The 71,207-nt window shown below is 35.3% G+C and overlaps 7 protein-coding genes across 17 annotated transcripts; 5 read left to right on the forward strand and 2 right to left on the reverse strand.

The window, feature by feature from the left end:
* Positions 1 to 29,711: 29,711 nt before the first annotated feature.
* On the forward strand, positions 29,712 to 32,675 carry LOC128876262 (histone-lysine N-methyltransferase, H3 lysine-79 specific-like). 2 transcript variants are annotated; one of them, XM_054122467.1, is made up of 3 exons: positions 29,712 to 29,983; positions 30,245 to 31,489; positions 31,608 to 31,748. In XM_054122467.1, exons 2-3 carry the CDS (start codon positions 30,276 to 30,278, stop codon positions 31,609 to 31,611), a joined length of 1,218 nt encoding a protein of 405 aa, XP_053978442.1. In that variant the 5' UTR covers positions 29,712 to 29,983; positions 30,245 to 30,275; the 3' UTR covers positions 31,612 to 31,748. The 2 variants fall into 2 exon arrangements, with proteins under 2 accessions (XP_053978442.1, XP_053978441.1); XM_054122466.1 differs by having other exon boundaries at positions 30,245 to 32,675.
* A 3,662-nt stretch (positions 32,676 to 36,337) lies between these two features.
* Positions 36,338 to 40,420, forward strand: LOC128876265 (WD repeat-containing protein 3). The gene is made up of 14 exons (XM_054122472.1): positions 36,338 to 36,773; positions 36,852 to 37,061; positions 37,136 to 37,333; positions 37,409 to 37,573; positions 37,654 to 37,859; positions 37,955 to 38,090; positions 38,172 to 38,362; positions 38,432 to 38,627; positions 38,697 to 38,924; positions 38,999 to 39,268; positions 39,362 to 39,604; positions 39,677 to 39,843; positions 39,943 to 40,165; positions 40,245 to 40,420. Exons 1-14 carry the CDS (start codon positions 36,603 to 36,605, stop codon positions 40,407 to 40,409), a joined length of 2,769 nt encoding a protein of 922 aa, XP_053978447.1. The 5' UTR covers positions 36,338 to 36,602; the 3' UTR covers positions 40,410 to 40,420.
* A 122-nt stretch (positions 40,421 to 40,542) lies between these two features.
* LOC128876269 (KICSTOR subunit 2-like) lies at positions 40,543 to 43,373 on the reverse strand. 3 transcript variants are annotated; one of them, XM_054122481.1, is made up of 9 exons: positions 43,285 to 43,373; positions 42,277 to 42,423; positions 42,050 to 42,201; positions 41,827 to 41,967; positions 41,593 to 41,731; positions 41,334 to 41,527; positions 41,112 to 41,262; positions 40,932 to 41,042; positions 40,543 to 40,865 (listed from the first exon to the last, which is right to left on the reverse strand). In XM_054122481.1, exons 2-9 carry the CDS (start codon positions 42,388 to 42,390, stop codon positions 40,695 to 40,697), a joined length of 1,173 nt encoding a protein of 390 aa, XP_053978456.1. In that variant the 5' UTR covers positions 42,391 to 42,423; positions 43,285 to 43,373; the 3' UTR covers positions 40,543 to 40,694. The 3 variants fall into 3 exon arrangements, with proteins under 3 accessions (XP_053978456.1, XP_053978453.1, XP_053978454.1); XM_054122478.1 differs by lacking the exon at positions 43,285 to 43,373 and adding an exon at positions 42,693 to 42,889; XM_054122479.1 differs by lacking the exon at positions 43,285 to 43,373 and adding an exon at positions 42,610 to 42,745.
* On the forward strand, positions 42,848 to 44,642 carry LOC128876272 (distal membrane-arm assembly complex protein 2-like). Of its 3 annotated transcripts, none has more exons than XM_054122487.1 (3): positions 42,862 to 42,942; positions 43,356 to 43,439; positions 43,519 to 44,642. In XM_054122487.1, the coding sequence occupies exon 3, from the start codon at positions 43,668 to 43,670 to the stop codon at positions 44,544 to 44,546; it is 879 nt and encodes a 292-aa protein (XP_053978462.1). In that variant the 5' UTR covers positions 42,862 to 42,942; positions 43,356 to 43,439; positions 43,519 to 43,667; the 3' UTR covers positions 44,547 to 44,642. The 3 variants fall into 3 exon arrangements, with proteins under 3 accessions (XP_053978464.1, XP_053978462.1, XP_053978463.1); XM_054122488.1 differs by having other exon boundaries at positions 42,896 to 42,942; positions 43,349 to 43,439; XM_054122489.1 differs by lacking the exon at positions 43,356 to 43,439 and having other exon boundaries at positions 42,848 to 42,942.
* On the reverse strand, positions 44,576 to 45,807 carry LOC128876274 (U11/U12 small nuclear ribonucleoprotein 25 kDa protein-like). Its single transcript, XM_054122490.1, has 2 exons — positions 45,196 to 45,807; positions 44,576 to 44,918 (listed from the first exon to the last, which is right to left on the reverse strand). Exons 1-2 carry the CDS (start codon positions 45,490 to 45,492, stop codon positions 44,664 to 44,666), a joined length of 552 nt encoding a protein of 183 aa, XP_053978465.1. The 5' UTR covers positions 45,493 to 45,807; the 3' UTR covers positions 44,576 to 44,663.
* Positions 44,804 to 50,486, forward strand: LOC128876271 (integral membrane protein 2B). 4 transcript variants are annotated; one of them, XM_054122486.1, is made up of 7 exons: positions 44,804 to 44,914; positions 45,919 to 46,378; positions 46,467 to 46,667; positions 47,602 to 48,069; positions 48,151 to 48,265; positions 48,404 to 48,550; positions 48,635 to 50,486. In XM_054122486.1, exons 3-7 carry the CDS (start codon positions 46,590 to 46,592, stop codon positions 48,751 to 48,753), a joined length of 927 nt encoding a protein of 308 aa, XP_053978461.1. In that variant the 5' UTR covers positions 44,804 to 44,914; positions 45,919 to 46,378; positions 46,467 to 46,589; the 3' UTR covers positions 48,754 to 50,486. The 4 variants fall into 4 exon arrangements, 3 of the variants coding, with proteins under 3 accessions (XP_053978461.1, XP_053978460.1, XP_053978459.1); XM_054122485.1 differs by lacking the exon at positions 44,804 to 44,914 and having other exon boundaries at positions 45,806 to 46,378; XR_008456988.1 differs by lacking the exons at positions 44,804 to 44,914; positions 45,919 to 46,378 and having other exon boundaries at positions 46,385 to 46,667; positions 48,635 to 48,836; positions 50,116 to 50,486.
* Positions 50,487 to 53,065: 2,579 nt separating this feature from the next.
* LOC128876267 (long-chain fatty acid transport protein 4-like) lies at positions 53,066 to 70,979 on the forward strand. 3 transcript variants are annotated; one of them, XM_054122476.1, is made up of 12 exons: positions 53,243 to 53,391; positions 56,061 to 56,120; positions 56,685 to 56,923; positions 65,613 to 65,763; positions 66,250 to 66,487; positions 66,758 to 66,983; positions 68,650 to 68,848; positions 68,970 to 69,162; positions 69,289 to 69,435; positions 69,573 to 69,710; positions 69,802 to 69,959; positions 70,279 to 70,979. In XM_054122476.1, the coding sequence occupies exons 3-12, from the start codon at positions 56,733 to 56,735 to the stop codon at positions 70,582 to 70,584; spliced, it is 1,947 nt and encodes a 648-aa protein (XP_053978451.1). In that variant the 5' UTR covers positions 53,243 to 53,391; positions 56,061 to 56,120; positions 56,685 to 56,732; the 3' UTR covers positions 70,585 to 70,979. The 3 variants fall into 3 exon arrangements, with proteins under 3 accessions (XP_053978449.1, XP_053978450.1, XP_053978451.1); XM_054122474.1 differs by lacking the exons at positions 53,243 to 53,391; positions 56,061 to 56,120 and adding an exon at positions 53,066 to 53,223; XM_054122475.1 differs by lacking the exon at positions 56,061 to 56,120 and having other exon boundaries at positions 53,231 to 53,391.
* Positions 70,980 to 71,207: the final 228 nt, after the last annotated feature.

Raw genomic sequence — 71,207 nt, forward strand, 5'->3', positions numbered from 1 at the left:
CGTTTCACGGGAAACTGATAAGTCAATTGAGCCGCCCACTTGCCAAATCGATTAACCCTACGGGAGCAATGGAAAGTGACAGAGTGACGTATATATTGTTTTTTTAATTTTAATTTAAATTGTAGTATTTATGTACACCATATATACTGTATACATTCTATATAGAAGATAGTACATATTCATATAATAAATTATATATTTAGTAGTTTATATTTCTATAGTAAATACATAGTTTATTATATATATATAGACAATATATACGGTATACAGTAGCAGAATACAATATAAATAAGCAATATGCAGTTTCTATAAAATAGTGATTAACTGTCACTGTATTAAATGTCATTTCATTTTGTATACGCAACTATTATATTTATGTTTATGTTATACAGTTTATATCATGTTACTTTAACCATGGCAAATGTAAGACTGGTACAAAATGTGTTATCATTAAACTAATTACCTTGTTCAAATTCTGTTTAAGATATAGATTCAAATGAAAATTGGAAAGTATATTATTAAAATTCTAGATTTCATCTAAATGTGCACTGTATACAAATGCATACCATTGTATTAAAAAATTATTTAACTAAATTTCTATGAACTTTTCGATTCCATTATTGCAACGACTAGCGCCAGAGTATAGAGTGAATCAAATTAGCTTCAGAAATAAATTATGTGAGTAATGATATTTTCCATAAGACCAAAAAGAGTTGAGAGTTACGAGTATAGAAAGTTACTATAGAAACTAAAATTAAACAAAAATTGTAAGAGTGGAGTTAATCGATTTGGCTTGTAAACGATTCAATCGGGGCCCAGGCAATCGGTGATCGTGGTAGGTGTTCGCAACATCAAAGGATACACTTTCCCCGGCTGAAGATTTAGCATTGTCTAACGGGGCGCCGTGAACGGCTTCTAAATTGCCATAAAAGTCCTGTTAATGCTCCTAGCTGGAACCACCCACGTGGAAACAGTGTCGAGCGACCCAATAAAAACGCGATCCAGGGTGAAAGAAACGTTCCACGTTTTCACGCAATTCCGCCCTTATGGTCTAGATATAATAGATCTACGATGCTGCTTTCCGCCCCCACCCCTACAAAGGATCCTCCCTTCAATCCTTTAAGTAATAGTTCTCACGAAACATAGAAGCGCGAAGGAAGTCGTGCTGGGAGTTTTGTGCCTAGATTCCCTGGAACTCTTAAAAGGAAAGCCTTTTCTTTTTTTTCCCTCGATTATTAAGTAATTCTCACGATGCAAATATTATGGATATTAAGGGGTGCATCGAAGTAACGTCTATTCTCAGATTGGAAATCAACGATATCGATAACTGATTGTGATGCATATTTTAATATTTATATTTAGAAAATTGTATTGTATTATAACATCTAATAATGTAAGATTTACGGAACATTATGTAAACAGAAATTCTGACGATCAATTTTCATGTACAATTTTCATGTACGGTGTTCATCGTAAAGGTCTACATGATCTTCCAGGCATTTTCGAAAAGTTTACGAATAAATGTTTGAAACGAAAGATTAATTGGTACTAAGCTGGCTACAAATTTCAATGTAAACAATTTCTAAACGTACCTATTTCTCATAATAGACAAAGTCACCGAAGGACATATCGAGATTAAAGGACATTCGACATGAAATTAAAATCGTACAGTGCCATTTAAAATATTAAGGTGAAATCAAGTTCAAATTAGCTTTTGCAATAAAATTTGTAAATAACGTTCGTTCCAACCCATTACAATCTTAAGTTTAATTAAAAAGTGCACGAATATACTGTGACGAGTAAAAATCGTCGAATAAAATTGAAATAAATGATCCCCCTGACCAGTTCACTTTCCTTTGTAACTTGTGCCCGCTCAACGGGGTGCGTTCTTGTGGGAAACCATGGAAACTTCCACCGACCACCCATCGCGGCCGTGGCGAGAGGGCGAATTAAGTCACAATACACCTATGAGATTCGGAAATTTTGAAATAATGGCAGCGCCAGAACACTGGCTCGGTTCCCCTTACCCGGCAGGTATCGACGTAACACCGTAAAGAAGTTCCTTTCATTAGAGGAATTCTTCCTCCTCCAAGTTTGACTCGTGCTACGCTCCCAAACACCTTGCCCAGCACGTGCAGGGACACTTTCATCTAATTCGTGTATTTTAGACCAACCACGTAATTTCTATTCTCTGCTCAATGATCCCGCCGAAAGGTGCCACTTATTCGAAATATCAAACCACACCGTAAAAGATGGTAAATTTGGTAAGTCACAGGACGTGGAAGCTAGAATTTCTCCGAATGGGTTTTCCGCTCTTGAAAAGGATCCGAACCTTATGGATTTTCTTTGTTTGAGGATGTTTAGGAACTTCAATAATCTAAGAAGGTAAACTATAAGAATATTTCATATAAACATGCCTGTTTATGCGAAAAACTAAATAACTAAATTTAGATTTTCATTTGAGGGGTTGGAGTACCAAAGTTTGTTTACGAATCGAATTTCTTGTTTATATTTCTCAAAAGCTACACATGTCAAGAATATTGTATTTCAAATCAATATTGTATCAAAAATTTCTAGATGGACTATTGGATTCCTCCAATAGTTGAAACAAAAATTATAAGAGAATAAATTGAAATATTTGAATTTGAATAGTTTAATAATAAAATAAGAACTGTGCTTATTAAACGAGATTAAATTTAATTCAGTCTTAAAGGTGGAACAGTATTAAATGCTCGACTAAAATAAACGTCCTCAATAATTATCTTCAAGAACAATAAGTGACCATTGTTCGGTGAATAATCCACAACTTATTTCTGGAAATTTCATTAACTCCACACTTCAATTCAAATCATTGCAACAATAAAATTGACATGTTCGTAGAATTGTATTTAAGTAATTTCGCCAAACGCAACTCGAACCTGAACGATGTCGAACAAACTGAAACTTAAACGTCCGACGACCTAGGTAAAACCTTCGCCTGTGCAATATTCTTTGAGAACGGGAGATACTGCGTCGCGACCACGATCGCCATAACGCACGACGAGTACATCGGCAAGTACCCGTCGATCGACCATAAGGAAACGACAGTTAAGAAAACTTTTAATTTACAACTTATTAAATTTTCCCTGCTTGTTTCCCCGCTTCCGCGACTAAGTCGCTAACTATCCGGCCGTTTCGTTGCAAAAGTCATTCCCGTCCTTGATCTCCGCGGCGTGATTTATGGAGACGCATTGACAACGACAAGACGTACGCAGTATCCAGCGAAAGATCTGTCAATAAAGTTGGCAACGGTACTTTTCCTTCGGACACGTTTTGCTCCGATGTATCGTTTAAACGCCTCGAGGGACCACGGAAATGACCTTGAGCACCGTCTCCAATGGAAAATGGAAGGACTGTGAAATTCTCTGACAAGTGGAAATTTGTTGTTTAGCTCGACACTGTAACGTTAGCGCGTACATGGCCAGGGCTATGCCTCGAATTAAAATCTATGAAAAATCCATTACTTTACCCTTGCACCGAGATCAATGGAGGAATCATTATTCATTCGCGAAGAATCCACTTATCCACCTTCCTTGCCAACGAAAGATCGCATCGCGATTAATATTCATTTATCAGACTATTCCTTGCACGGTTAGACGTGGATTATTTTCCGCAACCTCTTTCAAAAATTCGTCTTCTTTTAATCCGTAACTTCGCATATTTATCGTGAAATGTTTAGCAATTAGTTGAGGTTGGAGTGACGAATAAGTATATCTCTTTAAACCAGAGTTATAAATGATCAAATATTAAGGCACGGAATTAATTTCTACACAGAAATAAAAATTAAATACTAAAAAGAGAAAATAACATAAATAAAAAAGCATCGATTCAGGTTATACTTTTTCCATTCCTCTTTCCAGAAACTTCAGAAACGGCTCTATCCCAGTCGATTCGACGCCCTCGGCACCAGTCCAAACTAGGTGGTCCGACTAAGCCTAATTTTAGGAAAAACACAATGCACGGTAGTTCATTCGAGTTAACGGAACGCCTCAATCACATTATTTTCGACCTGGGAGGCAACCTTTCTTCCCTACCGGTGGAACTAGGAAGTTCCACGTGTCGAATCGTCGACAATTGCGTCGATATAGTTGCTATTGGTATATACGAGCATTGGCTACCGAATGACATCCACCTTTTCGAAAGGAAAAGTCGAGTACGTGCAAACGAGACGCTTTGAAAGCTTTCCAGCGAGTCATCCTAATCAAGATCGCGGAACAATCCAGTCAATCCGACTTCGTGACTGTGCGCGAAGCGAAAACTAAATGACACGGGGGCGAAATCGCTCCTACGTTTTGAAATCGAAGCGGAAGCTCGTCTTCGGGACGTTTGTTGATCTGTTACGCAAAAATTAAAGGCAGCTCGTGCCATAGAAATGAATAGAAACGGAGTCCAGTCGATGATGAATCAATATTGTCAATGGGATCGTAACTTGATCTTCATTTTTATGGGACGGGAGTGATATTGAAGAATTGTTTGGTCGTCTAAAAAAATAAAGAATACGATAGTTTGTACGTATATGATTAACATAATATGTATTAACATAAAAAATATAATCATAGAAGCTTATTTTTAATTTTACTTTAGAACTATGTTCAGTGCGATTAGTTTCTTCGCTTGCTTTATTATTGTAAATATAATACCGCCTGTAGTAATGTATAAGTATTGCAATAGATTTCATATTATGCGATTTCCAATTGTTTTAAAATTTCAGTCTCGCAAAAATGTTCGCAAATGTATTAGTCTAGCAGTGAACGTGTTAATTATAGTGTTTCCTGAGACGTTTGAGGGCGAGACAAGACAGAAACAACCCCCCAAAAAAAAAGTAAAATCATAAATGATTGACAAATAACAATTAGGCACCTGTTACGCGGATCACCCTTCACCTTTTTTGCCACCACTTTCCCGATCGAGAGACTCTCAATGAAACTCCCTTTACGTCGACTCAACTCAACTCCTCCCACGCTTCCTCCTTTTTCCTTCTTTTGCCCCGTATCTTCCCCCGGAAGATTCACTCTTGTTCCCACATCGCTTTCACTCGAGTACCTGTATTTTTTCTCCTCTCGCCTATCGTCGACAGAGTCGTTACAGTTTCCACACCTCACAAAGGAAGGAAACGTTCGATAGCTCGCATGGGATTTTTCTAATCGATCCGGACCGAAGTGAAAGATCACGGAAGCTTCACACAAAGGAGCATCGTTCGGCGGGGAAAAAAATATATCCGGACAAGATGCTTGTAATTTATCACATTTAGGGTTCTATACAATAAATACGGATTATCTGAAAATTTTCGTGTCGAGTAGGTAAATGTTGTCAAGAATTTTTTTACAAGATTTAAATACATATTTCGATGCAAAATAAATCGTAATTGTATAATACCAGTATCGAATGTGATATACAAATTTTAATTCTTCACAAAAGCTTCCACGCATAGAATATTGAACAAATAGAGTAAACTACTCGTAACACGTCAAAGAGAAGACGCGATATTTTTGTTATATAACGCTACTCTTGTATAATGCCCTATATAGTTTATTTTATATGAATTCGAACAAATCATACGGGCTACTTTAAGGTAAAAGTACACGTGCCTGGTTATGAACTTTTAGTGTAACTGTTCTTAATAATAAGAATAACCTTTTACCCAAAGAAAGATATTTAAATATATTTTTCAATCTTTCCCTCGTGCTCCTTTCATTAAAATCTTCTACCGTAAAAAATAGCCTGGATTATCATTTTTCTAAACCTTTTCCAGAACCGACCCTTCGCTCCTATAAAATTCATTTTGCCCCCCATCGCTCTCGATACATCAAATTTGTGGATTTAAAAGGTCCCCTCAACTCGTCACCTAACATTCCATTATTTTACACAAACGACAACGTCGTAGGAATGATATTCATCGGCGAGGACAACGAAGACAGAGGATAGACCGAGTCCTGGCGCAGAGAAAGAAGGAGACGCGACGATAGTATGAAAATAACGAACAGAGAGGCCGCCACGTCGGTGCTCAAACCTTGTAAAAATTGCCACGAGATATACGACGCCGTTACTGGGATTGGAGCTAATTACCACCCAGAAGCGACGTCCATATCCCCGGTAATAGTGAATCAGCGTTGGCTGACCTCCTATTGGCGACCATAGAACCCGACCTCGGCGTCGACCTCGTCGATTTATTCGCTCGTAACGAGGTAAAAAGACCGGAGGATAAAGGGAGATAACGCGGGGGAAACTCTTTCGCGAGCCTAGGTAATATTCATCGTCGTTCATATATCTTTCATCATCGGTGTCGTCGTCCTCGTCGTCAAGAGTCATCGTCGATGGTAATCACGGTCCGCAGGTTTCGACGCTACCGTCGTTGTTCGATCGACGCCGCAGCTTCGTCGGATGGACGGTACGAGGAAACGGCAATCTTCGCCGCGGTTAGTTACCCTATTTGTCAAACACTGACACCGACACTTTTTCTGCATCGTATAATTACCCCGTGTTAGAGTAACTGTATTGTGCCCGTGCCTATATTAACGACGCAATATTGATTCGCATCTGTTGTCCCGTCGCGAAATTAGATATTTCATACGTATCGCGATTGCAGCCGTTTCGCTGAAAGATCGGCCGATCTTTTGTTTGCCGATCGTAACGGTAAGATGTCGAGCTCTGGCTACATAGTGATGATAGACATCCAACAGTGGCGGAACCGGAAGTACTCCAAGGAGCAAGGAGCTTGGCGAAGAGCCATCGAAGGATTCGAGACTTCGAGGAAGACCACTTCTGGGAACGATGGAAATGAATCAGACCTGGCCACTTTTGAAATATTGTATGATATATTCAAGGTATCATATATTAATGGAGATATTATTTCTTCCACTTCCACTTGAAATAAAATTATTTGTAATATTATAACAAAGGGTATACTAGCTCACTTTTATAATTATTTTAAATAACCACATGCAATAATTGTGAAATTGTTCTTCAAAATTAGATCAGCTGAAATCACACATAATAATTTCGACTAGAAAACAATTACACGTTTCTTATCCAAATCCAAGAAAACACTAAACAATATAACACTCGATATAAAATCAATTTACATTAATTGTAAGAAGTTTGTCAAACATTCGCAAGATCGTCTAGAATTACTAGCTCTCCCTATTGAAAATATCGCCTACTAAAAAATCTGAAAAAATTCTAAAACACATTTCAGACTGTCCCAAATACGTCTCTAAATCTACGTTTGAATATCGATAATAATTTCATAAGAAATGAAATGTTTCCATTAAAAAAAAAAAAGAACAAACTACGACGGCATGTAAAATACCTGCTCGAGATTCAAAAAATTCGTTGAAATAATTATTAAACACAGGAAGGTGGCAAGTGTACTTGACCACTATGATCTAGAGGGTTTTAACGCTCAAATGAACCACCGTCTGCGTGCTCGATCACGCTCAAACCAGCTACGGATGACGTTAATTTATTCCTCGCGCGGAAAACGGCAACTTCGCACGGTGCTTCCCTAAATTGTGAAACACGAGAATGCTGACAAACAATTAACGATCAACGGATAACGTTGTGACAGCGTGCACTTAAAATTCGACATCGAATCCATCGATCAATCGAGCGAATTTTTCGAGTGAAACGATCGCTCGCGGGATTGTTCGTGCGGCGATTCGCGAATGTGAAATTCTTTTTCTCGCCTGGATAAATGAGTCGGGCTAATGATAAATGCAGATGTCCGATGACGTCACGAACACCGATGTCCTAACAGTATCCACCGATATTTTCGAACGCGATGGCGGATAGAGATCGCAACAGGTGGCGGTTTTGTACTCGCGCGCGTACAACGGGATGATATATTACGCGAGTGTTGATTATAATCATTGGGTTACCTTGCCGTCAATTGCGAATCAGTCATCGGTAGACTGCGGATGTTCGTGCAATTATAATGTACACGAATGAACGAAATACGTATACACGACGTATGACGTGGACTGGGTCGCGAAAGCATTTCCATAAACTCGATTGCTCTAAAGGGGGAGGTCTACCTAGGACGGTTCGAAAGAGGTGCATACTTGAACATTTTTTTTTTTTTTAAGAAACGGAAGATTTTTGGGTAACTGCGAACTTTTCGTTTTGCGAACTGAAGCAGCAAATCAAATATATTCGTAAATATACTCGAATCTCAAAATTTTCCATGATTTTACTAGAACGAAAATCAAATTTAACGATTAATAAATTAATATAGTTAATAATTCCTCCTGGACCGCTCAAGGGATATATCTCCCAGTGGTGGGGCTGCTTTCTGTGCATTTATCGTAGACAAATTAGCGCAGTTATGGAGACATTGTAACGCTTGCATATAAAGTAATTTTTGCAAATAATTGCACAAATTCAAACCGTACAAAACCCACGAACTTTTGGTTCGTTCTTATATTTAAATAGTGAAAACAAAATTCTTGAATCTTACCTGTAATTGCGTGTACCCCCCCCCCCCCCCCACCCTTTAAGCATATAAATCGAAATGTAAACGATAAAAGCGCAATTTTTCGTCATTAATGCTCGATCGAGGTACGTTCTTAAACTTTGTTCTCTATAAACGATCGCATCGGTTTCTATACGAGAAATATCCTGGATACCGGTACCGAAACAGTTAAAGATATTATCTAATAACATACACACTGCTGAATCACGCGTGCATCCGCACGTCATAACGTATATAGGATCAAAAGATATCCTTCGTTATCTCGCGCCTCGTACGAGACGAAGATCATTCATGCTGATATGATAGTTACTCGCCGTAATTGGTCGGAGGCCTTGTTTCTCGGTGTTTCTCACTGATCTCGCTGGCGTTTCGCTGACGAGTTCTGTTACGGCAGATTGCATCTCTCATCCCCGACGATTTAACTCGGAGCCGCTAGGGATAAAGCACAACTTTGATAGAATTACATTAGTATGCTTAATGCTCGGTTCTGACGCGGTGCTTTCTGATTGGAACGTTTTTCGCGTAACGGTTGTCTGTCTGTCATCGAGCCGCGCGGAACGTCATTTTTCTCATTAAACCCGTCGCGTCAAGATTTTACAGTTGATCGCAATGCATGCATTCGACTCGCGCGCTTATAGAGTCATAGGAAACATTGTTAGTCGCAGAAAGGCTTGCAGTGCTTAAGTGCGCCTAGATTGAACCACTTAAGGGGTTTGCATACCTTTGGAACATTCGAGAGATCAACATTTTGTTTATTGTTCATTGTTCATTTCATATTATTTGCAAAATATTTTAGAACAAGAATCGTAAAGGTATGTTTATGAATGGCAAAGATAAAATTGATAATTAATAATAGGGTCGCGAATGGGAGAAAAGATGAAACATGAAGAAAGGGAAGGTTTACGGTATAAAGTTGGAATGATTGCGCGAAAATAGAAGAAAAATAGGAGTTGAGTAAAATTTTTAAATGGACGATAACAGAAATCACCACGCGTGTCTTAATTAACGATCCGTGAGCAAAGTTTGAAACGAGTTACTTGAGCCAGCGAGTCTAATGGCCAACTGAAATGGTTAAAATGGAAATAAATCAAGGTTGACGTAAATGAATTTGCATCCGTGTTGTGACTTGCGAGAAAGAAAATAATTGGATACTGTACGACTCTATTACACAACTATGAAATTTACTAGGATTTCACTCGATTCATCATCCAGTTACACACATTTTGCGATAATTATCACTCACTCGAAAGACGTCTTATCTTGTATTTCTCGTTCGGTACTCATTCGTACGCAAATTAATATCGGTAGCTTAATCTTTCAGACACCTATTAGTGGAAATTAAATCTTTTCTCTTCTAACGTACAAAATAGTCAAGGAAAACGAGACGAAAGTTAATAAAACGACCAAATGTTGACAATTTCGCACAAAAAAATAGTGATAGACAAAGTTGTTCGATCCAATCGTTCAAATTGAATCTACAGAAGAAATATGTTGATCTCTCGCGAGATGATTACATTTTTTAATGAAATGTTCATAGCCTGAAAGCTTCTCATTAGATTTCTCATAGGTGGCCCGAAAACCATAATCCGTGGCTTAAGATATGATAACCACGTAATTGGGACAGGCTTTCTTCCTGAACCAGTACAACCTGTCGTTTAATTGCACAATTAATCTAATGCTGTCACCCCAAACGATCGGACGCAATCTTTCGCGTTTCATGCGTAGCCTCGGAACGATATTCACGCGTATAAATCCTGGGATTTAAAACAAATTTATAGATACGTATAACAAGCGTGACCGCGGTGTGCATTTTCGCGCGTGGATCATTGCTCGTATCATCGTTTATAGCCGTAACAGATTTACTGCTAGTTTTCATTACGTTCCCCAAATTTTTCCAGAACTCCGCTCGAAGTGACAGCCGTCAGAGTGGATTCCTCGAGTTATAATCAGTTGTTCAAGCATTAACGATATTTTGCTGCAATAATTTTACCAAGATTCGAAAAATTGACAATATTGTGTTATTTCAAAATTCGTTGAATTCTTTTAAAATAAAAATTTCTGTTTTCTTTTTAGTATGACTAGTGGACACAAGTTTTTATATTAATCATGTATCACGTGTGCAAAATTAATTATTTATCTTTGAAAAAATTCCTCTATATTTGCAAAGTATGAATAAATCAGGAAATTTGAAATGTACACCTTCAATAACTTTCTCCCTAAAAGGTTACAAAATGACTAAATTACAAAATTATATGTCAATCAGTATTTGGAGCTACAAACTAGACAAAGTTCTTAAAAATACACAGTTCGTACTTATTAATTTATAACAACATAAAACACAAAATACACCATATAATAAGAAACCATCCAATTTCAACGCGTAGAAATGATTGTAAACTCTCCGCGTCAATTGTTCCATAAAAAAGTCGCGGAACATTCGGCAAGCTGTAAACTTATCACGGAGCACGGTGTTCGGGAATGCGCCAAATCAGATTCGCGAAGAAGCAGTGGCCATTAAATTTCGAGTTTACGACGTTAACGCATAAACGCATTCAATTACATGGATATATTCACTTCGCATTAATACGGGTGTAATATTTTATACGGTCATAATTACTCGTAACTGTCTTCGGGGATATTTCCCTAGACGTATCACCGAAGTAAGTAATCAAAAGAAAAAAGAAAAAGAAAAGGTCGATGGTAGCGTGCGTGCATCACTATGGTAGCACTAATAACGTTGTTTCGTATTTACTGTTACATGAATTGATGATCGAAACAGAAATATAAAAGACAGCGGTTGAAAATGCGAAGCGCGTGAAAATTTCGCTGATTATGAAATTAATTTGTTGTCTCCTCGCTCCTTAAATTCTTCTGATTTAGTGAATTTATAATTAAGTGGTTATTGGTAGTTGACTTTCATATGTAACATATTCATCGAATATGTATTGTAACCAAATATTGTGGGAAATGTTTACATCTTCAAAAGTGGCATGTTCAGGGTTGTATCGTTATATCTTGTCACCAATCAATGGTGAGCCACAAAACTGTAACATTTATTCTACATAATAAATAATAAATAGTATAAACATTATACATACAATAATTTTGTTATAAATGAACTAAGGAAGATTCAAGAAACAAATGAATTTTTTTAATGGAACAGATAAAATGTACGTATTATATATCCTTTACTACTTCACTTACAACAAAATTATTTCCTCCAAATAACATCCCCCCGGATATCAAATAACTTGTGAAAAAGATTCGTTTGACACCTTCATCCCCTCGTGAGTTATTTAACGGAACACCCTGTACATTAACGTAGAAAGTCTTCTTCCAACAACTTTCTAAACAGGGCAGTAGTTAAAGTGTTAATCAATGGGACTGTTCGTCGGTGGTGACGTTAGCTATCGCTAAAAAGAAGAGAAACTGCGAAAACAAAAGGAACGGTAGCGTTAACACGTTGGCCGCCACGTCACCCATATATGGGTGACAGAGCTTTTCGCTAAGGAACTTCAACGATTCATTTTAAAAGCTAAGTGTTGACGAAATCAAACTAGGATAGAATTCGTAAATATTTATGAGAATACAAAAATAAGTAATACGACAAATGTTAGATGCTGTAGTCTCTAATCGTTTCGAGACAAAATGTTAGGCCTGTAGACATTGTCCGGTGAATCAGTTTGGCAGCCAACGTGTTAACGGAGGCTGGATATCGTCGAGATTGCGCGACTGTCGCTAGATGATCGTTACTCGATGTTGACTGCCTTCGGGTATCCTCGCGAACGGGCAGCCCAAAGAGAGGACAGAAGGAGAACCGAAGAGGTGGTAAGGCCCGTCGCTCGGTTTTTCAAGCGTGCAGGGAGGGCAAGAGAATCTGATTGCGCAGGATTCCCGCTTTGAAGTAGCACCGCCGATGTTCTCGGCCATCTCGGACTCGTTACCACTACGGAATCGGCACTCTTTCCGCGATATCTTTCCCCTCTTCCCTGGACTCATTCACCGGGTCAACTAGCGACTCTATCAAACTTTGCCTCGATTTTTTCCCACTCGAGCATACTAGACTCCAGTTAACCCTTTGCCCTTCGAGCTCTTTTTGCGCCTGTAGATAGTCAACCCTGAGCGCTTTTGGGTAATGCTTAGTAAACTACGATTCTTTGATAAAGACGATCCTGTTTTTTTTTAAATAGACAAATTCTTTGATAAAGATACTCCTCGTTACTGAATAATAGTCACTTTTAAACGAAATTATCGTAATTCCTAAATAAACCTTACTGAATAATAGTCACTTTAGCGCGTACACTTTGGATAATAACGCTTATTATGAAACGCACCCGCCCAATGAGTTTCACAACCAGGACCTTTTTTCCGAAGGTAATCTACAACGTTCTTAAACGATCGCGCGAGAGCAACAGGGTGCAACTTTATAAGCGACCCTGCTATACAAAGACCCGAAATCTTAATTACTCGAGCGGACAGCCACTTTTCAATTTCTCACCTTGCCGCAGGGGACGACAAAAAGTCGATGGTTATGTACCTTGGAATATGGCCCGATGCCAACCTGACACGGTTTATAACTCGTGCTGTTTCTTGTCTTCTCCCTGCCGGGGCACTGCCTATTTTAGCTCCTTTTGTTTGATCGATTCTCCTTCCTCTTTTTTGCAAACACCATAGAGATCGGATATTATGTTACAAGTAGACTGCACGAGTTTATTTTTATTTTTTTAGTTATATGTAACCTATCCAACAAAATTTGGACCTGAACAGGAATTTATATTACTCTGGGAATATTACGACGCGAACTTTATTTTCAATATTCGTTTATATTCTTGGATGCTGTGTTTGTATTGTGTAGTTTCACGCGCATTCAAATTTCTTATAAATGCATAAAAATCCGCAGTCTGATAAAACGTTGAGTATGGTGAGAATGATAAGATATTCCGTGCCAAGTTTTTTGAGAACATACCGTTATTTTGTATTTTTGTGAAAGTATCGAAATGTATTTGTTAACTTTATTCTTCGGTATTAATGGAAAGGAATCCATTGAATCGTTTAATTGTCAAGGGATACTGCTTTCAAATTAATCAAAACATATGTACAAGTTTAGGTTTGACTATGTATAGTGAAAACAATTTCAGAACGAAAGAGTACTTTAAAATAAAGTACACAAGCCTAATCGAAAGTACTCTTTCTTTAATGGTAAAACTAAAACATGTAATCTAGCCTAAGTCACCAAAGACATTTGTATAGTACTCTAGATAATCTGACTTCTTCATTTCGTCATCTCATAAATTGCGTTTCCCATCGCGAAAGGGAAAGACCTATTCTTAAACAAAAAAAACAGATTTGCAACCCTATTTAAACAACAAAACTACTAATTTACCCCTGTATCGAAAAGAATTAATTCTCATTTCATATCTCATAAATACCAACATGAAATCACGACTCGATCCACATCGAGGAATCATCGAAACGTAAAAACCTTCGGTGATACAAGGTAAGACGGTACAAAGACTGTCGCGAACCTCCTCTGTTATTTCTGTGCGGTGAAACGCAACCTCAGAAGTCGCGTTCGCATTCTGTCGCGCATTTAGTATACTAATCCAATTTAATTCCTTGAACGTAACACGCTTGTAGCGACAACGGGCGTTCGTGTACCACCCGAAAGGGTGTATAAGTGTATATCGTCGTATCGTGGAATCCGCGAGTGGCGCTGACTGGCCGCGGCAAGAAGATAATGCGTCCTCCCTCCGCGCCCCCCACCGCCAAACATTTCGGATTCCAGCCGCACCAAAGAATAAGATTCTCTTTGCGACTCCCTGTCCCACTCGTTCCACCACCCCCCCCCCTCCTCCTCCTCGTTCTCTTTCTCTGCTTCTTCTTTATCCTGCTTGGGTTCCGTTTCACTCTACAGTCTGTGCAATAAGCGGTTTAAGGGGGGAGGATCAATTAAACAACCGCTTTTTCGCGAATTATTTTTGAAGAGTGCGTAATATATATTTATTTACAACTAATTACTTGTTATTTTGTAGCATCTAGATAATCTATATAATTTTTTTTTAAGTAAAAATATTCATAAATGAATGAACAGCAGCTGTTTGAAGTTGGCTTCTCGAAAATGCGCCGTGCAACGCACAGATCGCTCTAATTATTTGAAATAAAAAATCCACCAATTTTTCGTTAAAATATAGTAACACGCTTTGCATCAACCTAGATTAAAAAAAAAAAAACATTTTAAATTTAAAATTTCACGCCACGTTCAAAAAATCTTCTTATAAAAAAGAATGATTAAAAACATTGTTTATTTCAATTTTTATAAAAACCTTTAGGTTGATACAAAGGAGGATAGTTCAAGGAATATTTTGTGCCAAGTTTCATAGCAGTCGGCTGAGAAATCTCTAAGCTACATTGCACGGCACGCGAAATTTTGTGTGTTTTGAGAAAAATGCGTTTAAAGTTTCCGGATCTAAATATAGTCCTTCGTGTACCGTTCGGAGCGCATCACTTTAATGACTCTGTAGGTACACTTAGACTTCGAAGTTTTAGCTGAAATGGTCGGAGCACATTCTCCAAATGGTAAACTAATTTTCTAACCAAGAAAAAAAGGTCAAAATTTTGAATTTTACTTGAGCCTTCCCCCTTGACACGTTGACTGCCAAAATCGTCAAAATTCGTACGAGGCTACAATTTTGTTTCTATACAATTAGAAATGATATGATCTAACACTTGTGATATGTGAATCTAAATTCATAAAAATAAAATAAAATTCATTTTTGGTATCGGCCGAGGCAAAAGCTACCGCGTGACAAAGGCTGTGAACAAGATAGAGCGAGAGAGCGATTGTAGTCATTGGCGTAACGTTAACCCTCGAACACCCGACAGGGATACGACTATGCAGTGTGACTGCTCTAAAAAAAAATGGAGACCCTGGTTTAGGCGGAGCGAGCGTAAACCTCTGTCCCCTCGGTCCGCTCTAGTTTGTAGGACCCTCGCCAACTCCTGAGCAACGTTCTGTACATTCTCTTGTTAGACAGACTGTATCTGCGGTCCTCGGGTTCCTTGACTTGGCGGACAATTATGTTCCCGGGCCCTTATTCCTCGACTTCGAACCTCTCCATAAACGTATCGAACTCTTCTCCCGATTCAGGTCTCCGGGTCTCCCCTTTCTCCTTTCGATTCTCTTCTACTCCCTCGTCGTCAGTTTTCTCTGATCTTCAGCCCACTCTTTCCTGCCCTTCTTTCCACGTCCGTGGTGCGCGCCTTTTACTCTCCTTTTACTCTCAACCCTTTTTCGCTCCTTCCCTTTGCTCTTTTCGTCTTCATCGGCTTCTTTTGCCTCCTCGCGAGCAACGCTCGCGGTCCTCGGCCCTCTCGCGTCTCACGCCTCCTCCGTTTTGCTCCCTTTCGTCCTCTCGCCATCCAGTGCGTGTCGTTGTCGCTCATCCGCGAACGTGACACTTGGTCTTCCCGTCCGATTCCTGATCCAACGGGCACGAGACTCGTCAACCCGCGATCCCCCGATCCGCTCGATACCCAACGATCCATTTTGATACTTTTTACAACGAACTGGGACGAAGTGAGACGCTAGGAGCCGTTCATTAATTACGTAAGGACGATTTTGCTGTCTTTTTCCCTTCCCATACGTCCTTATTTGAAAAAAATACTGACTTACAGGTTCGAACAACTCAAAACATTTTAATTCGTTTAATTCGATCCTAACTTGAAACTATACTACCTAGAACTATGCGTCACTTCAATCATTCTTCCCCTTGAATAATTCCATCTAAAAAAAAGTACATTATTCGTACCCCCTCAGGTTTAATCAGCCGAAGCATCTAAACCTATTCTCGTTAATTTCGTATTGGATGTTGCACTCGTATCGCTTCTCGCGCGTGAAACGCCGTATCTCATAGTACATCAAAAATTAATTTACACGCACGATTACAACGTATCCATGCTTCGATCTATTGCCTTTAATTACTCCCCGCGATTGTTGATGCACGATGGTTAACCACTGATAGTCCTTTTGCTTCCATCGAACGATCGACAAAGATCGATAGGTAGAATTCTTACGAATTCTCGACAAAGTTCATGATTCGCGAATCAATATTCATTGTTCGATCTTTTCGATAATATCTGCAATTCAACCTGGCTTCCCTCTAACTAACTACGTATAAAGTATCGAGTGCCTCGTAGTAAAATTCTCTTAGCCGTACAAAGTCTTAAAATCAATTTTATGTTAAATTGAAATCTTACAGTTAATTTTACGACGGGTCGTTTCTCACCGACAAATTAGTATGTAAATCAACATTTTTCTTCGATACGTATGAAAAGTTTCGTGGTTAAAGCACGAGGAAAATAATTTGCCAGTCGCAGGAAATGCATGAAGCAAGTATTATTCGATGATAGAAATAGTTGTATCTTGAGTCTTCGCAAAAACTATCGACGTGTCTTTGGGTGGCATGAAATATAAGCGAAGAAAACGTTACCTAACATCGTAAAGTACGAAATGAAACTTTATGATTATGCAAGAGTCAAATTCGAGAGAGGCGAAGCATCTTTCGTTCGAATGCGTGTTTCTGCTATGACTGTTTTATTTTGATGCTACCAGAAAAATCAATCACAAAAACTGTTTTAGCGGTGTCTTACAATTAGCGTATTCAAAAGCCAGTTTCAAAATACATAATTATATATATATATATAGGAATACAATTACAATTTAATTATTACAATTTAAACCCAATTTCGTGGAATTCTATACTTTAGCGAATCGAATCAACTTACTTTCATTGTTTTAATAAAATCGGACAATTAGGAATTCGCGATATCCGCTCTACGCTGAAGGTATCGACGATCTATCGATTCATCGGTGTGTCCACGCGGATCGAGCGGTAGAATTAGGGGTTAAGTTAGGCTAGGTCGCGACTCAGGGTCGAGGGGTTACATGTCTGGCCGATGTGCCACGATGATTGGCGGAATGTGCCGTTTTACGAGGCTTCGAGGACGCTTACCTACGAGGAGACGAGGCAAGAGGGAGCACGATGAACGGAGAAAAGGAAAGCGGTGAAAAGACGGCGCTGGAAGCGCGCGCCGTTGCAGTTATAATTTGATGCAACGCGGCTATAAAGGGGATTACGCGCATGGATGACTATAATTTTCGTGGAAAATGACGAAGAGCCCTTTTACCGCTCTTCAAGACGACACGTCGATGTCCTTCGCTTTACTTCCTTTCTCCTAGGTTCGTTAACGTGGAATTCCAGTACGAATTCCTTGGAGCGCTTCCATCATTTTAAAACAGGCGTTTAAAACAGGATAATTCGCTTACTGTTAGCGATAGACAAAAAAATGGCTAACAAGAGCCACAGCTATCGGAAATATAGAAATATCGATCGAAACATGTGATTGTGAGTTACGGAAAAGAAAAGAATCAGTCACCTACTGATTGACGAAGGAGCACGTGGTCGAATGCGAACGACATGAAATAAATAGTACTCCACGCCAGCGGTAAAAACCGCGGGCCACAGTTATCGGAAACATCGATCGAAACATCTCATTGTGAGTTACGGAGAACAAAAGACGGTCACCTACCGATTCACGAAGGAGCACGCGATCGAATGCGAACGACATGAAATAAATAGTATTCTAGCTAGTATTCTAAAGCTGGTATATCAAATCAAGAACCTAGCGAGTGTTTTGTCGAACCGACGCTAAAGGGTTAATCGACTAATACGCACTCGCGGCGCTTAGCGATTCCTCCCAACGAAACGCGATACCGCTTTTTAAGAAAAATACATAATGCGCCACAGTCAATATTAGTTTTGCCCCCTCCGTCCCCGTGCAAAAAAATGTATCATGTTTCTCCGAAAAGGTACACCACGGCCGACCGAGAGTCTCTTACCATTAGTGATACATCATGCGCGCGGAGTGTTATCATAGCATTATAGACAATCATTATCCATCCCCCTCGGTTCGGAGCACGAGTGAAAGGGGTGGTCGAAAAGATCGCACCGGAAAAAAAGAGCAAAGTAAGGGCCACGAGACTGGTCCAAGGTTCGAACGGTCCACGCAGCTTATTTAAGGTCAGCGGTAAACGAGCGTAAGGTCGACAAGGGGTGTTGAGGCGTGGCGGGCATAAACAAACCTCATGCCATATTTTCGCAATAACAAATCAACTCGACACCTCGCGGCGCGTTGGTATAATCAGCTAATTCCCGATAACAACTTAATTCAGGCCTCCGTGCCCCCGATTAAACAAAGCGTAACTACTTAATTCGTTTAACGAGCGGTGTTGCGCGGTAGGGCGAACACGCCGCCCCGTTCTCGAGGTGCGAACTTTGCAAGTATCGGTTACGTACCCCTTTAGTCAGTGCGTTTCAACCTTTATCGACTGCCAACAAATTCGTGCGAAATAAACGAACGATCGAATTAACATTTACAGATTTGAATAAATCTGTGGCGTATGATGTAAGCTATCATCGTTCACGCGATTTCAATTGCAAAATGTTATAATAGGTATACATTTAATATATAATAACAGTGTTGCATCGAATAATGTAATTATTTGTATCTGTTGAATAACGAAAAATGTATGCGATGTATTGTGTATAATCGTTACACGTAATTACACGTAAAATTAGTTCGCAAGACCATTGATAAAGGAAAACCAAGTAAAATTAAAATTGTTAATCCTTCATCCAATGAAACCTTCAACTATTTTTTTCTACGAAATTACACGGCATTGTAGCAAAATAACAAATTTGAATAGTTGACAAATTCAAGTCCTCCTACTCTCGTCATCTCTACGAAATGACACAGGAGTGAAACAACGGAGTTGGGAACCACTAAGTTGCAGAATTGATCGAACCCGATCGATTCGTCCGGTCATTACAAGGTAATGATCATTACCAGACGGCACATGTGTTCCTCGAACTCATCGAGTTCACCGAAATTTGTCTGCCTCTCGACGTCGTCATTTTTCTACGCGTCTCGAGCATAACAACTTTCTATGAAAACATATCCTGTGGTACTTATTCACTCCATTTCCTAATTGCGTTTTCTCCGTGCGCCGATATATTGTGCAAACAAGCTGTAGGTGTTGTTAATGATCAGAATATCGATGCAAGTAAACATACCAATTATTCGATAAATTTTAAGCAGAGGATGATTACAGAAAGGATGCAGGTGGAACTGAATATTTTTTTAGCTTTTTTCTGTCAAAACTCTGAAGACTTTTTAAAAGGTTAAATTGTAAACTTACAAAATAATTTTTAATATTCACTTGTAATTTGTTCCATGTAGTTTTTTCTTGATAGTCTTCGTTGCATACGTTTGCTATCGCTACTGGTTTCGCGAAGAAACAAGCAACATCTACTACTGAAATTACAAACATCCTTGTTTTCTTCTTTGAACCTGTTCGTACACTGGACTTCATTCTAAAGGTCTGAAGAGAGTACACAACCTTGTAAAGGGCCGCGTTTACCTATCTTTAACGTGTTTCACCCGAGGAGAATATCTCCTCTCTCCCCACGGTAGTTCGCCACGTGAAATATGGCTGTTTGAACCCGGACGTGTTTCCTCTGTAGCTTCTATATGCGCCAATTCCGGCTCGCAAACATTCCGAACTTCGCTTTAAACTTTGCGAGACAGTAAAACTATTTTTCTCCGTAAAAAGAATGCACGTACTGTTACGCTGTGCACTAGATTCCATAAAATTAATCAACGACATTACGCTCGGCTCGGTGCACTAATTTTTAATAATCCTGGTCGGATCTTGTACCTCAAAGGTACCCAGAAGAAGGCCAATTATCACTGGAATGCCGTTAAGTTGAATAAATTATTTTTACGCGATTATGTTGCATGAAATATTATGGAAGGAAGTAATTGGTACAGGAAAGAAATGGTAGCAGGAAGAAAAGTGTTCTGTAAATTAGTTGATAAATTGTTAAGAGAAATTTCATGGTTTCAAGGCTAATTTAATATTCATTTTTTAAAAATATTATTATTTGTCCATGTAAATTCTTTCATTTTCATTTAAATCTTGAGACCTGGGAGATTTACTTTTATTTTTATTATCATTATATCTAAAGTCACACAAATTACTTCCCTATTATTTCTTGTCTTTTTTTTATGTATTCATATACGTATAAAATCTTCTATCCCAATACCAAGGCATTCAGTTGAACTCATAAAAAGAAAGATAGAATTACAAAATAGTAATAAATTATTCGTTATCCGTTACTTATTGTGGTATCATTTTATCCCATCAAGCTCGGCCTCACTTTTCATTTTCTTTTTACATCCTAATCGCACGAAACCGATTTTCATAGCGTTCACATGAAACAGAACGGTGCAATACATAAAGTGCACAATACACCCAAATATAAACAAAAAGGATCGCGCTATCATTTAGTCCCGACACTGTACATACACGCAACAGGTAATAAGTATAGGCCGGGACTATTCGAACGTATAGATCATACTTGGAGCAAGGAGGTGGAGCTACTAATACCTATGTGGCCGTGAAAGCATTGTTCTGATGACTTATGGTAGGCAGCTACACATCGAGAAACTTCCCCCAGTAATATACGCGCTTACGACTTACACGAGTCACATGAAATATAAGGAACATTAATGACCAACGCGGAGATCGTGTAATTTACCACCGATTTTTTTCCCGTTTCGCATCTTTCTTAATCACGCGCGGGACTTTCCAAGATTTACTAACCGATCACGTAATTACACGTAACACAACGGTGAAATCACTAGACGTCAACTCGCGTTCAAATAAATGAGAATTACGCTGACCGAACTTTTAAAGGGAATTTAAATCGTTAATTGCCTTTTGTTCATCTCGGTGCTATCTCGAATTTCATCGTCATTTCGCACAGATAATACACGGTGTTGTATCGAATTCATTTTTTGGAAAATTGCAAGTATTCTACACTAAGATTTCCATTAGTGCAAGGAAATTCAGGTTCATTGTCATTCCATGACAATATTCACGCATTATTAGGTAGCTTCACCGCTAAGACGGCAGAATATTCTCTTAAAACCGCAATTGCAGTATTCACAAAAGTATATACATTTACGTGGTTAATATCTTCAGCCGTTATAGCTGTAACCCGGTATGCGTCTTATATTGAAGAAATTACGTACACAGTAAACCAAATTGGTGTCAAACCAACCCAATAGTAAAGCATGCTCTCGACTATGTCATTACCTAAAAGAATATAATTTACATATTTACTGTGTGAAACACAACGTATCGATCAGAACAAGTACTTTGTATCAATCCATAGCATATAAGACAAATCGCATCTATATAATCTCAATATTAGAGAGTTTGAATAATAAAAAGAAAAATATCTTTCCTATAAATACCGCGGTGCTTTTCATAAACTATCTGCTAATGTGGACACTACAAGAGTCCACTAAACGACAAATCTTGTCCATAGTTCACACCAATAACTTTCTCTGAATGCACAAGTGCATCCCTATAGCTGGAAGGGTTGAATCAAAACTGAATCTCTTCAATCGATCTGAAAAACAGGCCGCTAACACGATAGACAGGAAACGGAGGAAACTGTGTGCCGCCAGTGATTTCTATCGTGACGAACCGCCAAATAAAATACAATGAAACCGTGGCAATCCGCGGCGTGTGTATAGCGAATCGTCTGAAAAAACCACCGTGACGGTCCCCTTCTACACACGAGACACGAAAACCGCATCCGAGGCGCGTGACCAGCGGAGCTCGAAGGAAGAGAAATAAAAAAGAAAATGAGAAATAAAAAAAAAAGAAAAGAAAGGGAACACGAAAGGAGTCGATAGCGATGACGAAGACCAGGGCCCCGCGTCTCGTCGCCCTTTTTCAAATCGTGCGCAATCACCTTTCGCAGCGAACTCGGGGTGTCGAAAGCGACGAACCCCTGTATCATTATCTTCTAATGCCAGCGGCATTGTGTCAGCGCGATGAAAGGAGACACGTCTGTCAAAAAACGGGGAAAAGGAAGAATCTGAGAGACGGACGAAAAATGATAATGCCCCCGTCGATCTCGATATTCTCTTCGACATGTTTCTATCTTCTATTCGGGGATGAGGGGTACTTGCAAATTTCCAAAATGGCAGCTTTTCGACTACTACGTTTTAAGAATGTTCTCAGAAAATCGATGCGAGCATGTGTACGTGTAATTCAGCGTTGAAACTTTAAATAGGTTCTTCTGAAAACTGCATGTTTCACATCGATGAGCAACATTTCTAAAAAACGATTGAACCGATTTACTTCAAATTTTACTCCGCGAAATAGTGACTTTTAAATTTAGATATCCGCCATTTTTCTAAACATGAATGTTCTCTCGGATGCTACTGTCAAGTACTAGTTTTAACATTATTTTAAAGAAATCCCTAAGAGGTCATGCGACTTTAAATAATTTAACTATAAAAAAAAAAAACGAAAAAAGCAAAGAGGACGTCGTGAATTCAGAAATTCTCAAATCTCAGAGCACGAGTATCCCGAGAGAGAAACGATCGAAAAGCTGAACGAGAAAATTTGCCGTTCCTGGATGGCGAATTCATTTCAAGGTAACAAGACGCGAAGCAAATTCCCGAAAGACCCGGAAACACGGGAATACCGTCGAGGAACTTGAACATCGCGGTATTAGCGTTGGAAATGAGACTTCCTCGCGCCCCGTAATTCAATCTCGATTGTATACAAGCGTCTTGAAAATGATCAATAACGGAACATTAATCTTAATCCGTGGACAGTTAGAAGAAAGGTACGGTCAGCACTTTGATTTCGCTTTGATTGCCTGCGCTCGCGTGGAAATCAGCACGACAATGGCCGATGTACTTGCTGACTCGTACAAATTATTCCACGCCGCCGTGGCGCATGATTAGCATCGTTATAGTATTGTGCGTAACAAAGATGTACGAACGTACAATGAGGGCGGTAATCAGTATTGTTGGGATTTCTATTACCGTCGTCGTTGTTTGCGTCGCGCGGATACAGAGAACACGGCAGCGTTCGTCGTCGCCGAGGCTCCTCTATCAGGTGAGCTTTTTATCCGTCGTTTTCAACTCGCTTTTTACGGTTAACGAACTCGTTAGTACGTCGCCGCGTACGTCGCGGAATTATTCTACAAAACATTCGGGATGCCTGCCTGTCGGTACGAAATTATGCGACGAATCGTGAAAAAAGTTTCTCGTTTTGCGACTCGCCCCGTGCATCGGGGAAAAATGATTCATGCGACTCCGCGTCTGCCATGCTACCGTCCCGACTCGTACGTGTCTTACCGTTGAATCTAAATTGTCGACGAGTTTTATACTCGAGTTCTTTCAACGAGCTTGAACGAAAAAAAGAAAAAAAGAAATAGAAACTGAACGGCTTTCAGTAAAATGCTACGAGAAGTCTTCCTGTTCTTGCTTGGATTTGGTCCCGGGGCCTTCGAGAGGAATTCTATACCAAGTCTTACTGTATATAGACTACTATATCGAACACTCGTGCATTAATACAAAAGTGTCACAGAAAATGAATACAAAAACCTAGAACACCTACGATCGGTGACTTATTCGCTCAGAATATAAATATAAAATAAACTACTACTTCGATAACAAAAATAAAATGTATAGATCCCAGCCCAATGCTTTACCTTCTCATATTATTTACGATCAAATACAAAACAATCGGTAAAATTGTCCTACCATCGTTCAAAGTGACGACTACCAAAAAGTGTGTCGTTAATTGGCGCATTCACCGTATCAAGTACGACTGTCTTTCACGAATACCGTTCCACCGGGCGGCGGTATGCAAAATCTCGACTACGCTCGCGCAATTAACGATATACATGGGCGTACGATGCATATATTCATCATACGTCGAGTAGGAGTGCGTTGAAAGGGTGGTAGAAATCCGCAACGAACGGAAGACAAGAGATGCTTCGAGATCCGACAAAACGAAATGTTTGGCCGTGGAAGAAGAAGCCGGCGGGTATAATGGATATCTTTATTATCGGAGGGAGAGGCAAAGCCGATTGGAGTCGGGAGGAGAGACGGTCGTGGTATCGCCGGTCCCGGTCCCAGTCGACGACGTTTCTCCTATACCGGACCGGCAGAACTTCGGTCCAATTGGTCCGCCCTCCCTCCCCGACATAAATATTGATGAAAACGATACATTTATACGCGAACGACAAGTCCATCCGCGGATAAAAAGTCGAGAGATTTATCGGGATACGGCCCCGCGACGACAGCCATTTCTGCACCGATCATACATCAAGCGGAGCCTCCAGGCCAATTCCGATCATCGAGCCGATCCTCATGCGATTCCTGTTTCTAGAGCGATCCACGATCGCGATTCGTTCAAGAGTGTCATTTTTGGGAGGTTTCTAACCTTGTTTCCCTTGCCTGGAGGAGGTACACTAAAATCAAACCCCTAATTCGTTCTTGTATGTATTCATAACTCTTTTATTAGGTTGAACTTTACTTTGGAACAGCAAAATTTATTAACTTTTTTTTATTATTTAGTGGCTTTTGATGCCTAGAACTAGGGGTGTGCGGGATTCCCGAAAATATCCGGGATTCCCGAGAATATTCGGGATTCTCGAGTTTATGCGGGATCCCGAGTTTATGCGGGATCCCGAGTTGATTCGGGATTCCCGAGAATACACGAGATTCCGCAAAAATCCGGGATTCCCGAGAATGTACGGGATCTCGAAAATGTTCGGGATTCCCAACAATGTACGGGCTATAGAATAATATCTGGGATTTCCGAAAGTGTTGTTATTCTTGAAAATTTCAGCAATCCGAATGTACGGGATTTCGAAATTCCCGGGAATCCCGAACATTTACGGGATCTCGAAATTCTCGGGATCCCGGAAATTCACGGGAATCCCGGATGTATTCGGGATTTTGAAATTCTCGGGATTCCATCCCGATCCCGGGAGGAATTCCCGTCCCGACCGGGATACCGCACACCCCTACCTAGAACTCATAAATCTAAATTTTAACGTTAGGAATAGGTTTAAAAGTTATTCGTATCTAGAATTGGTACTGGTCAATTAGACTCCAAATCTATTCAGACAGTATTTTCGTAACATGTTTCACCATTTTAATGTCGTTCTCTACCTAATCGATCAACGGAGCATGGATAAAAGCTAATGTGGCATAAACTGTAAGCTCCCTGTTGTACACATTAAGTCATTCTGCATTGTCTAAAGAAGTATTTCGCAGGATTTAAATGAATTTTTCGATAAAGACGGAAGGTTTCATTAGTAGAAATATTCGAATACCCTGGACACGCACAGCGTAGCGACCATAAAACCTGAGGAATCTAGCGATTCGTGAGAATCGTGCACTTCGGTCTGGCAGGGTTCTAAGCCAACGTAACGCACCGTATCATCGTAACACGCAGAATTCTTGCAATCGTGCATATTGTTTCGCGGAAACAACTATCCAACCAGATCGCGTATTCATCCATTACTTCATCTTGGTCTGGTGCCTACGTTCTTGCAAGAGAACGCAAAACGTCGGAAAATGAAACTAATTCTACCAGGTAATTCTTCCATCTAGGTAATTTCACTTTCTTTTCTTTTCTTTTTCATTATTTATAAAATCTCAACGATTACGCGTTCTTAATTTTTTGGTGGTTTTTTTATATATTTATATATTTTTCTCGGTTAAAAATATTGGTTACAATTATCCTAGAAAAAAATACGTAGTTAATGTTAACAGAGGATACTTTATTTATTTTGCTATACTATTTGATATGATATTTAATTACTATACCAATTAGTAAAATTCATGTAACAAAATTTGTACTTCCTTCACTTTAATTTTCGAAATTTCTTGAATTTTTCTCAGTTCTTTATAGTGTTTACTCATAATTTACCGCGCACTTTTATGTATTCAATATTATACCAACAATTTTGATTTTATATTTGCTGACAATCTAATAATAGTCATTCGAACGACGGCTAGAAACACATGACTCAAAATAAATAAATAAATAAATGCCTGATTTAGTAATAAAATTAATTTATACACTCGTAATAATTTACATGAGAAATAAAAATGAAGGTCTTAAAATTGCCAAATTATCGTTCTCGTATTACGAAGATAGTCGCGCGAAATAAGAAATAACCGAAAGGCATGACTATTAAAGCTATAATTAGTTGATTCGATATAAAAGGAAGACGATGATAACGGTTTCGACGCGTCGTTAGTTACGTCATAGCCGAACTCGTTAATAGGATACTCAATTAAGTCGACGGGGTAGTTATGAAAGGAAAACGAAACGAACTGTCGATTGTGCTTAGGAGTATTTCTTTTACTCGGCTCGCCAAGTGTTTTGCAAGCATCATTAGAACCGGTTCCGCAGAACGCGTGGCGTCGAACGAAACGCGCCGGGGAATTATTTAAGACTTTAATCTCGCTAATTTAATAGCCGAAGCTTCCCGGCGAAAAGAAAAACTTCACGAAAAAAAGCGACGCGAGCAAAGTCGAACACCGCTCGCGTTAACTTATTTTCGCGTTGATTTAACGCGTGTACTGCCACGCTAAAATTTCCACCGCGATTGAATTTTATTTACTAACTATCGGGGACTACGTAATCAAACATTTATCGTGGTATTTATTTTTGTAACTTCGCCGAAATTCAAGTATTTCATACAAATTCATTTACTTTGGCATTTAACTTCCAAAATTAATTTCTTTTAGTTCTTCGGTAAAAGCCACTGTCACCCATATACGGGTGACATGGCGATGAACGTGTTAACGCATGTATCAGAGATACAGTGGCTCGAAAAAGTATTTATACACCCTAGTCTTTTTTTAAATTAATGCCACATACAATTAATTTCTGAAAGAGGAACGATAGAATTCAAACAGAAAACAACCGACTCGAGAGAGTTAAATACCTTATCCCCCATCATAGACAAAGTTGTAAACAAAGTAAGAAAGTGTCGAAACATTCAAATTACTAGCTGCGCATACCGCAGGATAGGGTGGCGACGAAACAAGGAGAAAAACCCATAACAAGAAATTCATAAAGACGTAAAATCGCGATTCACGATCGAAATGGAAATACGTTAAAGAATCATCACGGCCGTCAGCTATTTCTCGCGAGTAATTGTGTTAGGTGATGGGTTACGATTCGTGGAGCGTAATTTACGAGGGGATCCCCCGTCGGTTAACCGAACGCGGTTACAGCGCCAAATTCGAATGCAGAGCGAGTCGCGACGGAATGTTGGCAGGTTCTTTTCGTCCCGGCTTGACAAAATCATTAGGGGACTAAATCCAATAAAGGGGTCTGCGCCCTACCCGTCCAGGCTCCGGCCGTAAGAAAACATTCTCGGTGAGGCGATCGGTCGCATCGTAATCGGCATCAATGGTATCCCTACGCGAAACGGCGCGACGATCGTTCGATACTTTATCTACAAACATGTTGCCAATCCACGATACTTTACATCTAGTATCACCCTCGGTTTTACCATCCTCGCATACTTTCCCGAACTTTTACTTGCCATAAATGCATAAACATTCGCAGTCCAACTATTACCGTAACAGAAGAATTGAAACAACATTTAACAAGGGAGAAATTCTAAACATTTTATACGATGCAAAAATCAACCATTTCAAAATTACGTAACTCCATTTATCTTGTTTCAAAATACTGTCGCTTGTTCATATAAAAAAAAAAAAAAAGGTTATTTTTGATCTCAAAACAACGTAAGCAGAATCGTCGCCGGGATCTCCGACTATTTCTGCCGGATACGCAAAACACGAACACCCAATTATTTCCTTAAATGCCACTCCGATATCGAATGGGGAATCGGGTCGATCGGTTCTCTCGCTATATTACGCGAAACTAATAAATCTTTCTCGCGGTGGATACGCACGTATCGTTTCTTACGCGGTCCGTATCTTCCCGTCGTTCCTGGAACGGTGGCCCTCGATCATACACCATTAATTATCAACACAATGCATGCGGATTAGGTTTTTCTGTAACCCGGGGGAGGAGGGAGAGGAGGGCGCCGAAAACGTACGCGCGCCCGGCGCAGGATCTCCACGTCACCGGACGTCAACTCTAAATGGAAATGTCTTAATTATCAGAGCACGTAGTGCCCGACAAAAAGCATCGTCGGACCTCTCCCTGAACGGTCCCATCGCGGCGCTATACGTCCATGACGCTCAAGTTAAGATTCTCATGCGAAGTGGATTGGGCATTCGGATGCTGTGTAAGGCATCGTGCGTTCTCTCTTTGCCACCAAAAGCGATAACATTTATTGACGGCGAGCAAAGGAACGAGCTCAAAACGGTACGCCACGTTAAAGATAGTATAGGATCTTCCGTTAAAAGGTTTCGTTTGAAATTTCGCGGCATTTTATGTCGAATGTACCGTCCGTTGCTGGATAGTTGGCGAGGGTCCGCCGAACTAGAGACTGAGGGGCAGAGGATTACACTAAGAGAATATTATTTTGTTTAATGGATTAAATTTATCTGGTTTGATACTATAATAAATAGAAATGTTGCTAATTATTAAACTATTTAATTTAAAAGAAAAAAGTAAAAACATAAAAATAATACATATTTATTCTAATAACATCATATTATTTAACAATATATGTATTTAATACAAGTATACTTATATATAAATCCAAACCAGAAATTAATTTTGTGAAAGGGTAAAGATAAAACAGGAGAACGTTAAAGTTCTACCTTATCAACGGTAGACAATGCCTGACAAACCTAATCAATTCTTCAAAATAAAGTTACTATAGATCTTGTTTAGCATCATACTATACACAATTACGAAATTCAATATACGTTCCTTTCATTAATTCAATTATTTCTCTTTAACTTTTCAGCAACCTATAAATTTTACTTCACATATTCTTCAATAAAGCAATCTGATTCAAATGTATTCTTAGCCATTCACAGGGGAAAAGATCGTGGTTTCGAATAGGATCTAAATAACTATCATAAAAAGAACGTAACGACGCGAATAAATGATTTTTAAGAGCAAGCGGATGACTGTGTTTTCAAATGTTACGCGCTTGTATCATTCCTCTACGCATGTGCACCGTTTTAAAATTGCATTTTAAATCATTTTCCGCTATTGGTCCATTCGTTTTCATCACTCCGTGCGAAAAACATTGACCCAGGTTTTCAGAGCTATGGGAATCAGCCAATGGTTGCCCGTACTTTTTGCGCAAGTGCAATAAGCGCAGTCGATGCGAACAAACCTAATGTCGAACGACGTGGATAGACGAGCGGTAAATAGCTCGACGTGCGAATTAATTTCGTGTAACGACAAGCAGCCGAATTTATGGATATTAACTCAACCTGTCGGCTATATTATATTACCATGTGACGCACAAGGAAAAGATAACGGCTGAAAGTCTGCGATTTGCAGCAAACATTGAACATGTTCTAACACTTGTAGTATCATCTTCGGATCAGCTGTCATCAGCAGACGATACACAGGTGAAATTTACTCTTTAATTAATACTCTGTTATACTATCCATTAAATCATCTTAACATTTTCTTCCAAATGAAGATACCAAATACAATAATTTTCATTTCTACAACTAATCTTTTACCTAATTAATATTTGTATATTATCATTTAATATTCCAAATATTATGACAGAGATTCTACGATTTATATTTACGATTATGTTACAAAATTGTATTAGAATGTGTAAACTTTCAATTTTAATGTGCCTATGCTTTTTGACTTTTTAGTATCTGCTGCCGTTTACTGGATCGTAAGGTCATGGAATTAAGTGAAACCAGTGTACAAATAAGAGATTGTTCCATAGACTTTATTCCCGTTTATGTTAAGCAAGAGAACGATGAACGTGAGACAGATTTCAATGAAGTTGAGATAATTAACGCGGCTCAACATTTTTGTGCTATCGAAATTAAAGAAAGTAAGAGATACGGTGCAGTTATCGAAGGCAAAGAATCAAATACAAATAGTAAAGATTATATGCAAAATGCAAGCTTAAATAATTTAATCTCTACATTAAATCCCATAGAACAAAATGAAAATTACAATATTAATGGCATTTTGAGTGGGTCAATGTATTTGCAGAATTTAGACTATGAAAATGTGAATATAGAAATACAAAAGCCGACGAGTCAAATTTCAGAGATATTTATCGATCATAACGAACAAATACAATCAGCTAATTATAGTATTTCTGCAGTTACTATACCAAGCGAGCTTCTAGGACTAAATCTTAATATAAAAAAGGAAGATGAACTAGATCAAGAAACAGTTTACACCACAGAATGGTTGTGTAATGTAGACAACGAAAGCAATCTTCGATCGAATCCTTCCAAAAATGCCAAGAAACAGGTAGAAGTCCCTATCAATATCGAAGCTACAATAACACCAGTAACAGAAGAACAGAACCAAACGTCGGAAAATGGCAATAACGTGAAAACTAAGGAAAGTAAACATGAGAGATCTAAAAGACAACTGAAAATAAGATCTTTACAGGATTATAAAGAAAAACTACGACGAAAAGCAGAGTGTATGAGAGAGAAAAGAAAAAAACTGTATGAACAAGAAAGCGAAGAACAACGCCTAGAGAGATTAGCGAAGGAAGCAGCGAAAAGACGAGAAATGAGAATGTATTATGAAACTCCGGAACAAAGAAGAAAAAGATTAGATGCGGAAGCAGCAAGAAAGAGAGAGTACAGAATGTACAATGAAACGCCAGAAGACAGAAGGAAGAGGCTCGATCGCGAAGCGGAGAGAAGAAGAATGAAACGGCTTTCGTTATATGCTACTGAAACTCCTGAAGAAAGGAGGGAGAGACTAAACAGAGAATCTGCGAAACGAAGAGAGGCTCGACTGAATCAGTATGCTAAAGAAACTCAAGAAGAGAGAAAAGAAAGATTAAGGAGAGATGCCTTGAGAGTCAGAGAAATGAGATTTACTAGATCTGCTATAGAAACGGAAGAGGAGCGCAGGCAAAGGTTAGTAAAAGATGCTATTCGAAAAAGGGAGGTAAGAATGCATGGAGGCTACTCGGTGAATAATAATTTCACTGAACTTCAAACGGTTCGCAATTTTGAAGAATTAAACAATGTGCAGATAAAGGAGAATCCTGATAATCAATTGGGAGGTCATTATTTGAGCAACTGGATGATGTGGTTCCAGAATTCGTTAGCTCAGCCAGTTCATATAGGAGAACAAATCGGCAAACCTCGATTAGAAAATAATGGATAAAGATTTTTATACGTTTATAGTACTGTACATATGGTTTCTGAACATTCGCATACACAATAGAACTATACAGTGGCTGAACCATCTGTATTTCATATAAGCTTTTGATACAACATTTATGCTTGAAATACAGTGACAAAATGTAAAAAAGATACTGCAGCTCTTGCAACAACATAATGTTAAATACGTAAGATATATTAGCAATAGTTATTGTATACAATAGTTCTCGACTTACACGGTCAATTTGTTCCAAAGTTTCTTTCATAAATTGAATTGTATGAATAATACGAGTCGAACAATGCACACACACAATATGTATAAGAATATACATAGCGACACAAGTGTAAATCTCCGGATTCGTGTAACTCGAGAACTTACTGTAGGGTGCAACATAATTTGTCATTAATTATGATTACAATATTGTACCTTGGTAAGAGTGTAAAAACCTGTTATTTTGTATATTTATATATATTGTAGAGAATTTACCAATTAATAGATAATGCACACCCTTGATATATTCAGTGCTATTGAATTTCATGTGGTAATTTAAAAGTATGTAAAGCTTTTGTCCCCTTAAAAGATGTACAAAGTATAGTAAAATTATTGTGATGTTATATTATTCAATGCAAATAGAAGAAGATTGTTGAAGTGTTAATATTGTAAAAAATTAAAATTGTATGTTCGAGAGATGACAAAATAATTCTTAACAGTGCCTTTTGTTCACTGTTTTACAAAAGTAATTTTTAATGTGATTCCAGCAATTTATACATGTGTGCATCATTTAGGCACGAGTGAATATTGAATGATTCTGATTAAAATGTGACTGTTTCCCAAAATACGTGAATGTACATTATTGTAATGTAATTTTTTCTACAGTTCCTTTGTATTAAAAAATACAAGAAAACATATTGTCACGTACTTTTATCAAATTTCTTAACTATCCCTATTTTTAGCTAATTTAAAATTGAATAATTTTCTTCCAATTGACACATTGGATAATGATGACGAAACTAAAGCTAGTGACATCATCAAATTTTGGGCTCTTTATATGTCGAAATACTAATTCAAAACACGAGAATTTACTTCTAATCGGTCGCGATCAATATTCATTATACGCAACACTAATGGCATTCGTGATTGGTATTTATACGCAACACTACCCAGAAAGAAAACGCGAAAAATACTAATCAAAGCAACTATCCTGGAAACGAACACGATTCAGATTTTTATTTCGCAACACTAATGCAAAACGCGAGTTGCCCAATTGACAACATGATTGGGAGATTAGAGGAACAAAATAGCATGCGACTCACGATTCGTTGCTATGTTGATAGACATCGTAGTAGCTCAGCAACTCCGAAGACATCGTAGTAGCTCTGCTAGACTCACGAACCCTGGGGTGAGGTGTGAAGAATTTGCAAAACAACACAAAACATAACGATCAATTTCTGTTGTCGTAATTTTGGAGATACCAATTTATAATGTAATAAAGAATTCATAGATACTTACATTTCCTATTTGTTAAGCATCGCTCAAAACTCCTCTTCAACGATGCACCGACTCTAACACCGGTATCGAGCAATTTTAGTTGAATAAATAGAATAAAAAATTAGAAAGCTACTAACGCGACCGAAGATTATAGTCGGCGAACAACCGTGACTATACCTCGCGATAGAAAATTTGAAAGAGCCGCGATGCTCTGGAAAGAATTTACAAAACGCAATAAACACTCAATCTATTTCGCGTGTACCTAAATTGTAAACAAAAATCTACTCGATGCCAGTTCGCATCGAAACAAATAAGAATAGAACCGCATTGCGCGCGATCACCAAATTTCTGAAAGAAAGATTAGGATAGGAGACTGCATAGCTTCACTACACTCTGCAAACATCAGGCGCGAAAAATCTGTAAAGAAGCATAAAAGAAAATAAATTTTGGCGGTTACAATTTTAGAATTAAAAACGAAATTGTAATATAGAGTACATACAGTCACTGTAAGAATATTCGTACAGCAACCAATTTAAAATAAATGGTTCCTCTACGAATACTTATTACACTGACTGTATACAGGTTCAATTTATTAAGCATGATCCAATACTCCTTTTCGGTAATACATTGACTATAAAGTCGACAATAAACAATTTTGAAAATATACATAACTAAAAGAAACAGTATTAAATACAATCCATGTTCGTAGCCGTCGAACCAAATGTGACTGCGTGATTGAGCAAACAAAACAAACAGCGATGCTCGAGAATAAATTTACAATACGCAGGAAATGCTAACTGTACCTTGCGTATGCCCATGTGTAAACGAAACTCTGCCCGATAGCTTCGAAACAAAGAATACTACGCAATAAGGTAGTAAACACTGGCTTTAGCGTCCTCGGTAAGAATTTCTGTAAGAGAGAGGGAGACAGAAGATAAACAACACGAAGCAAGCACACCCGGTGCTCGCCTAGTATGTTTTGTTTTTTCTTTGTTATTCGCAGAAATACTGCCTTCCCAGAATTACGATAATCTGTTGTCCCATGTTATTGAAACTCGATATCTGTAACTGTCAAAGTTAAACACTCTCAACGAATTCAAATATCTCAAATTCAGTGAAAGAATATTACGTTCAAATATAATAAGAAGTGTTACATTTAGAATTTTCATTACTAGAGTTGTAATTATGTTCGTTTTTGTCGTACCCTATCCAAAGATATATCGTGATTTTCATAAGTATTGCAAGACACGTTGCAAAATCAAAATTTGTTAGTTACATAAGCTTCTGTAATATAACGTATAATCGCGGAGCTTCTAAATGAGTTTAAACTTGCTACAGAAAAGTAATGCAAATGGAATTGCGTCAACTTCACAAAGATAAATTCGTTAAGAAATTAATAGTACTGTAAGAAATGATACCAGAAATTATGCAGTTGCGCGAATTTCAACCAATTTCAACCAGTGACCTGTAACAGGAGAGAAATAGTTTAAGGCACATTTGTTCGTACAGATACAGCTATATTAAAATAAAACAATATGCCAATATTCGTTGGGAATGTTTAATATCCACAGCGAATATTTTCCAAGCTTCCATAACGTGTTAATGTATAATCACGATGTTTCTAAATGAATTTAAACTTGCTAAGGTACAGTGAATACTATCGTAATGGCGTAAACTTCGTGATAAAATATTTGACAAAGCATTAATAATATTCTATAAAACAAGAATACTAAAACATATAAAATCGCGATTGAATTACAACACGACGCCATTTTGAGTTGTCATAAAATTCCACGTTACGAAAAATTTCAAATAACCGTTGTCGTTTCATATCAGCAATGATTCGTTATGAAATCGTGTAACACGCTTACTACCGATCACAATTCACACGACAGAGAATGAAAATATAAATAAATATGTTACCTATTTGTTTAAAGAAGATTTCAGGTTCGCCACAATTCGTGAAATCCCGCTCGAACTGGAAAAGAGCATCATGGCGTCGATGACGCCACCATCGCATTCAAATTTCAACCAGCAATCTATAACAGGAAAAAATGATTAATTTAATGTATATTTGTTCATACAAATACAGCTATGTTAAAATAAAACAAGAATCGAACTCGAAATAACCCGCCAAAGGTTGTGATAAAATTTATGGAAGTATATTATTAATTGATACCGAGTGGAGAAAAAAAGCTCGCGATACCGATTAATCTATTCTCCCAATGTAAGTTGATTTATACTTAAAGGATTCCCAATATTAGATAAGAACACTAATAGGTAACTAACAAAAGTACTAATAGCGATTAGAAGTGATCAAGTAGCAACAGGTATGAAATAGATGTTATTCAATAATTTTTCAATCCTGATTGACTTATTGTTAGAAGAAATTTAATCTAATAGAGTAGTATATATTTTCATAACTATTCGAGACTCTTTTTCATCAATCAAACTTGTTTAAATTAAACATTGTTTAATTTGTTGAATTATAATAAACTTACTCTATAAAGTATGCAAATGCAATTCCGTTTGTTCTATGTTGATAGTAAAATTTCTTAAGCGATTTTAACGAAAGTTCGTAATATTTTTATATTTAAATAATTTGAATTTTATTCCGTTATGAATCGCTTAAGTAATTTTCACTTAAGTTTAAATTAGTGATCACTAATTAGGTCCGTATTGATTAAGTATAATATGTAAAATAATATTTATGTATTGTTTAATTTTTAATTGTACATATGATCTGTTGAAAGAAACGTTAACGTTAAAATATGTACCGAAGATGATAAGATATCTGGATAATAAAGTTAATGTGACCAAATCAATAGAATGGAGATTGAAATTTGAAATACATGATTGAGTAGCTCTGTATTGAATTTCCTTTCTGTTCTACGATATTCCTTTTCCATATTTCAATTTTCTTGATGTTTCGTGTAAAAAAACTTGTAAACTACAGAAGGAAGTCAGTATAGTGTTACTTTATCAAGCTCACCGATACCCTAGATATGTGTGTGTGATGTTTACTAGCGCCACGTGGATTTATGTCTCCAACTAAAAACGTGGTTCCATTTCCCCTCATCTCTTTTTAGCCCCCACCTGCCTGTGTCGGTTGCTGTCTGTACGAGCATGGTCCACGTGCGCTTTTAACCTAGAATATAAAACGAATATTCAAGTGTTAAACAACCAGTTACATGTTCTTTCAAAAACAGATTATCGAGTGAATGTTACATTATGAAAATATCAATCATAAACCGCTGTTTCAAAGTAAATACTCTTCATTTCACATAAGAGAAAACAAATAATAATTTTATACCTAAAGATAGGAATTACCCGGGAAGCCTGTTTCTCTCCACCACTTTCCTGAATAAATAGAAAATGGGTTTAACAAAGCAATATCTAAGATATGTACCTGCTGGCAATTTAAATATAATTGCCAGTCCTTCTTGTAATATTATATTTGTAATATTACAAGGACAAGAAGGCAGATTTGTAGCAGTTGGTGCATGTGAACATGTTTTTATATGGGACTTACGTCTGGGAGAAAAGGTAAAAAACGAAACGTTTATATTATTCTACAAAAAACAAATATTCATATATATACGTACATTTTTTTTGTTATTGCAGGCTCAAGTATTGTCAGGAGATAAAGTAAATGTATCATGTTTGGCTGCATCTCCTAATCAACGACATATAGCAGTTGGTTATGTAGATGGTACTGTTAAAACTTTTGACTTAAGGTCTGGTGAAAATATAAGCATATTTGTGGGTCATAGATCTGAAATTACTACAATGACTTACGATAAACAAGGACATAAATTAGCTTCTGGTTCAAAAGTAAGATATCTAGTTAGATGAAGTATACATATATGTATATGTTCTAGATGTGATTTATATTTGTTGTTTTCTAGGATACAGACATTATAATTTGGGATATAGTAGCAGAAACTGGAATATGTCGATTAAGTGGCCATAAAGGTGTAATAACTAAACTGGCATTTATGAAGGATCACAATATTATTATCAGTGCTAGTAAAGACACGTTTATAAAATTTTGGGATTTAGATACAGAACATTGTTTCAGAACCCTTGTTGGTCACAGAACAGAAGTAAATATCATTGAATATATGGTTAAGCTTAATTTCTTCACAAAGTTATTAATAAAAATGTTTTTATTAATCAAGGTTTGGGGTCTTGCTTTAGCTAAAAATGATCAATATTTAATAACTGGTTGCAATGATAATGAATTACATGTGTGGAAAGTATCTTTCATTGATGGTGAAAGTACAGATTTTGAAGTTAATTTACAAGATCTAAATATTGCAGACCAAACTGAAGTCAGCGACATGGTATATTTTTATTAATTTATATTTACATTTGCAATATACTCACTGTTCATACATTTCATTGAAATGTTATATTCTATTAGAAATATCCTTTAAGATGTGAGAAAACTGGGAGTATATTGAGAAGCAGTCGTGGACGAGTTGTATCCCTTGAAGTCGATACAACACATACTGTTATAGGATGTCATGGTGTAGATAATACTATAGAACTATTTCAATTTTTGCCTGATACTAAAATAAAAGAGAATGTGATGAAACGATTACGGAAAGAAAGAAAAAAAGCAGAAAAGTATGAAAAGATGTTTTTATAATATATTTATAGAAATTATGTATTTCATTAGTGTTTTACTATTTTTTAACACGATGTATGTATTTCACAAATAGACATGGGAGCTCCGTAGAACCAAATTTTTCAGGTGTACCAACAATAAAGGATGAAATGATTCGTTTACCTGTTATCAAAGTATCTGCTAAGGCCAAAGGACTAAACATGGTAATGGGTAGAGAAGGCGAACTCAGAGTAAGTTATGGCAACAAATTTAATTTCCCTATTGAAATCTACCTGAAAATGCTTCAACTAATATTTATTTTATCGTTTCAGATATGTGTTGGGTTAAATAATAATTCCATTGACTTATATTCCTTGTTCACTCAGGATAAAGATGCTGAAGTGAAACATTTGAGGTCAATAATAAATCACGGTCATCGAACGGAAGTTCGTGCAGTTTGTTTTAGTTCTGATAATTTGGCTTTTGCAACAGCAAGTGGAGATTCTGTAAAATTATGGAATAGGTATTACAATATAACACAAGATTTGTAGAAAATCTTGACAATATTTAATATTATCTTATTTTATTTTAGACCAACACTAGCTTGTTTACGTACTGTACCATGTGGTTATGCTTTAACAGCAACATTTGTACCAGGTGATAGGCATTTAATAGTAGGTTTAAAAGATGGTAAAATGTTGATTATTGACATTGCATCAGGTGACATATTAGAAGAAGTACCAGCACATTCCAAGGAACTTTGGAGTGTTACGCTATTTCCTGATAAGGTGACAACAAAATTTATATTAATTCCATAGCATTATATAAACTTCCAATTACTTTTTACGTCCTTGTAGAAAGGAGTAGCAAGTGGTGGTGGTGATCAAACAGTCAAATTTTGGAATTTTGAACTTATTCAAGATCCTGACAGAGAGATAAAGGCAAAAGTTTTGTCTGTTTTACATCTGAGAACTTTAAAACTGGAGGATAGTGTATTATGTGTCAGGATAAGTCCTAATAACAGATTTGTTGCAGTTGCACTGCTAGATTCTACTGTAAAAATTTTTTTCCTTGACACGTTTAAGGTAATTATTTGTAAAAATATATATAATATTACATTCACTTTATCAAGTAATTAAAATGTATAATGTTCTCTCAGTTTTTCATTTCGCTTTATGGGCACAAATTACCAGTTTTATGTATGGATGTATCCAGTGACTCGACGCTCATCGCTACTGGCTCTGCCGATCGAAATATCAAAATTTGGGGTTTAGATTTTGGAGATTGTCACAAATCGATATTTGCACACGATGACTCTGTAACGGGTCTTTCATTTGTTCCTGGTACTCACTACGTGTTTACTTGTGGAAAAGATGGAAAAGTAAAAGAATGGGATGTTGATATTTTCCAAAAAATTGTAACATTGCAAGTAATTAATTTTTTTCTAAAATGCGTCATAATATTATAATAAAGAAGTTAATGATAATTGAAAATTACATAAAATTGATTTATTTATTTTCAGGGACATTCAGGAGAAGCATGGAATTGTACTGTTTCACCAAATGGTATTTATGTTGTATCCTGTGGGTCTGATAAAGTAATTAGATTATATGAACGAACCACAGAGCCTCTAGTTCTACAAGATGAAGAAGAAGAAGAGAGGGAACGTCAAGAAAATGAGTTAGTTACTGGTGAAACTACTGCTGTCCCTGGACAAAAGCCACAATCTTTACCCTCAAGAAAAACTGTATCCAGCGAAAGAGGAGTAAATATAAACAATTTATATAAATTAATCGATTCATATTCACGAAAATTGCTAAATTTATATATTTTCTAGGCTGAATTATTACTAGAATGTTTGGATGTATCTAAAGCATTTAACGAAGAATTGTCAAAAGTAGCTTCATTAAATACAACGCCTGCTGTTCCTTTGCAAATGCAAGCTTACAATTGTACAACTGTAGAAGATTATCTGTTAGAAACAGTTAAACGAATCAGAGCAAGGTGAAAATAATTTATAAGTATATTAACTGTATAGTAAATATATGTATACAATAGGATATGTATAAAAATTAATTGCATAATAATCTAACAATTTTTTAGCGATTTGGAAGAAACATTATTATTGTTACCATATTCAGCTGCCTGTGAAATTCTTCAAATGCTTCCTAAACTATTAGAATCAGATTATCACACGGAGTTAATGGCTAGATTAGCATTATGTTTAGTACAAGCTCACCATGGTCCAATTATGGCAACTCGAGAACTTTTACCTATTTTAGAAACTGTTAAAACTCTTGCCATGAAAAAAGTTTCAAACTTGAGAGTAAGAAACATCCTTTATACAAATAATAATTAAGTAATTACCTAAAAGGATTAATTTAATTTAAAACCGTTTCGTCTAGGATACAGTTGGATTCAATTTACACGGAATGTTACATATGCAACGTGTCATTGAAGAAAAGGAAGGGATTCAACTTTTCACAGATGCAACTAAAAGCAGCAAACATAAAAATAGAGCTAGAAGAAATAAAGAAAAAGCAGTGAAAAGAGCTATCTTGTCTTTATAAACCTTTTACTTAATAATAAAAATGTATATATTTAAGAATAGTAATAAATATAAAAATCTTTTTACTTAAATAATAAAATTTATTTCTTACAGAATATCAATATTCGCAATCGAAAATAAAATAAAAAACTTGGTTTAAAGATATCAATTAATTAATATAATATATTAATAAACCATTATCAAAATTTATACATAAGTCTCATGTAATTGAAATAGTACCCAATTTTTGGCGCACTATAATCATTGATAGTATTTTAATATTTTTAATTCATATTTGTACGTCAGCTTATTTCGATAATTTCAACGTTTCATACACTTTGTTACACCTAATTTGCATACATAAGTCAGTCATGAACGATGTTACATGAGATTCCTTATCTCTTGGTTTGCCACTTTCAAATACAGTAACTAGGGTCATTCTGGGATCAGTATTGTACATAGCATATATACATGGATCCTGAAAGAAAAATCAATATACATTATATATATATAGAACTTATTAAAAATTTATTTAATAGCATACCTTTACAGTTTTAATGTAGACAATTTTATCCATAACGAGAAGTTCGGATTGTCGTTCTTTAATACGTTTCTGTATATTCTCTAAATGAATTGATGGCTTTTGCACAAACATCTGAAACGAATAGAAAGATACTATATGAATATTTGTTTTTCAGATATTTTATAATTTATGAGAACTTACACTAGGACAACTGAGAACAACCGGGAAATGTTCAGTAGCATTTAGTTCTCTGCGAGGATGTCTGTAACCTGGTCCTGAATCTTCTACTCCTCTAGCATCAAATATAATTAAAACTGCTAGAATATCATGTTTGCGTTGAAAACTCTGTATTCTGAAATGACGGTATGTTACTTTTCAACAATCAATAAATTATATAAATCATACTACTTAGAGATGTATTACTTGTGGTAGTAATCTACATTTTGCTTGCTCATGATACTTCTCATTTCTCCTGGACTAGCCTGCTGACTTAAAGTAGTATGGAAATACAAAGAGCATTTAGCTAATATGCTACTGCGTAATTTCACTAACCACTGGTACAATGCAGGCTGCTGATTCGCTTTTAGAAAAGTCGCACCAAAGCCTAATTTCCATGACTAAAAACATTATAATTGATGATTAAACATTTTTACTCTTTCTAGTTTTTATTTATGCTACTAACCTCTTTGTTTTGTAAAGTTCGTTCCCAAGCTGACATTCGTGCTTGTGCACCATAAAGAGACATTAATGTTGATAAGAACCTCCAATGTTGGAGTTCAACTTGTGCTTTTGTTAACTGTACTAATATTTCGCACTCCAACCTACTCAAAATATATTTTAATTTACAAAGGATGAGATTTGCACTCATAGTCTTTATTATTCTTTTTGTTAGCACCTTGTTTTTGCATTTACTTACGTTAAGCTTGTCTTAAATGCAGTTAATGCTAAATGTGAACAAGACAAAGCATGACTTTCTACTATTCCCTCTATACATTGCAACAATTCCTGGTACTTCATGACTTTACTATTTATACTCATATTATACATTTTTTCATAACTGTAATACAATAATATTGCATAAAATTTTGATACCAATGAGGTTGACACTATTGTAAATACTTAGCAAATAACATACTAACAAATCTATCAGTTGTATCTTGGCTGTAATGTATTGACATAGTTGATTGGAAACCTCAGCAACTGTTGCGCCAATAGAGTTGGTTCCCCTAGTCATTTCTTCTACTCTTTTCAGGTCAGACTTCAAGGATTCATATACTGTTCGTAGCGAATTCTACATAAATTAATATAAAATATTAAATATAGTAATTATTTGTTTTCATTTTAACCAGAATATTAATATATTTACATCTTTCCTTAAAAATCCTTTATTTTTGGTATGAAGAAAACCCATATCTGCATATGAATGTTCTGCTACTGCTATTTGTGGTAAATGCATAAGCAACATTCCCCATGGACCCATCTGTGTTTGGCGACATGATCCACGTTCCTTTTCCTATTAATTATCAGAAACAATTTAATTCCTTTTGTGAAATCGTATGTATAGTTTTTTTACATTGTATTGAAATAAACGTCACTAAAATATTTTACATATAAAACTTGCTAAAAATTTACTTAAATACTTTTACTTAAAATTTCGTAGATCATAATAGCATATACATACTATTAAATAAAAACGTACTTAAAAGTTGAATCGATTTTAAACAGATTAGCAATAATGCTTTTACAAAACACAATGTTTACTTCCATTCGGTGATCACTTACAACTAACTCCTTGGCTTTATCTGTACACAATTGAGCAACCTGAGTGAAAAAGGTGTTAAGAAATTCTTCTTCATGATCCATTTTTTACCTATTTCTACTACGCAGTGTTTACTTTGTTTACGGTTATTTTGAATGGCAATAATTTTAAAGGTTAATTGTCAGGTCTGCTCGGAGTTTCGCGCAAGCGTGTTGAAATGAAATCAGAAGGTGTCATAATCATAGATCTGTGGTCATAATTGATTAAAAATAGGTAATGTATAGGGGTCCCCGCTTGAATTTTTTAAAAATTCGTTTTAGAGTTTTTAGATAATAAAGAAAAGAGCTGAAAGGGGGAATGGGAATCATGTTGAAATAAATGTTGAAACACAACTTCAGTTTTATGTTACTCAAAACTTTTTTTTATTGGATGGTGCCCGAATATAAAATTTTCTGAGTTTAATTCTAAAGAGTATCTGGGATGATATGTTATATAACAGTTCGTTTTACCATATATATGAACAGAAACCTCAAAGGCAAAATATCTAATAGCTTTATCAGAAATATTTTGTTACAAGTTCAGTTGCTAATTTCTCTATTCAAAATAAAAACATACCGCTTTTATAACCACATTATAATAGGTTTAAATCCTTCTAAACAAATTTACTTATAAATGTTAGCTTGCAGGCACTCGCAGGACGCAGGCTCTAGAATTATTAGTTACACCATTGAAATTGACATGTCTATGACTATGTACTTCCGTGTAATATTGTATGTGTAAATGTGATTGATATAAGAACATAATTTTTTGTAAATTTTGAATTAACGGTGTACGTATTTCTTGTTTTAGATGATCGAGAAATTTCAGTTTTGCTAACCTTACTCAACTTGACGAATTTCGGCAAAATATTTAGCGCGATCTTTGCAAGAAACAAAAATAGCATTTATACAGGAAGACTTAATGTTTCATAGAAGTAATAAGAGTTTATGTAAGAAGTGATGCATATAAATTTGACAACAACAATGTTGCTTCGGCATGTCACCTATATTCTACCTAAACCACTCTTACAGTCCATAACCTTTCATCAAAAATTACATATCAACATAATACGAACATTTTACAATGATAATAAAGCTATTGTTCATTTGACACAGAACATACGTCTGAATCGTAAGACTGTTGAATTAAGACTTCAAACTGACAAGTTTAAGGAGCCTCGTTTACCTACCCTTCGAACACCTCTAATATTGTATATGACTGATGCACCCAAAAAGACAGATTTTAAATTGTTGTATTTAAAAGAGTGGTGGGAACATAAAAAAATGTTATACAGAAAATATGCTGAAAAAAGGACATATGAGATGTATCAGAGACATGGCCCTGATATAGCAACAGCATATTTGGTCTTAAAGTATGGTGGTAGAATAAAGCTTAAAAACCATGAAAATTGGATAGAAAACCCTAAAAAAAGTAAAAGTACCTTTATAGTACCAAATTATTATGATCCAGACTTCATCTTAGAAGGAATAGATTTAAATGGATATCCTATAAATTATGATAATCTTAGCTGCATATGTGATCTTTATCACCTAAGGTGGCTTATCCTCAGAGGTTGCAATACTGTCAATGATTGGGTTATAGATAAATTAGCTTTTGAGTATCCAATGTTAGAACACCTTGATGTGTCTGAATGTATAAATGTGACAGAAAGAGGCTTAGAAGCAGTGTATAAAATGGCAAATTTGAAAACATTAACTGTAACAAATTATTATAGGTCTGTAGCAATGGAGTTTACTTGTTTCTTGTTGGAAGACATCAACCCGTATTTAAAATGTACAGTTTTAGAGCCAAAACAGGAACTGTTACCAGAGGAATAATGTATACGGTACAAATTACAACATTTTGAAATAATACTGTAATATATTTTATTAAATATAAATTATTATGCATCTTAAAAACATGATATTTACAAATCACAGTTTTTGCCCTAATAACTAAGCGTTCTTTAACAATTTATTCTTTTCCCTATGTCTTTTCATATAATGCAATTCAGCTTTGTTTGTAATTCCATAAGTTTTTATATTCTCATTATCATCCACCAGTTTCACATTATCAAAGCATAAGTAATACTTTTTCCAAACGTGTTTCCAACTTATTTTCTTTTTGATTTTCTCTCTTTTTAATGATAAATTTGTATGACGTTTTATAGCTTTCTTCAAATCCAAAACTGTGGTGTTGTGAGGAGGTACCTAAATTGATAGAAATTTATTTATTCGACTATCTAAAGGATTTTCCAAAAGGGGTTTTAAAATTTGGTACCTTTAATAAAACACAAATGGTAGGAAATATACTAGTAGTATCTACCACAAGTAAATTGATAGAGATACTTTGTTATAAATAAAAAATCCCTCTTGGAAAACCTTTTATAATTAAATTATTTTTCAAATATTTTGACTATTCCATTGAATTAACAGTATTTGGTACTGATTGAAACAAACGAAAAAGATTATTAAAAAAATACATTACTACAACTCCAATTTTCGGTAATTCGCCACGATTTAAGTATACAGTGATCGCTTGTCCTTGTGCAACAGCAATTTGAGCTTTAATTTCTTCAATTGTAACATCCGTTGGTAAACCAGAAAGAAGTGGGTCGCTTTCAATTATATTGTCAATCGCTTCTTTCGTTAATTTTACTAATTCCTCATGATCGAATTCTGCATTTTTATTTATTACACGTTCCTTTTCAAATGAATCGTCATCTTCACATCCCCTTCGATTTTCTAATTCGATATTTTCAATAGAACTGTCCATTTCATTCATAATTTTGTCGGATCGTTATTGAAGATAAAAAGATAAGAGGAGAATTTTAAATAACAATAACAGCACAAGGAATATCGTATTTCCTGTGGCGTGATACGATTGTTATATGCATACGATAACAAAATTCATATAAACATGTACAAATATACGTTATCTATGCCGGAAACACGGACCTGAGAGACTATAGTGTTTATATTATAAAGTATATAACAAAGTAGTTTTACAGAGGCGAAACTCGCCGAAACGCAAGTTATAACAACACGAAGCTTCTACGCTACTTTAGCTTCGAGCCCCTTGTTTGTCAATTTTTGTTTGTCAATTTTTGTTTGTCAATTCCCCTCAGGGGTTGTAGCACAATCGAACCTAGCAAACTGTGGCTGTAGCTATGTTTGATTGTACCTACAGTACGGGTTTAACGATCCCGAGGTACCTGAGCCATAGTATTCCTACTGGGGATGCCAGAAAATTATGAAGATTGTTTGTGAGCAAATATAAAAGCAATATAAAGCAAGAATTAAATGCAGTGATGCACGCGCACTCAGCAGACTCAGAACTGAGAAAAATACCAAAGTTTCACCTCTATAATAATACTCTGTGATGTATGTTTGAATTTTTCTACGTTTTAAATAGGTGGCACTGTTAGTTGATCAAAATAAGATGGCTGGAAGTTATTCTAGAAAGTCATTTTTCCCTGTAATTTAGACTTCACTACCGTTGGCGCAGACGAGGTATCTCGTCTACTACATTTCGCACAGTCCTTCAAGTTCGTATTGTCTACACCGGTGAATATATTCGACCATCTTTTGCTCGGGATCGACGCATGCGCACGCAATATTTATTAGTGGATTGAGGGCGCGGTTGTCACCGATCAATCTCAGTTGCATTTGTATGTATGCAGTTTATCCTGAAATTCTGTGAGCTCCGCTATACTGTACTTAGGTGTTCTTAGGTGCGCATTGTGTTTTACGTTAAAGCTTGTCGAAGCGCCGGTGATCGTCGATCATAACTACGCGATCAGACACACGGGAACGGATTTCGTCGTGGAAGGTATATTGATAGTTTGATTGGAACAAGACTGAAATCAAAACACCGAACAGATGACGGTCATCACAAAGCCCATTACCGAGAAGGCGGACAAAGTGGAACAACCTCTTTTCGTCGAATTAAACGTACCGGTTAGCATTATTCTAACATTTATCAACCTTTAATTTAGACACGATAATGACATTCTTGTAAAAGTGAATTGAATAATACACTGCCTAGATATCTTGAATAGTAACCATTTTTGATACATAAACATTCCAATTACCGTTTCACGATTAAAATTTATTGTTATCTAATTCTATACTTTCTACATAAATTTATTCGTACATACGTAGTTACATCGTTTATATCACCGAGGGTACTGCGTATGAGATACTTTATACGTCATTTGATAATTGCGTTATTATATTACACACGTTCACATGTGTTATCGCGGTTGTAAGATTATAAATTGCTAATATTGTACTTTTCTAGAAAATCTCCATGAATACAGAATTACGTTTATATACAGGGAGATTTATCTAGCTAGACGAACTTAAGTAATTCGTAAATTACTTTCTCTATTAAAGAAACTGTTTAAATAAAAGTTGTACATCGTTGAGTAGAATATACAATATAATAATTAGATTTTTGTAATTTGACTTTGTTTATAGAAATATTAAAGTTACGTTTAAATTTACATGATAATACATAGAACCTGAAGGCAATAATTACAAATATATTTGTAAAATAAGTTTTTTTTATACAATAATAAATTCAGAAGTTTTAAGTTTATACCTGTAGAATAAGTTTTCCATACAATTTGACATTTAACAATTCACTTATTTATTTTTAATCCCAGATTGTTTCATGTCTAGCAATGTGGAAAAGTTGCTGCTTCCTTACTCAATTAAAAATCATTTTTTATACTATATAACTTCTTTTTTTTGTAATGTTTTCATGCAATCACCCTGTGTATTAAAACATGTATAATAATATTGTGTATTCTATACATTATTTTTGATTGTTTATTCTATATTTTTTGAAAAGGTTTTTTTTTATAAATAAATATGTATTCTTAAATAGGACGATACAAAAAAAGATCCAGAAGCACAGCTTCAGAATAATGGTGTAGGAGGTCATTATTTAGTCTCCCGCCGGAACATGCGTCGTCTTCATGTCACAGCAACAATTATGCTATTTCTCGTTGCATTGATGATTCTCATAATCGGCATTATTGGTGGCCTCTACATTTATCGAAAATGTGCTAGAACACAGATGCATATATTTAGAACAGGATGGTACACCATTCCTTATGAAAGTTCAAACAAGGGTCTTAACACCAACAATGGAGTTCATCAAGCATTATCAGCAGATTCTGATTTCTTTAAAAATCTAGAGAAAATTGAGAAAAATGTGGATAGTGAACTTAGAAGAGGTTCCTTTTTCAAGGAACGTTTTGAAATTGATTTGGAGAATGAAGATTATGAAAGAATTGATGTGCCCGATTTTCGTGGTGGGCGCCAAGGCCGGTTTATACATGATTTTAACATTGTAAGTTCAAGAAATTTGTTAATGTATCAAATGCGATTAATGTAAGTGATTATATTAAATTTTATTTGTACATTATTCAAGAACAAAACTGGCATAATTGATATTGATGGACAGTGCTGTTTTGTTATGCCATTAAATCGTCAAAGAGTTCTACCACCACGTAATATGTATGATCTTCTTAGGAAAATGTATAATGGTAAATTTCTAATATTTTATAAAATAAATAAATATGAATATACAAATTAAATAACATCAGAACATGCTTTGATGTTATTTAATTTAAAAAATATGTATCTATATGTACATATGTAGCATATATTTACTATTCTTGTAGGATACTATGAAGTGGACACAGAAATTGTACGAGAAACAATGAAAGTAATTGTACCACCAATCTCTGATTTATCGGTTGTTGGGACATACATAGCTCGTGAATGTCAAGATTTGCCAACGTACATGTTGACGAAAGTCAATTCAAATGGTTGGTTACTAAAGTACTTAATATTATTTGAATTTGTATATCATATTTTGTATTACATTAATTCATTTGTCTTTTATGTTACAGTTGTTAAGCGTAGCATATCAAGCGGAGTGTTTGGGCAGTATGCGGGGTTAAATATTATAGAATTTGATATTTTGAATTTAGATGATGTTAATGCATATAAAAAGAGCTCAAAAATATGAACAGAAGGAATTTATAATTATTCTAGAATATTTACCACCAGTAGATCAATGTATAAAAATTATATCCAGCCCAGCAAACTTAGGTAAATCCATCGTAAATTCCAGCAAATTATTATTTCTGTCACTCTTTCTATAAGAATTTTTTAATCAATAGCTACTTAGTTTTAAATGTACATCACATTCAAGACACTCTTAAGTCTTCCCATCATTTCCTATTTTTGCTCTAAATCAGTAAAACTATCATAAAATTAAAATGTATTTGTTTAAGATTTAGTGAGAGTTAATTCAATAGCAGACTGATTATAAATGACTGATGCAATTAAGGAACTATTGCGTTTTAACCTTAACATTAATTAAGTTCCAGTGAAACGCTAATGGTGCTTGTTTATAACGTAGAATTGCATATTCTTCTCTGTTTATTTACTTCCTATGCTTAAATTCTTTAATATGCAAATCTAGCAAAATAATAGAAATACGTGTTGACATTGTATACTTAATACATAATTGCACGATTGAATGATTAACCTGTTAGCTGGGGGAGACAATTAATCTTGTCATTTGGAAATATTCTGATATCTTTTCTTCATTTCTTTAATTGAACATTCCCGTATTTGCTCATATGATTATATTTTAATTTACTATAGTTTTGGATAAGACGAGTTAACTCGTTTTTATTGATGTTTAACTTGAAATACACAAAGCGTTTCTGGTCGAGAAATGCGACCCAGTTGACAAGTTAATAATTGTACAAACTAGAAGTTATATTGTTTTATCAATCATGTACTAATTCTATAAATCATGAATCGAAATATTTTTACCAAAAAAAAAAAAACATTTTTATGAATGTGTTTAAAATCGATGATTGTTTAATAACTAATTCAAGTATATTTATACAATATCTGTTTTTCCATTAGACGATAATAAATGTTGTATAACAATACATGTGATCTGTTGAAAGAAACTTAACATTAAAATATGTACTGAAGATGATAAGATATGGGTAATAAAGTTACTGTGACCAGATCAATAGAATGGAGATTGAAATATGAAGCACATGATTAAGTTGCTCTATATTGAATTTCCTTTCTGTTCTAAGATATTCCTTTTGCATATTTTAATTTTCTTGAAGTTTCGTGTAACAAACTTGTAAACTACAGAAGGAAGCCAGTATAGTGTTACTTTATCAAGCTTGTTTATTTAAAGTTTAGTATAACACAGTACATGCATGATTATTTAGTTGCCTAATAAAACCTTCAACAATAATTTTTTGTTTGCGATTATCAGTAAATAATTGTTTAAGCTTTTTGTATTTATAACTAAACTAACTACAAGTGTGTATAACTTGCTTTTTTAATTTTTAAGAGTATAGAGAAATCCAGGGAATCAACTTCAATAAACTAGAACAAAGGAAGCAACTTCGAAGACATTTGTTTTAATGTTACAATGTAATTGTACAGTATTTAAGATTGTGATGATATAAAGTGTATATATAATTCTCATTTACATTACCAAACAATTTGTTTACACACAGTACCACATCAGAATAGAACTTTTCTAAAAATGAAAACCTATGGCGATGCTATTCAGAAATGTCCAGTATTAGTTAAGTTTAGTGTTTAATAAATATGCATTTTATCCTATATACTATTCTGGATAAAATATATTCTCATATAAATATTTATTTGTCTTCTATAGGAGAAAATAATAAATGAATTATCATGATTAGTTTCCTACTATTTATTTTTACATTTATTATAATAACTGTAACATGTGTAAAATGATATTTATTCTATATAGGATATTTTGCAGGCAATGGAAAAAGCTGTAATCATTTGTTGGGGAATTTATTTTAAGGGAAAAAATGTGATGTGAATGTAAGTTACCTTCTAAGCATGTGCATATGTATTTACATAATTTCATACAAAAGTTCTATTACTGTGTCAATAAAATTATAAGTTCAATAGAAAGTGGTGTTCAAAAATTCATAGTAGTGTACAGTAATCAAATGAATACTCCTGAATAATTACTTGATTTACTGATTCGTTTGTGTGGTACTGTTATGCAAGCTCAGTGAATACATTTATGCATTTATTGTAAGAAATAATAAATTCCAAATCTTTAAAATCTAATAAACAATGAGTAATTGTAATAATAGCAAATTAGGAGCTTATTATTCTATTATGACAGTTATGAACTTTGATCAGTTGAAGTTATGTAAGTACTTTGAATGGAATTAGAGATTGTGCTGGAAAATCACGTCTCGAGAAAACAATTTTGACGTATTTTGGAAATCCAGATGTCCCAAATAAATTTTCGCAAACTCGAAAATTTATTTAGTATTTAATATTGTACTGTTTTATTTATGAATGAAGAGATAAGTCTGCAATTAAATCTTTTCTTCATTTTTAAAAAAAAATAAATTAGCATTAAGTGATAACAATACAAAATGCATTTATTATTATCTCTTTAATGTGTTATTATATATTAATTATTAGTTATTTATGATTGGTATAAAAAATTAAAAAAAAAATAAACTAATCCAAAACATATTCGATAAACAAAGTCGTAAACAGCCTCAGACATCACAAATTGAAATTGATAATGCTTTGAAAGTCTTTATTCCGTTTATTTCTGTTTCAATGATATTTAAAAATAAAAATTTAATTAACTAAAAAATGATTAGCAAACATTTGATCGTTTTTGGTATTACGAATAGCCGCATGCTACAGCAGCGGTTTATATACACAATTTAAATATTTTATTTAAAAAGTTATTTTTCATCTAAGTATTCTAAAATTATTCAAGCTTGGTTTTAGATTTTCATAATAATTTGTAGATATGGAAATTAGATTAAAAATGTTTCGATAATTCAGATAACCGAAGAAGGATTTGTTTTTAACGACTAGAGTATTACTTTATTGTATACAAACAAGTTCATGTTTTGAATCAATGAATATTTACTCAGTACGTTAATAGGTTAGATCGGTATTCGTATTCTGTACTATTCGTTTCAATCGATGGAAATTATCTTACTCATTAGCGATAGTATTCATCATTATGTAAAGTGTGATTCGAGTTGTTCTTTATTGTTTCACTGTATTCTATGTTTGTATTTATATTTGTGACTCATTCTAGTAATTACATTAAAAACAGGACCAATCCTGGAAGGAATCTACATTAAAGACCAAAACGTTGAAAAACGTTTTTTACGTTATCGTCTTTTTACCTGTTTATAAGCTACTAATTCGTATGATTATACTTTCATTTTGTTATATAATGTTTGATGTCACACGTCAATTAGTTGTAAATGCTGTAAGCGAATTACAATCTCAATTTCAATCGATTAATATCGACCGCGATTTTGCGGTTAACCACATGAGCTGCCAATGAGTAAAAGTGGAAGTAATCGCACGTTTAGTTGTTTGTAAAAATAGTGTTTTTACAAACAATTGCTCAATGGGCTTTTTTTCTTATTACACAAATTTTAAAATTTTCGATGAGTATTCCTCGCTCAATTTATAATTTTCATTGAATTTATTTTACTACATTAGACAGTAATTTCTTGTTATTCTATGTTTTGTAATTTTTATATTTAATAATAATTGCTTTTTTAAATTCCAACAGGTCCTAACGCTGATATTATCATGTTGCAAAATCACAACTATTATATTTGTTCGTAACCAATGATTATTGTTTCAGACAAGTCCAGGTGTACATGTTTCTGTACAAGCACCGATTCTTATCACCAATAAGTATACACGTGTTTCTACATTTTTCGTTGCGAGTCAATCTAAATCGAAAGAATCATTTCGAGTTGATTTTAATTTACAAACATTTTGCTGAAAATGGTCTTGTAACTAGGTCGAAAACATTACAGTTTGATAGTGAATAAATGTTCATTGGTTCGGAACGCGAGAATTTATTATTAGCTACAGAAATTAATTCTGTGCCTTTATACATATTATAGGGATGAATTCATAGAGATTAGATTGATGATTTGGAAGGTTCATACTTTAATATAACAAAATAGCAAGTAAACATTTCTACTTGGAGTTATAAACACTTGAATATAAATGTACAGAATGAATTGCTGCACTTAACATATCCACGTATGATAATTTCGGTCGTTAAATATTTACTTTATTGTATATTCCAATTAGTTTCTCTTTCGTTGCCATCGATTGAAACATAAATTGAATCGTAAAATTCGTAAAAACGCTCAGAAATTCTCGAAAAAAAAAAAACGAAACGAAACGATGTTCGCGAGATTTCCGCAGTTGTTCGAGCATGCTCAGTAACTGGCTTGCGAAGCGTGCATGACCGAAGGAAAGCCATTGGGTAGAGATCCCGTTAAAATAAAACTTCGATTTTCTGCAGCCATGAACACCGCCGCACAGGAATAATTCTTGGTTGGTGGCGCAATAGCGAGGCGGCCAAGTCGCAGGAACGCGGCGCTTGCTGTTCAGTTAAGTTAGTAGCCTTGCCGAGCTGTTTGTCAGTGTTGTCAATATCATTGTCGAGCGTGGTACTGCGCTCGGTAAACGCGAGGTATTGATTACGGTAGCTCGTGCTCCGGGTTGCTCATTGTCAGGCACAAAGGCATCGATCGTGGCATTTCGTTTGTCCCTGAATTACAAGGTATTAATCCCCGTATCGTGTGTAATCCCGAAACAAAAGAACCGATCGGTGGTACCTCGTGCACCTTAGTACTCGTCAAAAATAAATTGTGAATTGTGATATACTTTTCGCTATAGCTTTCGTACACACGGGATATATCTCGTCTCGTACCGTTACATCCGAATTTCAAAGGATCGAATTGCATTTCCCTCGATCACGAAGCAAAAATTCTCGCGGCACGTGGAACTTTTTAACGTAAAACAGAAATCGTGGTTATGTTGGTAAAAAATGGTGTTACTTGGTGCAACGTGTTCCTTTGAGAGGAATAGAACCGTGGAAATTATGTGAAATGTTGTATGCATATTTAGTACTTACGTAAATGTATCTAACATTTCGCATATACTAGTGTATATGTATGTGTGAATCTGTACGTTTAAAATTTCGCATAATTTCCAGGACCTTTCTTCTCAGCAGCACTGTAGCTTTCGTAAACGAGACATGTTTCGTGGTGCATCCAGATTCGAAGGATCAATCATTTCCCTCGAGTACTACGCGAAAATCCTCTAGGCACGTATAGCTTTTAAAAATAAAATAATGATCGGGGTTATGTTTATAATAAATGTGGTATCTTGAGTAACGTGTTCTTCTGAGAAGAAAAACCGTGGAAGTTATGCGAAATGTTAAATGTATGTATACGTATATTGGTATGTACATAATGTATATAACATATTACTACATAACATCACGTAATAATGCTCATTGAATATACTAATACAGTACATAAATATACATAACTTTTCATATACATTGGTACATACAATGGCCTACAAAAGTGTTCGTACATGATGGCGAAATTCGTTTAACTTAATTTTATTGATATCGCAACAGCACATAAACAAAATGTAGTTATGTGTAATTAGAGTTCTTGATCTTTAAAATGGGATAGGTACATATCGAATAAAGATATTATTCTTTGAATAACTAAAATGTATTTATCATGCGGTAAAATTTATTAACATTTTCTAGGTTAACATTATGCGCAATTACATTTTTTTTAAATCGTTATTAGAATACATAAAATTAAGTTGACGAAAGTTTATTCTCGTGTACGAAGATTTTTATGAGGCGCTGTATATAAATATGTATGTTCAACATTCGCGTGATTTCCCAGGGTTTTTCCTCTCAGCTGCATGGTAACTTTCGAACACCAGGTATCGCATCTCGTGTAAAAGATCGATCATAGCGTTTCCCATAAATACTACATAAAAATCGTTATAACGCCCGTAACATTGAAATACAGATCGCAGTTATCTCGCGTAAGGACTATTCCACGTCGAATCGATCACTTTCGCATACGAGGTCAGGAATTTTGTTGAAATTGAAATATGTCGCACAGACCATGATTTTTTTTTTCGTGTGGTCATTCTTTGTAAATTAGGACACGCGAGGGAATTATTTGTGCGGGTTAGAATTACTATATAAAAATATTAGATTCAATTTTCTGATGTGGAGAGAACAAAAAGGTTATTTAATTTAATTATGTTTTTGTGAAAACAAAAACTTGTACTCATGAAAGTTTTAATCGCTGAAAAGGTTTCACATCGAGCTGTTGCGCGACAGTTTATCTGAAAGCGCAGTCAGATTGGGTATCGGGAACAATTTGTCAGTTAGATAATGATTCCAAAGGTAATGTCTTCCAAAGTTCCAAATAGCATAACTTAGACTTCTAGATAACAAAGAAAATAAAAATATCGAATAAAAAAGGCTTAATAATTGTACTTATCGAGGAAGGGTTACAAATTTTATTCCATATCACAAAGTTCTAGAAACGTGTCCATATACAAAGTTTCGTTAAAATCGGCATGTTATGGTCAAGTAGCGTCCCTTGTTAATCGTAAAATATTCAACATAGTTCGATCGTGCCGTGTGAAACTGAGAATAATTGAAACCTAATGTAATACCTGGTCTATAATTCTAAAAATAATTTCATTTTTAATAGATGAGCGATCGACCGTTGTGTTTCGTAGTAGATAGACAAATTTCCCTTCGAATAACAAATGACGAATAAAAGCACGACATTGAAACTTATTCACCACGTTTACTCAATTCAATAGTCACACGAATAATTTAAACATTTAAGAAACAAATTAATCATTTTCAATAATTGTAACATAATCAAAAATCTTTACCGAGTTATTAACCCATTTGAGTGGCTGATGCGATTATAAACAACTAATTAATATGTTGATCGCCACGCCCCCCATATATGGCGTCAAAGAAAATAAATTTGAATGAAATACTTGAATTTCGATAAAGTTACAAAAATAAATATCACAATAAATGCTTGATCATGTAGCTTTCAGTAGTCTGCAAACAAAATTTAATCACGGTAAAAATGTTGAAGAGTACTAGTCTGCCAGTGAACACGTTAAAAAGAATCAAATTTTATTCTGTAGTTTAAATTCTAATTTTTAATCATCGACGAATAAACGGTTGTGCATTTTTTATTCGACAATTGAAGTTTGCGTTTAGATACGAAACGCAACGAATCGATTGTAATACCTCGCGTAAGTTCGACCAGGTTCGATGTGCGAACGACTGATCGCAGTGCCATGCATATCCCTAACCTGGGAAGTATTGATCGTCGCGCCTCGTGCGGCTCCGAATTAAAGGAACTAATCGTGTTACAGTACGTAATTCCGTGACGCAAAGAGCAGTCGCCCTATTTACGGGGGTGGCTTCGAAATAAGGTGAAAATTTCCAGCATAAAGACTCGATCGTGTCTCGTGTAGTTCGGAAATAGTCGGTTTGATCTTGTTACCGCGTGTAACTACGCAGTGGCGTCACTAGCGTGGTGCGACCACTCCATTCGAAGGGGTGGCACGAAGCGGACCGTCAATCCAATTTTTGTGCAGTGTTTTACCCGACTTCGATTAGTTTCGATAGAGATATAGATCTGTAAACAGTTATAGTCGCATAAACATTCCATCCTTATTAAAGAAAACAATGTAAACGTGAATAGATTTGGTCTGGTGCGTATGATATTGTACTTTCATGGTGGAATCCTAATTCAGCTAGTTGTTTATGCCACTAATGCTGCCATTACGTTTAGTGATATACGATGATCGCGATTAACGAGTAACGTAGATATAAACAAAATTACTAAATACTCTGTGGAGTCTCGCACGAAAGGAGGTTTATGGGGGTGACGTTTACCCCTAGCGACGCCACTGTAACTACGAAGCACGGGGACTGTCCATGAGGTTTCGCCGTCGGTTTGACATATAAGGGATTGTTTGTGCTACCTTTCGCAGTTCCGTACTACGGATACCTTGATTCAGTGGAGTGGGTGACATTGAGCCATGGACATCAGACTCTTACTGTTAGCCCTGGGGGTCATCGGGGCGATGGTGGCCGCGGTCGCATCGAGGCTCGGATTCCCCGGATTCAACAAGATCGCCCAGATTTTCTTGGCCCTGGTGTTGCTCCCGGTGCTTTGCAGATTCCATCGGAAGCTGTACATCATCTGTAAGATGCTGCCACGCGATCTCAGGTCAGTCTTGTACGATTTATATTGTCATCAAGCGCGACCTGACAGAGGCGTGGCTGAAGATGTTGAAACCTTTTTTATTCTTGAGATTACGCGTCGTGTGTTTAACACCTTTCTGACCACGTTTTGTTTATCGTTTCCCCTCCAAGTTATATTCTTGATAAAATAAAAATTTGTGTAGGAACACATTTTTGTCCCCAAATTTCTCTCGTGGATGACTCGAGTAGTTTTTGGTTTCTCGAATTTATATTGATTTTATAATGTCAGCAGTATACAGGGTGTCCCAAAAATGTTGTAACATCTTGAAAGAGGTGGTTCGGGAGGTGATTTGAAACAACTTTTTCCTTAGCGAAAATGTTGTCAGAGGTTTCGTTGAAGAGATATTAATGGAAAACACTGACCAATCAGAGTGCGAGGATGCCGATGGAGCGCTCGCGGTAGCGTATGAGCGCGGCCGCCTAGCGCGTAGCCTACGCTCAACCGGCATACTCGCGCTCTGATTGGTCGGGGTTTTCGCTTAATATCTCCTTAACGAAACCTCGGACGACATTTTCGCTAAGGAAAAAGTTGTGTCAATTCACCTCCCGAACCACCCATTTCAAGGTGTTACAACATTTTTGGGACAACCTGTATTTTCCTTCCATGGTTTATTCTTTAACTTCTTGCGGTTTGAATTTTCTGGTTTCTGTATCTTTTTTGTTAGAGGGTGTAAACAGTTATACATCAATTTAAATTTAATTATCTTACCAAATTTGTATTTTTGTAATTCCACTGTAGTCGCAGAAAACAGACTGGTGTGCGTTGAAAAAATAATCATTACGAGTAATTTCGGGTAGGAATGGGTTTTATATCGCATAGGCGGCGCCATCAGATTTGGAACTGGCCACACTTCCGGTTCCGTAGAATGTCGCAGAAAATGATAAAGGAAAAGGTTAACTGAAATAGCAATGTAACTTTTTCCCCTAAAGCATGGATATTTTTGATGATCTCGCGTTGTACCTTTTATAGGTAGAATGAACGAAGGAATCGATTTATGTAAAAAGTGATTGTATACCTTCATTTAAAAACGACCTTAAAGTTAACCCTGTTTCTACAGGCTCGAATATTTTATTATATTTATTTTTGTGTATTTATATATGTTTTGTATATTTTTCGAATATTTTCAAGCCAATGCTGCACATGTTTATTGCAATATTATCATTATATTGCATGCATGTCTGGTTATATCAATCAGAATGAATGTGCGTCTTGGAAGGTCAATCGTGTGTTAGCGATCAACGCAATTGCGTGGTTGAACGTGATTACAATTGCTGCGTGTATCATCAGATTTTTTGTAACTTTGACACTTGCCTTATCAGTAAAACAAACTATTTAACCTTAGTTAGTGTAAAAGATATTCTAACAAAAGAATTCGAAGATATCTTTAATATTTCCTATGTACTGGATTCTAATATATACGAAATGATTATCGGTAAAAAAAAATTAGATTTGTTTCAGTCGTTACTTAACAGATTTTTGATTTTGCATAGACTATTCTTACTATAGGGTTGCTTGCATTCAACGGACATCATCACCTTAACCAGTCTTCACTGTAATTACGATATTAGTTTGCAGATACTCTTGCTTGATACGATACATGAAAATGTATTATTATACGATTATCGATCATTGCATTATTCTATACAAACATCTATTGTATAAACCTGCGAGTTTCGCAAGCAACAAAAACGTTTGACAATTAGCATGGAATAGTAACAGCTTCGTTCCCTACCCCATGAGCGGTTTTAGTTTGAAGGGCGTTGCAGTGGAAGGGTTAAAAACAGCCCCGCGGCCAACGGGTAGCTTTTCAGTAAGGAAAAACACGTTTGTCGGCTTGTATTCGGTAAGGGTATCGCTTAACAAACCACTCGAGCGTGCCTGAAGTAGACCGCTATATTCGTTCCACCCACTATACCTTTCTTCGCGTAACGTTGTAGCCTCAGAAAAGATTTCAGGCAAGAAAAGAGTCAAGGTCATTTTTTTTCTTTTTCAACGAATGCGCCACTCGCCGAATAGATTGTCCTCATATTTGGAACTCCGGGGATGACGTCATTCAGGCTTGAAAACGATTTCGTTAATACGTTGAGTACCACGTCAGTCATCGGTGACTGACACTGAACTTTTCGTTCAGGCCGCGACAGTCGCCGGTGACTGACAGTGTAAAATACGATATAAAACTAAAAAATTTACATTGTTTTAAGTAATTACTGAAAATTTATTGAAAATTTACTTAATTTTTATTTATTACAGGATTGTATACACGATAAAACATTTACTTGAATTTGAGTTGAGTTTCCACCTTGACAGGAGTCATAAATTCTTTAGTCATTTAAATATTATGTTTATTCTTCACTGTGACTTATTGACATTTTTCTTTTATAAGTTATATATAAAATCTTTGCAAACGTACCTAAAAAAAAAAATTGAACCTACATAAAAATTGATCATCGATCAATTCCAATTTCAATATTTTTTGATAAAATTACATATTGCGTGCATTTTGTAGTTTCTTGCACATTCAAATTTCCTATAAATGCATAAAAATGTTAAGTCTAGTTATATAGCATGAACACTAATACAAAATTAATTTTCGTTTTCGATTTTGTAACTCCTAGGTTGATGGTTTAGACTTTTGGATCAGCCTTTACAGTCGTTTCGTAATGTCGAGTCGTTCTTATTTTGTATTTACTGAACGTCCAATATCTGATGAACGGATGTATTGTCTTTCGACACGATCTGCATGTAAATTCGTTGTCAGATCTCCTTCATCCTTCACAACATCCATCTTTTCCTTGTTGTTACATCCTGTTTTATTTTGTTTCACATTTTGTTCCGTGCAATCACTTTGAAGTTATGTTTAGCCTTCGGGGTGAACTTTGCATTTTCTGATAAAAGTATTATAATGAGGATGTTTACGCAAATTCTTATTCTCTGAACGGTATAATATACCGTTCCATAGAACGGTTCCATTTATTAGAAGCACAATCATTGGCTAATTTTAATAATAAGCATAATTAGTTGCAATCAGCATTCAAAACTATCTTTTAACACAAACAATGGATACTTATTGCCTTAAATTATTGGCCGCTTTTAAAACAATGCGATTACACATATGTTCTTGGTAACACACATGTGTCGATAATATATTTCAGTTTTAATTAGGACTTGTCCTACTTGTTTACCTCGCCCTTTATACAGGGTGTCCCAGTCTTAGTGATACAGCGCTCTAACTCCAAAACTATCGGCCGAATGCAAAATTTCAAATATGGAAAAATTTCAGCGAAGAAGGAATTTTTGTTAACTTTGTTATTTAACGAGATATGATGGTCAAGTTTGTGTTTTTCAAATGGAACTGTATATTTTTTTTCTACCATACGATAGTACTATTCAAGACGAATTCATTAAGCTTTAACACGTTGACCGCCACACTAATACTCTTCAAAATTTCTACTGCGATTAAATTTTATTTACTGACCATTGGAGACTACATAATCAAACATTTGTTGTGATATTTATTTTTGTAACTTCACCGAAATTCAAGTATTTCATATAAATTCATTTTCTTTGATATTGAACTTTCAATATTAATTTTTTTATTTCTTCAGTAAAAAGCACTGTCACATGGGTGACATGGCGGTCAACGTGTTAATGTATTTACCCGATTTTTATTAGTTTTCAAGCTATAACGCTTCAAAGTTTGCTAATTTTCAAGGAAAAATCTTGGTTCGGTCCCGGGCGGTCCCATTGATGCGGTAAGCACCATGGAGTTCTTGAAATCGATACGGAGGGTCTCGCTTGGGATTCCCAGGCCCAACGAAGAAAAACAGGAAAAGTATTGACCGCTACTGATGCATTACTTGTAGCGCCGAGAATTTTCTAGGTAGGTAATACTTTTCCTGTAATGGTGTAATGTATGGTGCTTACTGCATCAATGGGACCGCCCGGGACCGAAACGAGTTTTTTCCTTAAAAATTAGCAAACTTTAAAACGTTATAGCTTGAAAACTAATAAAAATCGGGTAAATACATTAAAGCTTGATGAATTCGTCTTGAAAAGTACTATCGCATGGTAGAAAAAAAAAATATATAGTTCCATTTGAAAAACGAAACTTGACCATCATATCTCGTTAAATAACAAAGTTAACAAAAATTCCTTCTCGCTGAAACATGAGCCCCACTTTACCATGCAATTTCCATATTTGAAATTTTCCATTCGGCCGATAGTTTTGGAGTTAGAGCGCTGTATCACTAAGCCTGGGACACCCTGTACACAGCATTTTTTTTTTTTTCTCTCGTGTTCCATACGCGCTTCTATCTCCGACGACTCAGACACCCGTGTAAACCGAACGTACAATTTCTCGGATTATGGTCGGTCACTGACCCACGCAAGGCTACACATGTTTGCCAAAACGAACCGTTAGCCAAAGAAGTAGTCGATCTAGATACGAATGCTTGTACAAGTATGAAGTTATGTACGCGAACCTACTACACGCAACTGGACGTTCTAGGACATTATCGGATACGAATTAGGTGAAATAATAGAGACGATTGCGTCGCGATACTTTCCAACGCACTATGTTAGCGGTGGAAACCACGTTGGGAAGCCAAGTGCTAATTGTTCCTCGGGATATTTTTTGTACAAAGAAGAACCATAGATTCACGAATAATAGGCGATTAACAATTTAATACGAGGTTTGCGGGAGGAAAGAAAACACGCCATTAATAACCGTGACACAGAGAGTGTATACTACGTCGAAAATATCACGTTTTCATTCAGAAACGTAATAAGCGACTGGATAATATTCGGTATATGACATTTTTCGAAACGTAAGATTGAGAGTAATGCTGTTCGCATTATATAAGAATTCTTATCTTTTGATTTGTACATTACATAAACTAGAATTTTTATTTTAAACAACTGTTATTTGGAACTTGTAACGTGAGAATTTTTTAAATGGAATCTGCTCAGATGGAACCTGTTAACGAGTTCTATTTACATTATTTAAATGTAATTTGTTAAACAGTTTCATTGAAACTGTTTAAACGTATCCCCTTTAAAAAGGTTTGAGTTAAATTGCTCAAACGGAAAATATTGAAACAGAATAATTTTCTATGGAACTTTTTAACAGGTTTATGCGCAGAATTTAAATAAAACTTTTAAAACGGAATTCATTTAAACCTGTTTAAACTGTATAAAAGAATTTTTGCTTTTGCAGGTAAAGATTTCTCATTTAAATTTATAGCCATGGTTATTGAGATTTTAACCCCTCTCACCATTTCTGCAAATAGAACGGTTATTTTCATAATCGTATTACATGCTACGACAAAGAAATTCTGCTGCGTATGGTATGTTGACCTTCTGATGACCTTCTGACGAGCTATTCTTATAAAATCATAATTCAATCCATAAAAGGAGACGATTATGTTACAATATTTATTAGAAATATATTAATTAATGATTTTTTTAAAGATCATTTTGAGATTCTTCGAACTAGAGTACAAAATCCACGTCGATACAGTGATTGTTGCATTGAATTCACGAAAAGCATACAATACAAAAGTATCACAAGCCATTGGAAAGACCCAGCTACTGTTGAAAGATATTCGTAACCACTTTGTGTGTATTACGTTACCGGTTTATCTTTGGGTCACGTAACATAGTATTATCGTGTTTACAATTTTGACTCCCATTCAAGAGTTGCTTATTGTTCCATAGTATAACATGCCTGCAATTGTGTTTGCGTAAATGTATGTAATATTTTGAATCTCGAACAACGAATGAAATTTGTCATTTATGGCAAATAAAAATAGTCGTGGATCAGTGAGAATGTGTACACAATGCAAAAATATATGAAACATCAACAGTAATATACATGTTACGACTTGCAATGTTTAGAAGATAAGACGCACTTTCACTTAAATTTCAATTTGTTTCCCGCATCCGTGAAAATATAAATTTACATAAACGTTCGCAGTTTAATCAATTCTTTTCGTTGTGTTCCGTTACAAATAATTGATTTTTGTATTTTGATTTGCAATAGATGCGAGTGATTAGCGATGGGAACGGGGCGTGAAACTATCTGCTGATAAAGAGTTAATAAGATGAAATTTCGATTGCATATTTCAGATTGTTATTTCTATTGGTGATATAATGCAACAAAAGGTATTATTATTATATTTTAAAATATTAATTTTGTTTAATTTCATTATAATCGCCTATTAGTATTAGTAAATAAAATATTTACTTATTAAAATCAATTCAGTCAGAGATCTTTCATAATCTGGAATACTGTTATTATATATTTATTACTCATAAAAGTTGAAACATCGATTTGATAAAATAATTCTTTTTTTTTTTAATATATTAATCAATCAGGAATATCTAAATTTCATGCATTTAATACATAGTTCTCCCGTTTAATAAGTTTTCCTTCCAAAGTTCACTTCGATATCACGAGTGCAGGATTCGTTATTAATAGGCCGTTATTTAGTTTACTTATCTTCGACAAACAAGTATGTTTGTTTTTCAAAAAAAGCTAGACTTTTTTTTTCTCACATTCCAAGTCTCATTCTACGTCTCGCCAATATACACCGCGTGTCACTAATTCTGTTGCAAGACATTTTCATGACATCGCAATTACTATGGAGAATGTCATTAAAGTTCACAATATCATGCAAAATTTACAATGTGTAGCACACTAATTCATTTATTTTCTATTCCATTGAAATAAAGAAGTGTATGGAAGAAACGAGAAACAATGATCATGAAAAAAACAAAGATTCCAGAAAAAAACGATGGATTATTATTAGACGTGTATTACCTCCAATATGGATGTTGAAATTGTCGATTCATTTATATATTTATATAAGGTTTTCCATCTCTTGCACAACTTGAATGTTATTTTCGCGATTACGTATTCATTGGAAAATATAGGAGGGTAAAGTTTTTTTTTTTTTTTTTGTTTTGTTAAAGAAAGGAAACGACTCGTCTACAGTCAAACGCATATTACGTTCATTATGCATGAAACTTCTCATAAATTTACATATTTTCTAAAACGTTTTACGAACTCGAGCAACCTTCACCTGGATATGGTATCTGTAATTACACATATTAAATGGTATACGAAAATAGAGCGAGATTATCTTTTTTAATTAAAGAATTAGAAGTGGAATCGTTTCAAATGAAAATGCCACATTTGCTGGAAAATTTGGAAAATCCAACAGCGCACGATGGAGATATTGGAATACAGCATGATAATAGTATGCAAAGCTCACCAATCGCTGAAAACCTTAATGAAATCTCACGAGCAATTGAAAGAGATACAATAAGTCTCAATAAGACTCAAAAAGATTCTCTGCATTAAAACAAACAGTTCGGGACGTAAGCAATGGTTCTTCATTTCTTCGTAATGCGAGTAAAGGAGGAACTCGTCTGGTATCAAATTCGGGTCAAAAGTTGATTCATAGCAATTTAGGAAACAAAAGCCATTTGACTACAAGACGTATAATCGTCAAATTGTTTTTGTAAAGTTCACATTACCGATTGCGAGACTATTTTTCATTGGAAACGAATTTCAAGATAAGGCACGCATGAAAGGTTACAGAGAGGTATGTGTGTATGTCGTCTCGTGATATAGGTTACGAGCTGCGTCTGATAATAGACAAACCGTTTTCCCTTGCTCTTTTGCACTAGTTTATTCCTCGCGCTCTAGGCGGTACAGGTGAATGGCGCTTCGTTATACGTTGCTGCGATCGAAGACAACAGTTTATTTTGATTTTTGTTCAAATTCTATTCCAACTTATACTTTTTCTTTCGGGCTATTAGTATTAGTATCCTTATTTAAAATACGTAAAATTATTTTTTAAACTCGTCAAATGTACTGAGGATGAGTCAAACAAATAATAATGAAAGGAATCCAAAAGACGTATAACTTTTTCTAACATAATTCTAATTAGCCAACATCAAATTCGCAATTGTCGATAGATTATACACATCTTTTCGAAGCTTTACATTACTTTAAGTAGCATCTACTTGAAAAGGATTCCACGTTTAACCCGTTGATCGCCACGTCACTCATATATAGGTGACAGTGCTTTCCACTGAAGAGCTCAAAAAATTGATTCCAGAAGTTGAGTGTCAAAGAAAATGAATTTGAATGAAATTCTTGAATTTCGATAACGACACAAAAATAAATACCGCAATAAATGTTTGATCATGTAGTTTCCAGTAGTGTATAAACAAAATTTAAACACAGTAGAAATTTTCAAGAGTATTAGTCTGGCAATCAACGTGTTAGAGTTTATATAAACATTAACTTTTTTCGACGAGTGTCAAAACTAGCCATTATCGAACATTGTCCTGTCATTAGTGGATGATGACTCATATTAGCGCCTGTCTTATCGCACTCGATTGTGAGTTGTGAGCTACCGGACGCAGATAATCCAAGACACATTGGTTGTCGCTCTATATCGCTCACTCTCTGTGTATTTCGTTTACATAAATTTTCAGCTCGTCATGGAAAAAGAAACGTCGGTTCCTGAAACGAAAACGCTCAAATGAAAATTTATCTATTTGTATGAGCCTTACATTAACTTTACAAGTATCTGCCATAGTTTACTGAATCTTAATATTTCTTTTTTAATTGTATTTCTAGATTGATATACCGTGCCATTAAGTCTGAACTCGAAATGAAGGTTCTATCTAGGAAAAACATGAGCGTGACGAAGGCATTTTTGAAGAGAGTGGAACGTTATCCTAACAAGACTTGCTTCATCGTCCAGGATCAAGTTTGGTCGAACTATGATGTACGTTCAAACACACATCACAGTTGTGATTTTCCAAAAATAGCTGCGCGATTCATTGAACTACTCCTTCCTCCAAATTTAATTAATTCAGTTCCTTCGTTTTATCTTAAATATATAAATCCGAATTATTGTTTGGATCCCTTTCCTTCAGTTGTCATTTCAGGATTTTATTATTCAATTTCACCGAAGAAGACCAATATAATATAGTCGGTAGCCAGCTCTTCCTAAAATTATAAAATATTAATGTTAGTCTACTCGTGTATTTCCAAATTGACCGAGGAGGATCCAAACAAGAACCTAATTCTCCATAAGTAAAAATCAAGCTTTAAATCGATTCTTCTCATCCTTATCCTTCATTTTCGATTCCTTAACTTTCCAATTTAGTACATAAATTTTAGAAAAACGTTCATTTATTCATCGAGGAGGCCTGAAATAATAAAGTCGAAACGATTACTTCTTGTAAGAAGCAATATTTAAAATTTACAGGTGAACAAATACGCCAACCAAATAGCGTCCGTCTTTCAAAAGGCTGGATATGTTAAAGGGGATGCTGTGGCTTTGATGATGCCGAGCAGGGCAGAGTATGCCGCGATATGGCTAGGCCTGGCAAAACTCGGTGTCGTTACGGCTCTAATCAACACGAATTTACGACTTCAGTCTTTGATCCATTGTCTTCGCATCGCCGAAGTGAAGAGTATCATTTACGTCGAGGAATACACGTCTGGTGAGTGCGACGCGATTAAAATATTTACCCCCGCGACTAACCGGGATAAAAATAAATGATGTTTACTCCAAAAGAGGAATTATCCGTGTTGTTTGTGTAAAAGCGATAAAATATCTCAATTGCTTGATTTTGTATTTATTTACGTTTTGAAATACAAATACAAATCACTGCATTAGAGAATTAGGACTTTCTTCCCCTTTTGTTCGTACGTCTAATGCTGGCTGGCATTGAGGAGCTGAAAATTATGCAAAATGTCACATCTGTTTCTAGCCATCGATGACATTAAGGACTCGATTCACGGTATCGCCAGATACAAATTGTACAACAAACCAGGGGCGAGCGAGGATGGTGTACATAATCTGAATGAACTTCTATCCGAAGCCAGCACCAAGGAACCGGTGGTGAAAGAAGAAATTGGCTACAGAGACAAGCTGATATACATTTACACAAGCGGCACAACTGGTTTGCCAAAAGTGGTGATCGTTCCCCATTCCAGGTAAACGAATTTATATTTTGTTTTTTCATTTTCTAGATGGAAGGATAAAACAGTATTTTATTTGCTGTTTTCTGATCGAAACAATGATTATTCGAGTTGTTCATTATGAAAGTAGGATAAGTTTAGTAATATTTACTGAATTTGTAATGCTTTATTTACTAAACTCACTCTATATAATACAATTTCAATATATTTTAATATATAATATAATTTTAATATATTTTCATATGCTTGTACTATATACATGTACATATATTTTATTGTTACACGTGTACCTGTTAGCGAATTGACTCTTTACAATCAACTTTAACTATGGAAAGTCGTCAAGGTCCGCGAATTGTTGTACGCTATAACCAAGGATTTAGTATAATCGTTAACACAAGTTGATTTATAATGTAAAAACATCGACCAACGAATGTGGGTCAACAGCGGACGTTAGATTACTAAAACAATATTTCAGTAGAATGTTATACCTAGATTATACCCAGATCGATCATTTTCGCAAACCTACGTTTGTGCAATTGATCAGTCACTACAACCAGATGTACAAATATAATTTCCACCTTTCATTGTAAAGAAACACTTCCAGTATTCTAACAGAATTTCTAAAAGAATCTTTAAAATTTTGTATACAGCTACTTTTGAAAAATCCTTTATTAAAGAGACAGTGCAACCATATAAATAAATTTGATAAATTATTATACATTATTATAACTATTATTAAAATTATTATTACAGTTTTCATCATTTTCACAGTGTTTTTAAAAATTAGATACCTAAGTAGTAACTTAAGGATTAAGAATTTTTTATAATCGTCGAACTCGAATGAAATTGACCTTTGAATATCCTCTATACCAATACTCACAAAGAAACACTATTGCTACCACATTACGTCGCCCTGGAAGCCATACAACTTTTGCAAGCAACGCTTCTTCCTATTATTTAAAATATCAAAGGTGACCTGTTTCTAAAACATCCTGTGCAACAACCACGATGAAATCATTATTATATTTTCCATCACATGTATTTACAAATTTTGAATTTGTATATGCCAAACGATCATATACAATTATAAAGTAGAAAATTTTGAGTGGATAATAATTATTCGATACCTACAGATCATTCACTGTTCATCTTTTATTCGTTAAATAAAAATAAAAATTTGAATTTCATAATAAATAAACAAAAGTATATTTAAATAAAATTTTTACTATTTATGTGTTAGAGGTTTTTAAACTTTTATTTATTCTTAGACTTTGCTGTTTCGTAGACAGAATGAATTATCTCCCTGCTGAACGTATAAATGATCTATAATCCTCTCAGGAAAGCCTTACGACTTGCCGAGAATGGGATTACATGTAAATGTAGTGGCTTTATGTGAAGCTGCTTCCTGTCTGGCTGCATAACAACTGTTTTGCTGGTACAGTGATGTAATTTCACGTCTTTGGCAACTTTTCGATTTATTTTAAATTTCTCTCTACAATTAAACTGACTCAAGACTTGAGTGAAAGGTAGCGAAACTGCTAAACAAGTTTAGAAAATGAGAATGACAACAATCTCGTAACGTTACCGCCAACGTTAGAGAATAATTCAAGCTATATCTTTACTAAAAATTTAATTATTAAAGTGGTAAATGATTAATAATAACTAAATTCTTTGTTTATAGGTTCTTGCTGACCGTATTGCCGTATAATTTGATGGGGTTGAATTCGAAGGATATCCTGTATAATCCAAATCCATTGTATCACACAGCTGGCGGTATGTTGGGAATAGGTTTCGCGCTTCTGAAAGGTATACCAACCGTCTTGAGAAGCAAGTTTTCAGTGACATCTTATTGGACTGACTGCATCAAACATAAATGTACCGTAGGTGGCTTTACAATGTTTATACACTATAGCTTTTTAATGTTTATACACAATGAAATTAGTTCCTAAATTGATTTCGTTCGTAGAAATTTTCTTATCCATGTATTATTTTGTTGATCAGGCAGCACAATACGTTGGTGAGATGTGCCGTTACCTGCTAAATGCACCACCTCGACCGACGGACAGCGCACACTGTTTAAGAATTATGTTTGGAAATGGCATGAGGCCACAAATTTGGAGCGACTTCGTTGAACGCTTCAAAGTTGGTCGGATTACGGAGTTCTACGGGTCGAGCGAAGGAAACGCTAATATTCGTAAGATCCAATATTTTAATTAAACAAATGGGAAAAATGGTCACTTTCATTTAGAAATGACAAAGCCTTCTATTCAGTACTCATTGAAATGAAATTTTAATGTAACTGTGTATATTTATACTGCAGTGAATGTGGATGGTCAAACTGGTGCTGTTGGTTTCTTACCACTGATCATACCCAGGTCGCTTCATCCTGTGACAATTATTCGAATAAATAGTGAGACATACGAACCAGTTAGAAACGCAAAAGGGTTTTGCATAAGAGCTGATATAAGTAAGAACATAATATAGGAATATTAATATCTTAGCAATAAACAGTATAAAATTATATTTAGTGTCGTCGTTAAGATGCCAAACTAAGTGAAAAAAATGTTTACTAATCAAAATAAATATATTTTTCTCTTGACCTAGATGAACCGGGAATGTGCATAGGATTGATAAAAGAAGGAAACGCGTCGAGAGAATTCACTGGATATTTAGACAAAGAAGCGTCGAAAAAGAAAATAATAGAAAATGTATTTGTTAAAGGTGATAAAGCCTTCCTAACAAGTAAGTTACATTTATCAGAAACAATTAAAGTTGAAATAAGTATTGTGGATGACTATACATTTTAAAATAATTTCTATGTTGTTTTTTTAAGGTGACATTTTGATACAAGATGAGTACGGTTACGTTTACTTTAAAGACAGAGTAGGAGACTCATTTAGGTGGAAAGGTGAAAATGTTGCTACTGCCGAAGTGGAGGGTGTTCTAAGTAATATTGCAGGATATCGAGATGCTACTGTCTATGGTGTTGAGGTTTGTACTTTTAGAAATTTATTTTGTAATTTTATTACACATATTTTTGTTCATTTTAATTCCATACGTTTCTTACAATTAATTACTCGTGTAAAACAAACTATTTCCCTCAGTTATGTATTGACATGAAAACAAAATGATAAAACTGTATGATTAATAATATTTTTATAATTTACAATACTTTTTAATTTTGTACTCCAAAAGACTAAATCATGAATTTTGTGAACCAATAACCAAATCTGGTTGGACTATTTCTATCGGAGACTCAGAAGGCCTATCTAAAGTTTTATTTACGAAATAATTGTTAATGTCCTTTAAGGTGCCTGGAATGGAAGGAAGAGCAGGCATGGCAGCAATTGTCGATCCAGAAAATTTGTTAGATCTTAAAGCACTTGGGGAAGGCTTGGAAAAAGCTCTCCCAGCTTATGCAAGACCAATTTTCTTAAGAATTGTGAAAGAAATTGAAATGACAGGAACATACAAATTAAAGAAATTAGACCTTCAAAGAGAAGGGTTCGATCCAAACAAAATAAAAGATGAAATGTATTTCCTTACTGGAAACAAATACATCGAAATTACACCAGAACTCTATCAAGAGATCATATCCGGGTCAAGGAAATTCTAGTCACTGTATTAATGCTTTACGAATAATGACTAAGCGTTGAAAATATTTTTAAAAAATTAGACGTATAATTCTTTTTATAACATGAACATGACTTTGTGCACGCGCCTTGTAGATACAACGCATAGGGTTTTATAATCCAACATATACCATAGAAATTAGGTGAATGTTATTTTTATGGAAGCTCAAGGAAAGCTTGTGTAGTATGGGACTTCTGTCACAAAAAGACAATTCGGTTTTGCCAATAGTCACATTAAAGCGAACGAATATGGTGACATGTTCCTGTATATTTTATAAATACTGTGTACATTTTTAAATGAATGAATGAAGTGTAGTATAAGAAAGATTGGCATTGTAGATAGAAAAGTAGTTCAAATAAAATCTTACTTAATATTTAACATTGATTTTCTATGGGAGAAACCTTATTTATGGGAAATCAAGAGGATACGAATCCTCTTATATTTGTATATGATAACGGAGAAATAAAATTCGCGAAATTTTGTTCTATGTATGATTATTAAAGTAAATAAATTAATAGTGTTACATTTCAAGAATTTAATTAAATGTAAATATCTATATTATATTTAATTAATTTATTTCAATTTACATTTGTTTCATTCATTTTT

This window comes from Hylaeus volcanicus, chromosome 5 (genome assembly GCF_026283585.1).
Source record: "Hylaeus volcanicus isolate JK05 chromosome 5, UHH_iyHylVolc1.0_haploid, whole genome shotgun sequence".
In the NCBI taxonomy this organism is placed as follows: Eukaryota; Metazoa; Arthropoda; class Insecta; order Hymenoptera; family Colletidae; genus Hylaeus; species Hylaeus volcanicus.

Coding starts and splice junctions, on each gene's coding strand:
- LOC128876262 (XM_054122466.1), top strand. CDS start 30,276: ATGGAATTAAGTGAAACCAGTGTACAAATAAGAGATTGTTCCATAGAC.
- LOC128876265 (XM_054122472.1), top strand. CDS start 36,603: ATGGGTTTAACAAAGCAATATCTAAGATATGTACCTGCTGGCAATTTA. Junction 38,363..38,431: donor TCTGTAAAATTATGGAATAG/GTATTACAATAT, acceptor ATTTTATTTTAG/ACCAACACTAGCTTGTTTAC. Junction 40,166..40,244: donor AAAAAGTTTCAAACTTGAGA/GTAAGAAACATC, acceptor CGTTTCGTCTAG/GATACAGTTGGATTCAATTT.
- LOC128876269 (XM_054122478.1), bottom strand. CDS start 42,773: ATGGATCATGAAGAAGAATTTCTTAACACCTTTTTCACTCAGGTTGCT. Junction 41,968..42,049: donor AAGATACAACTGATAGATTT/GTTAGTATGTTA, acceptor ATTGTATTACAG/TTATGAAAAAATGTATAATA. Junction 41,732..41,826: donor GCATTTAAGACAAGCTTAAC/GTAAGTAAATGC, acceptor TATTTTGAGTAG/GTTGGAGTGCGAAATATTAG.
- LOC128876272 (XM_054122489.1), top strand. CDS start 43,668: ATGCATATAAATTTGACAACAACAATGTTGCTTCGGCATGTCACCTAT.
- LOC128876274 (XM_054122490.1), bottom strand. CDS start 45,492: ATGAATGAAATGGACAGTTCTATTGAAAATATCGAATTAGAAAATCGA. Junction 44,919..45,195: donor TACCGAAAATTGGAGTTGTA/GTAATGTATTTT, acceptor CTATCAATTTAG/GTACCTCCTCACAACACCAC.
- LOC128876271 (XM_054122486.1), top strand. CDS start 46,590: ATGACGGTCATCACAAAGCCCATTACCGAGAAGGCGGACAAAGTGGAA. Junction 48,070..48,150: donor TTATACATGATTTTAACATT/GTAAGTTCAAGA, acceptor ACATTATTCAAG/AACAAAACTGGCATAATTGA. Junction 48,266..48,403: donor TCTTAGGAAAATGTATAATG/GTAAATTTCTAA, acceptor CTATTCTTGTAG/GATACTATGAAGTGGACACA.
- LOC128876267 (XM_054122474.1), top strand. CDS start 56,733: ATGGACATCAGACTCTTACTGTTAGCCCTGGGGGTCATCGGGGCGATG. Junction 69,436..69,572: donor TTGCATAAGAGCTGATATAA/GTAAGAACATAA, acceptor CTCTTGACCTAG/ATGAACCGGGAATGTGCATA. Junction 69,711..69,801: donor TGATAAAGCCTTCCTAACAA/GTAAGTTACATT, acceptor TGTTTTTTTAAG/GTGACATTTTGATACAAGAT.